Below are 72,089 nucleotides of genomic sequence, written 5' to 3'. Positions count from 1 at the left end.
ATCATATCTTGCTTTTTACATATTGGTTGATTATGGTCCCTATAGTATTATGGCGATGAGTAAATTGGATACAATTCCTCTCGAATTTGATTTTCCGTCTGAAATTATTTTACAATTTCATCTGAAACTATGAATAATGTATTGGAAACAGGTCCTAACTTATCTAATGGGCATGATTGTAACTATTCACGAGAGATGGTGATTGATTTGGAGGAGAGAAGGTTGTAACTTTATTACTTAGAACTTTCTCTAACTTTGAGTACCAAAGCATTGTCTAATCCTAGTAAATTTTAATAAAAATTATAAAACCAATGACTGTGAAAAAATTACTCTAAAACTTCCATAAATACCGAGGGGAACAATCTGTATGAGGGTACACGAATATTCATTGAACTTAAATAGTATGATTACTCTAGGAGAGAATCCTGTGGAGTATTTCATATTCCCAAGGTAGAAAGCAAGTTATCGAGGATAGAAAAAAATGTGTGGTACTGGATGCCTTCCATATCTTTTCAATTTTCCATGTCAGAGTCATATGCATTTTGAGAAGGGGGGTGGGGAATATTTTACCTAAATTATTTTTTCTGCTAAAACTGATTCATTTTAACATTTAATACCGTACTAAGATTAATTCACCGAAATATAGATCGAGCTATCGAGTTCATATATATTTCAGTCCTGGGAATGACTATAGTATTCCGAAGAAGGAAATCATCTAAGAGAGGTATGGTTGGGAAGTTTCATTCCTTCATTTCTGTCTAGTTTCTCCTTCTGAAATATCACAAAGATCTGGCGAATTATGCTAATTGCTTCCAAGTATCTCCCATACTTTATTCAGGGCAGGGGGGAACAGAAATCTTTACTGGATAGTTATGAACATACTGTATAAGGAAAACCGGGGGTCTTTCATGGTCAAATGGAGGGATTGTTGACATAATTATATTGTTAAAGGTTTGGATATCCATTTCAACAATCAAGCCATTTCAACAATGAAGAAAATTCTAAATAAAAAATCAGCACGGATTGTTGTCTTCGATGGGTTATGAAGTTTCTTCTCTAAAAATTTGAGATCTCTAGGTTGAAATTTGTAAGATAAATCGTTAATTTTCATAAAACGTAAAAAATACATAAGACAGATACGAAGACTGTAGTGACATCTATCGGCAGAACTTTTCCCTTGAAATCAACCTTAATGCCTAATGATATTGTAGAAAAGTGTTATTATTTATTTTGCATAAAGTTTGTTTCTGGAAGTTTAATAATATTGTTTCGCCTGTATGACATGTATTCTTAACTTCGGAACATTCATCACAAGTTTCCATCATGTCAACGATTTTATCTGACATTTACTTTTTCTTTCTAACTTGTATATTATTAATGTTTCAGTATGTGCAAATTCTCTTCTCTGGATGGTCTTAACAACTCACTGGCAAATAATTCACAATTACTTATTGTACTACCTATACTTTAATCATAATTCATGTATGTAGGAACATTTATTCTATTTCTTCTTGTAAACACATTTATGTCCATTCTTATTTTCTTGCCTTGAAACAGCCATGAAACACATGTCATTGCAGTGTTTTTAATAACGAACAAACAGAAAAGTTCATTAACAAAACACATATCTAAACCCATACTTGACATTCATTAATGACACTGTTGTTTTTCTATTATTGCTCACCATCGAAGTTCGATAATTGTGTCTAATAAAAGCTGTACCAAATTAATCGTGCAAAACTGACAAGTATCCATGGAAGGAAGCATTATAGTTCTTGTCAAGATATTTATATACTAAATATGGAAGATACTTCAGATTATTAAGATAATTAATATCCTGTATATACATTTGCGAATGTATTCTTTCGAGGAGTTATTACTAATAGAACGAAACTATTCAATCAAATACTAACGATACGTTAACTTAAATACACAAAGTTCTCTCCAAATTTAAAAACAAGCTATTATAACGGGTAAGATTGAATAAATATAAATACATTATAGTTATAAACAGTGCTTCTTCTTCTTTTTTGATAAAGTGTTGCCAGTACTCACCATGAATTTGTAACTGTAGCAATTTCAAATCGCTTCTTCCGTTTGCTATTAATAATTACAAAGCTACGAACTAGGAGCATCAGTTAATGTCTTAGGTTGATATGAATGAAGTATCCATTCCAAGTGTATCACTTTCTGAATCCAATAAACAAAGAGTACAGTATCAGAATAGTATCTATCCACAACCAGACACTTTTGACAATGATTAGACTCCATGACAAAAGATGTGTGAAGTCTATCATGCGAAAGGTTTTCAACCACACAATGCACCACTCGATTATCAGAGATGGTCTTCACTCCCAAGTGGAATAATACAGAGGTACTAAAGAGGTGGTAGTTAGTGGAAGAGATTTCTCTGGAATACATTTATTAAGAAAGCATTTGATACTGCACTTGTGGAGACCATGGTTAATTTTTGCCCGACCTATTGATGTGAATTGCAGCGCAATATTGACACTCTGCCTGTCGATTACTACAGGATTCTTGAGGACAAATTTGTGATACATTTCGTAGAGTCACATTCTGCATTTGTGCTTTCCCCTTGTCTGACAAAGGCATAATGGATTAGTCCTATCATAGACCACAATATCAGCAACAACAACGCAAACTTGGTTTGGAAGCCATCTTGAATTCTGTGAGGATCTAACCAATCTACTGACCATTTACGATTCTCACAGCAGATTCATTGTTGGGTGGTGAGAGCTTACATGACACACACGAATCCGACGTTTCCATTCTACCGATTGCGCAGAGACCCCAAACGACAGTAATGTGTGTGACTCGTCTGGAGTGGCACGAAACGGTCATTTTCATTGTGTTCTTTAGGAGTTTACACGAACATGACATTGGTCGGTGCCCACAGGGCTCATTTTGCAAAGAAGTCCACTAAATTAGATTAACAAACCAATGGAAAATGCGTTCACTCGCGATTCTTATTCCGAATGATCTGTTAATATTTTCTGCGACTTGCTATGCAGGATGTCCAACTATGAATTAATAAAAAAATCACTCGCAATTTTGTGTTCTCCATGGTACATTTTCATAGAACCTTGTTCAATAATACACAGTGTCCTGACTGTCTGGGTACCTTGGTCTATTTGCTGGACCTGTATAGAGCTTATAACGTTAGGTTCATAACTTTAGTCCATACATGATACATTTTCAAAGAACCCTGTTCAGCAATGCGCTGATTCCTGAGTGTTTGGGTATCCCAGTCGATTTGTTAAACGTGTACAGAGCTTACGATGTTAGATGCGTAACTTTAATATATCCATGATGCAATTTCATAGAACCGTGTTCAACAACGCGCTGCCTCCTGAGTGTTTGGGTGGCGCGGTCTGTTTGCTAGACGTGGCAGAGCTTATGACTTTACACGCGTAAGTTTAATACATCCATTGCACTTTCATAGAACCCTGTTCAACATTGCGCAGATACCTGAGTGTCTGGGTAGTCCGGTCCATTTGCTAGACGTGTACAGAGCTTAGTTATGGCATTTGACGAGGGGCCTTAGTCATCAGTGTGTTGTGTTGCTGAGGTAAAGTTTTCACCGAACTTCAAAATAGACATTTTATTCGTACCAACCTAATATATATTTACTAGAGTTAAACTCTATTCTGGCATCATTATGACTGGACGCTAACCATCTAATTACACCATCACTATTGTTTTCTCTGCTATCATTTACGGAGCTTCTATCATTAGGGTTCAAGTCATTGAGTAAAACTTAACTTAAAACTTTGGAGAGTTTTAAGGAGGCATGTGAATCCTGAAATAAAATGTAGCGTTCAGAGCACAAGAAAATCATATCCAATTACCAAAATTGTAAAAGTTTAAAATAAGGGAGAGACAGACAAACAGAGAGAGAGAAATAAAATTTGTACTCTCTGGTTAACACTTAAGCACACGCACTTCGGGGATTCCACGCATTTTAAGAAATAAGGTGATTACTTTATCGTAGCTTTATGGTCGTAGCTGAAGAGCCTCGTATCTTCCTAATTTGTTTCCTTCTACGTGTAAATGGCACGCTCAGTTTTCTGTGAACTTACTTTGTGGAAAGACAAAGTTTTGCGAGGAAAAGTCTTCACCGCGTGTGCATGCGTTTCTATTTTTCGATGATCATACTATACTCATGTTAATTACTTTTGTGAGTAGAATGGAGTATGAAGAAGAACAGGGACGCGTTTTAGAACTATTTAACTGAATAAGAGAAGACATAGCTGGACTACCATAAGCATTGTTTCCTATGTCAGATCGTGAAGGTGATGCAGATTCCGTGTGCAGTGATGTGGATGAACCTACAAATATGATAGATTTCCAAATGTGTTTACATCGAAATGTTTCATGTGTAAGTAAGATTTCTAAATGTGTTTACAGCGAAATGTTTCATGTGTAAGTAAGAATAAAGACAGATTTTGGAAAACAGTATTAGAGTATACGAAGAGAATAAATTTCTAAAGTGCGGGCAACCACCGTCACCGCGTGCAGTTACGTTTTAAAAAGTTTTTTTTTGTTGTTGCAATTTCTACATATTTGCAACAAAAAAGGTTGCGCTCGCACAAAACAATTACTAACCTTTCTTGGTGTTTTACATAGGCTATACTGTAGTAAAAATGTCAAAATAAAATACTTTTAAACTAGAAATCTATGGGCAGCTATTTTCAGAGTGAGAAGATCCCCGTACCGCGTGTGGTTACGGCAAAAAAATAGGTAGATGTCCTTGAGTGTTAAATACATTGAAAAGCGAGGAGTATTTTTTTAAGTATACGAATTATTTACAATATTTCGAAATGGACCTTTTAATAACTGAAAATCTGAATCTCTTATGCACTAACCGTCCCAATACATCTAGCAATACGACTTTAAATACTCGCCACTGGGTGTTCATATGAACATGGAATATATTAACTTTAAATGGAAAAATTTTCTCCTGAGATTTCATCAGACACATAGATCTATATTTATCTGAAACTGAATTATATAGTATATAATAATGATACTAAATTTATTGATTGATACTAAATGTCTTTAATCCTTTTCATATTACAGGTTAAGAAGTGCGCAAATATCATACCAATCGCTTCCAAATTCGCTACAACAAGCACTAACTGTCCATTACACATATAAGCATGAACTCCTTGTTGTTAGTATGTCTATTGAATTTATGGGCTGGAGAATGTAAATTCAATGAACTATTGAAACCACTGGATGTCCAAAATTATCATGTTGAGGATATTTGTAAAGTTATTACGGAACTTACAATCACAGAATCTTTTGATGTTCAACTTTTCAGTTTAATTCAAACACACAATTACGAGGGAAAAGTAACGTCAGCTCTTCAGCAAGAGTTAGGACACGGACATATACCTGTATTAAACATAAATATATCTAATTTAACACATACTAACAATTTGAAAAGTGTGACAAACCCGAAAGAAAATGATATAACAATAATATTTCAACCTAATACTTCTACACTGAGCACGTTAGTTGAACAAAATCAGAAGTTTTATTTCAACATCAGATCACGATTTCTTATAGTTTATGTTTCGAACATAGCTCGAGATATGAAAGCTTATCTTAATAAAATTTTCCCAGATAACTTACGAACTAAAATACTAAGGATAGCGATTTTATATATTATGAACAATACTGACTCTCATCGAACTAGATTATTCATAGTTTCGTGGAACCCGTTCCGACAGATATACTATCAAAAAACTCTAACAGTGAGTGAAATACATAGAGGGATAGAGGTTCTGCAACAAGCGTATTCTAAGAATAAATTGTCCAATCTTTACGGACACACATTACGAGTAAGCACATTGTATACTTCGTCACCACCTCTCTTCGAATTTGAGCAAATTAAAAATGGATATTTGTATCGAGGTTACTTAACCAAAATATATGAAACTTTAAGTGAAGTTATAAATTTTACCATCGACATTTACAGAGTGCATCAGTGGAAAAATTATGGACAGTTGCTATCAAATGGAAGCTGGACTGGTGTTATTGGTGATTTAGTGACAAAGAAAGTCGATTTGGCTTATTGTGCACTCATGGAAAATCACCAAAGAAGAAAATATATTGAATTCTCGTCATGGTTTGATATTCACCATTCATCTATTTTACTACCTAAAGCAAGACAAGTTCCTTCTTGGAAAACATTGTTAATTATTTATAATTGTAATGTATTACTCTCAATTTTAACTCTTTTTATAATTATGATTGCACTTACAAGAATATTGAATGTGGTAACATTAGCAGAAATCCACCTCGGCTTCTTGTGTTTGATAAAATTTGGAATTCTGTTGCAATCGTCTGTTATACAACCTAAATCGAATCCAATGCGAATCTTATTCTTTACTTGGATTTATTTCAGCCTTATTATAGCTTCTGTCTTCACAGGTGCTATCGTTAGTATGTTGACAGTACCTCATTATCTCTCAGACATTAAAAACTTACGTGAATTAGCAGGGACTGATATCGTTCTTGTTGGTATTCGGTCGTATATAAATCTTCTTAATGACAGCTCTAACCCTATATTGTGGAAATTATTTGAAAGGTCTATAATTAATGGACATTATGACAGACTCTTTCAAAGAATTAAAGAAGGAGAAACACTGGGAGTCATTTCAGCAGAACCAACCTTGAGATATTTTTTTGCACTGACGATGCAATCCTGTTCCTCGTGCGTAGAACATTTTCATATGATGGAAGAATCTTTAGGAGTAATTACTCGTAACATTGGCTTCCCCAAGGGATCACCATATATTTCTCCTTTTAATGTTGTAATTGGTAGAATACATGATTCTGGATTAGTTTCAAAGTGGTACGCTGATGAAGTAACAAACGAAAGCGTAAATAATTATTGTAATAAAGAATGTGATTTACACAAAGCCATCTCACTAGAGAGCCTACAGTCAATATTTTATGTTTGGGGCATAGGAAACATATTAGCATTTCATGTTTTCTTATTTGAATTGATTTATTATCGAAGAAATATATTTATTAACGATTTAAAACATGGAAATCTAAATTTAAAGAAGTAAGGAGAAACCCTAACAGATTTAGTACTGCTCACATCGTGATTGTGCTATTACGCATTGTTCATCGACCTAATTCCACGCAAGGTCGTAACTGAATGATTTAATTTGTTTTTATTAATTTATTAATTTTCTCTTTTTTTGATTTATTTGTTGTAAATCATATATTTTAAGGGAAAGAAAAAGATAATCTTTATTTTTAGTGTTATGTTTTCTTCCATGATATTTTGTGTCAATGAGTAGTTGCCGATACACATCGACAATAAGTTTGTTTCTAAGACGTTACATTTAATGTAAAATAAAGATTTCGTGGTTTTTACATCCTGTACATTTATTTGCAAAGTACCACAAACAATACTGGAATAGGTTCTAAGTAATTCACTGAACTTTTCACAACCTTTGTGACCAACTCAATAACAACTAGTATTAGGAGAAGTTTTCAAATTTGTTGGTTAGCACTTACAATATTTTTAAAAAATTAAATGAAATGAAATCTTTGACTTTTACGTCCCACGCTAATGCCGGTTATGCTAAAGGAAACGGTGATGATGAGTAATGAATGAAATGGTAGAATGAAGAAAGTGGGAGGAAACGGGAGAACACCGAGAAAACCCACGCACACGGTGTTTGTCCACCACAAAGTTCACTTGGTGGAGGCTGGAATCGAACCCAGGACCCCAAGCACCAGAGTACAATATTTTTAAGTAACATTTGTTTTTAATATTCTACATATGAGTATAATGCAGAAATGTACACGTATGCGATGCAGGCACGTAGCCAAGGGGTGGGTCCGGAGGGTCCGGAGGGTACGAACAACATTTTTCAGTGTTACTTCTAATTATTAAGTTATTGAACGAAGTGTCAGAAACAGCTTCGTTTCCATTTTACAGAGTGGCATCATCATCATCATCATAGGTATTCTGCCTTTATTGGCAGGTCATTTGCCGCAGCTGAGAAGCTTCCATGCTCCACGATCCTCCGCTAACCTTTTCGTCTTCGCGTATGATCTTTCTGTTTTAATATCATCCATTAATTGTAGTCTCCTTCGCCCCCTCCCTCTCTTTCCCGCCACCATACCCTCTAGGACGTCCCTCATGATACAATCTCTTCTTAGGCAATGTCCCAACCAGTTTCTCTTCCTCTTCCTAATAATATCTAAAAGTGTTCTTTTCTCACCCACCATTTCTAACACTCTCTTATTCGTTTTCCTAACAGAGTGGCATAGAACATAGGAAAGAAATCAAACGTCAATAAAACTAATCGTTTATTTTTAAGAAAGGAATGGAAATAAAAAAATGACAAATTACTTTTTGTATTCTACACTATATTCTATTACTTCGAAGCTTTGCTTCATACGTGTGTGGCAAAGTGTGTACTTCTCAAGTACCAGTACAAACTTAGTGGCAATTGAATACAAACTATACCACTTATACGGTATTTTCTTCGTTGTACCTACATGTGGGTTTTCCCTTCTTAAATCTGACGATTTAAATTATAGTAACAGATGTTCCTGTAACCAATTTCTTGTTCCAGGTCTCTGTTCGGGTGGACATTTATTTGTAACCAACTCGTGTTCGAGGTCTCTTTTATTTGTAACCACTCCGTATTCGGGTCGCTGTTCGTGGTTCGTGGTCCTACCAATAAGTATTCTCCTGAGGCCTGAACTTACCTGGATAGGACGATGAAGGACCTCTCCAAGAAGAGTTACAAATTGTTTCCAAATCGCTCGTCGGTCTCAATGATGAGATGAGCATTAGGCGCGAGAGGTTCGGGTGTCTCGTCTCGAAAACCTCACGGACGATCAGACGGTCATCCAGACCATAACGCACGCAAACATCACTCACACAAACAACGAAAACACACTGGATTGAATAACACTATACTTATTTATTAGAACATTATTATATAAAAAACTAAGGAAGAGAAATGAACACAACACTTAACACAAAATATGTGTAATAATTTTCATAACTGAAATCACACTTTGCCTTTTTAATGCAATGTAGCCCTTTATATATATATGAAATTATATCTGAAATTTCACTATGAATGCTTTTCCCACACCATTGACGCACTTGGGGGAAAAGTTGCCGGGATAATCCCACGTAGAAATTCACTTGCTGCGCCAAACAATCTTGAAGCGTAAAGATGAGTTTTCAGCAAATTAAAAAAAGAAAGTAGAATGCTGATGTTGGAAGGCGCGTGTATAACTTTTTAGCGCACAAGGTTTGAGAACCTGGGACTTTACTAGTTGGGGCTAGCCGTAAGAAAACGTCCTTCACCGGCTAATAGCTTATTCCCCTTAACACAAAATCATACTTGATTCCCGACGCAACGTGCATGGTGGCTGCACACAATACCGGAGTCAAACTTGTCGAGCTCAAAAGTTTAAGATGCAAACTGCAATGGTTGATTGAAGAGTGTTGGCAGTTCATTCTAAAAACCACTCAGTTAAATCACCTGCGTGTACATGCAAACAGAATACGGAAAAGCATTTATGATAATTTCAGTCCACTGGTCACAATGCACGAGACATTGTGATAACTCGGGCGTGAGAAAGTACAGATAAGAAACTGCAAAAGCAAGGTAACTGGCGTCACTTTGATCACTTGAACATCTGGTGAGCCAGTATTTCTCTAAACTACTGCAATATTTCCATAAGCGATTAAAGAAAGCACTTAATTCAGTTCCAAATAACTGCAGAATATATACTGTGCATAATAATAAGTCAGGGAGAAACACTGAAATGGTTCGTCACTAACTGAAATGTTCTCACCAAAAGCAATGTTTTAAATATATATATGAAAAAACAAACAATGAAAGACTTCTTTGTCCAGTTGTGTGGGAAAGAAGCAATTCCCACCAAAGAAAGAACTTATATGCGTCGCAGAATAAAGTACAAATCGAAAATAATACTCACTGTCTTTACGAAATATACAGAGCGTCCACAAAAATACTTCTATAACCTGGTAGCCGTTATATTCCAAAGACACGAAGTTATTACACATTAATGATATCAAGAGAAGATTAAGTAGTTTAACACTTTAAATGAGTACACAAAATTCCTTTCAAGATTATTGTCTAATTGTTCGTTTGTTTATTCATGTTAAGCGTCCCTCTTTAGCAACGATGCTATATGAGAACTTGAACCTCGAGTTCCAGACCATCTTGATGCGTTGAGATGTGCATATTTGGCAGCCGAGAATAGACTCCGGGATCAGGCGCGCTTAGAACGCGCGCACTAGTTAGTAGGCTAAAGGAGAGGCTCTGATTTTCGTCTAAATACTAAGCAACATGTGTTGGTAATAACTACATCTTCTATATTTTGATAAAAGTTATTCAGTTAGTTATTAAACGATGGGTCAGAAACAAATTAATTTCAATTTTTGCGCAGTAACAAAGGATAATAAAATAATTACACAAATAAAATAATATACGATCCATATATAAACATTTTAGCAAAGTAAAAAATAAAACAGCATAGCCACATTACTAATTTAAACAAATGTTGCTAGCATAATTCTCGGTATAGCAGATACAGATTGATATCTCTTGCTGAACTTGGTGGTCAAATATTGAATAACTTATGAAAGGAACCCTGTAAAACAATAAACTAATCTTGATATAACGTTATCAGGGAAGTACTCGCACAATTATTATTTCGTATACGAGAGTTAACACATTTGGTATACGACAACTTCTGTAAAACTAGCATTGAATTATGTATGAACATATTAGGTATTGTTATATCCATATTTTGGCGCGAATGTCCAACACAGTACATGTTTTCTTTACAGCAAAAGCATGGATACCTACTTACGCTGTTTCTTGCAACTTATTTTCGTGAATTGAAGTAGTACAACTTCAACTACAAAACAACTGAAACTCAATGTGAAACCAACAAACACAATATAGAAGCTTAGCTGCACATCATACAATGTTAAGACCTTATTGATAGGACAGTATTGAGAACAAGTGTTAGGTATATCCCTCATCTCATCCCCATACCACTTAGAAATCAATCCAGATTCCCTCATTCTTCGGATGACTACATTAAATTTCTTAACGTACATAGATCCCTTAGGAAACCCAATCGAGCGCATTAAAGTACTTAACGGCTCACGTATTACATGAAAATGTTCTCGACATGCTGGGCATGGCTGCATAATTTTAGTGTAATATTCCAGAATAGGTTTAGTAGAAATCACAGCGACATGTTTCCCTTCTTTAACCATGTTCACCATTTCCTCATAGTCACCATCGAGTTGGAATCTTTGGTATAAATTCCACAAAATACTATTTGAATCATCTTGCAGTAATGTTTCATAATATGAACTGCCTCTCGGGTGATATTGTGACTCTGCTAATGCCTTTAAGGAATTTATATCTGGATAATATATGGGAATTGTTAAAAGACTTACAGTAGATTCTTCATACACCGAAGCAAAGATGAAGCAAAAGTATACCCATGAGAAATATAAAATTCTTAGCGCATTGTTATTTGGCTTACTTACAGACACTTTACATAAAACAGAAAATAATCTGAAAGTTGATGAAGTAAAGTCGTGTTTATCATTGATAACTACTTTCATTAACTTATCTATGACGGTTACGACTAGAAATGTTATACCTATTAGTGTGAGCACATAGTTGTCGTAGGTATTCATCAAAGACCTCCAGGGAGGAATTCGCTGACTTTTGGGTACAAGAATTATACACGGTTGTATGTCAAAGTGCTCGGAAAATTCTATGACCTCCCATCTTTCGTGACTCACAAGTAAACTGGCGTAGGAAAGATCCACACGTTTTCTTTGTAAAGTTCCTATCACTCCGGACCAGCTACCATTTGGAGATCTTACACCAAAATCCTTCAAGTCGTGCACTTTTACGAATTTAGATGAGTAATTCATGTATTTACTTAATGCGCCAAATATCTTGAATGCATAACCTTTTGTCGAATATTTCTGTCCAGATTTCTTGAAATAGAAGACTGGTAAATTGAAAGCTTGAACCGTATTTATTCTAAGAGTCTTTCCATGAAGATTTGTAGATTTTGAGGATGAGTACATTTTTCTTAACAAGTGACTTGCTTCATTCAGAGTTTCCAAAGTTACATGTTTTACGTAATATTGAAGCAAGTTTGAATTATACGTCACAACAGAAATATTGTTTTTTCTATCGTTTGTGCTGGTAATTCTTGGACTTGGTTTAATATTTATCAGTGAGAAGCTAATGGCAGGTTTGTATCTCATTAAAAGTGAAATATCGTCTAGGGTATTAATGTCAGATTGAAATATCGGAGATGAATGAACTACAAGCAATCGAAACTTATCGTTCCTGTAAAATATATGATATTCCTCCATCAAGTCAAGTGTATGCCTTATGTCATCAGTAAGGAACAGTACATCATTTTCTCTTGAATTTTCTATGTTAATCGAGCTATGATTGTGTGTCAGAATAGTAGGATTAAAATTTAACACTGGAATGTTCTCTTGTACCAATGCTCGTTGAATTTGTAAAATACATGATGTATCATTCACTTGTGATAGCAGAGTAAGAAGATGTATTTCTGCAAATGCAGTAGTAATTAGTTTGAGAACATTGTTCATAATTTCTTTCATATTAACACAATGCAAGTGTTCTTCTTCTTTCATTTTAAGGGCGTTCGGCCAAATATTGACATGTGTTGAAAAAATAGCGAAAGTACAATAAAATCTTATGAGGAACATTGTACTTGATATTCCAAATTGTGTACAAATTAGACGTTACTCCCTGAATCAGAAAACTTTCTACCGCTATGGCGATGTCTGAAAATAAAAAGAAGCATTTTAATAGTAGTATATTTTTGTTCAGTTTATTATTTTATGTGGAATTACTTCTGTAATGTTTAAGACGTATTTTTTCGATAAAAATTATATTGCCAGAGAGAGAGAGAGAGAGAGACAGAATGAACTTAGATTGTTCAACCTCTGACATATAAACTATATATGCAAAACTCACTATACTATGTGTAAACATGCTACACCATTTCAGATGCTCATGTTGATGCGTTAAAAAGGAGTGCTTAACTAAAGTATTAATTAATTCGATAGATGTTAGTACGCTTTGACCTTTAATTAAACGAACATGTAATGTACCATTACAGTTGAAAGTAATGGCAATTTTTTTTTTACGCACCCTGTACCTAGTAATTTTTTTTTTTTATTCAATTTCGGTTTAGCTACACAATTTATTTACTCCCTTTACTTCGAATTAAATACAATGAATCGAAAGGTTTCATTAATAACCATATTCCCACTGTATAATATATTTATTTATATTTTGCTTAAGTGTAAATCCCATTTACGGATATATAACTTGAATAGTTACAAGTTTTACCATTCTGACGTCATACCGAAACATAGTTCCGTTATTGGATATAAATTTCCTTAATTTCAGACCAATGTAGATTTTGGCCAGGTACCTAATCTTTCCCTCACCCCCTCTCACTAGTCCATAGTCGCTTTCAGATCCGGTTATATCTGGATTTGCCAAATTTCTATTTGCTTTGTAATTTCCGCGGCTAAAGTTTTCTTTCTGATTGGAGGAATTCTCCTACCTCTGGCTTTTTCGGCGCAATATTATCAGAATAATTGAAGACACACTAGCCGGAGCAGCTTGTGATTTTTGTGCCACATATTTTTCGGGAAGGATTCGGATTTCCAAGGACAACTAAGGTAACAGATAATGTAATTCAATAGTTAAAGATTTACAACGGAATAGGAGCCCGAAAAATCCGCAAATTTTGGTAAAGAAGCTGCAATTCAGTGAAATAACGAATTCCAGTTCTGTTTACTAGGAAGCCATGTTTGCTGCCTATCGAGAATAGACAACAGTGAAAGAGTGACTTTACTTTTTTTTTATTTCAAACTCAAGTAGGGATTAGGGAAATTACGACCTGTTTGGTGCATGTTGTTCGTGTATTAAGTAAATGTGACTTTCTATTATTTATTCAGTAATCGCATGTACGTAGGTTTGATGGTTGTAAAGTGAATAATAATAATGGCAGCTTAAGTTAGCTTAAAAGGGCTCCTATCCCCTTTTCCAAATTGAACCAGTTCTAGCGGGGGAATGGGTTAGTTATTGTTCGTTTTAGGGCCTTTTCCCCTTTCAGGGGAAGGGTCCCTCCATAAACCTCGTTAAGGTGCCCCCAGGGCATCAATTTTTGGCAATCATTATGTAAACAATTGGTCAGGTCAATTAGACCTAGTGTTACCTTTCTCATTTTTGACCCCCTTTAAATTAAATAGAGCCGACTGTATATATCGATGAGGGAGTAATGTATTTTAAATTTAATGTGTTAGGTTATTTTCGTCAACATGCATGTAACTAAATGGTGCATGTTTAGTTTAGTTAGTTGTCTTTATGTATAGTACTAACAGTGGTGTATGTAGTTAGTAGTTTTGTGTGAGTGTGTGAATTTTCGATTTGGACAGTGTATAAATATATGTTAATTTAGTCCCATTTTTCTAACATAAATAAACCAGAGTAAATATTAAATTTCTGATTAATAAGTACAAGTATACATTTCAGTACACGGTAAATTATGCCTCCACTACAGCGCCACAGCGTCAGTTTTCGGTAGTCAATTGTTTGTTGACAGTACGACATCGCATAACTTAGTGATCTAGATTGTTTGATTTTGGACAGTTATTCTCAAATTACTTCCCGTGGACATGGTTTTCGGTTCGGATGAGTATACCTTCGTATAAAATAGCATGAGATCTTACTGTACTGAAAATTTCAGCTTGCTAGGTCCAGTAGTTAATGAATAATCCGTTGAAATAAAGAACACCTATTTTCTTAATAGAAGTAAAACCCATATGCTGTTACTGTTTGTTTAAAAATGTAATATTAAATTCTCTTTTCCCGTGGCTGTAGAAAATTCCATTGTTGCTTCAGTTTTATCAACAAATCAGAAATAGATTAATCGTTGACAATTTAACTTTCCGTAAATCCATGTATGATTTTTTTTTTTTAAAAAAAAACCTGCAAGGTAAATACAATTTGGGTGCTTCGAAATAAAGAGTACGTGGTTCGATGAATGTGATCGTGTGGTGGTTTGAGCGTGATAGATTGTGATAGTTATATATATATATTTATTACTGCGTAATGTAAATATGTGTATGGCCTGCGTGAAAATGTACGAAATAGGGTGTTGATAAAATATTATTTCGTGCGGAAATTAGTAGATAATGAATGAATGTAATGAAATGTTAATAATATGATATATAATATGAATAAGATGATGACCCCTATAGTTAAATGGATAGGCCTAGTAAATTTTATATAGTGAAAATAGGAATATGTTTACGAAGAAAAGAAAATATCTCTCGCTTTTGACTTCCACACCGGTGCATTCATCCAACCGAGTTTGCTACTTGAATGTAAATTATAGTTGGGAATTGTGTGTTACTTTGCATTTATGTACCTCATAATAACAGCCCCAGATCTTAAGCCTTTCAATAGATAGATTAGTATCATATGGGAATTACTTCTAAAGGTTGACAGAAATGATAATTAAGAAAACCAACTGCTATTTCCTGTGATCATCGAAAAGTACAGGTTTCGGTCAGTTATACCTTTAACATTCATTGCCTCTCCGAGATTTTTTTTTTTTGTTGCTTACCTTATTTATTTATGGTGCAGTGTTCATATAACTCAGTTCGGACTATCCAATTAAATTAACTGCTACTAAATTTAGCGTACCCGGATGTCGACCCCTAGTCCCTTTAAGTATTTTCATTTCTTTTCTTAGTTTAATTAGACGAGGGAAATTAACGACATCCCAGACGGTGGCATGTCTGCGCTGGGTAGCCATCGGTGAAATTTGGCAATAGAAGTCACCGATCCAAAATTCAGTTTATTTATTTATTTTTTTTTTATTTTTGGCGAATTACTAATTAGGGATACCTTAGCTATTACTCTAATTTCATCCCTATTCTGGAATCTTCTAGTTTCCAAGAGGTCGGATGATTTTTTTTTTCTTTTCTTGAAATTCTAAATTAGCGCCTTCTCTAACCTTCCGGACGATTTCCGGGAACCTGCTGGTTTGGGCCGGATACGGGGATCGGATTTCAATCTTACAACCAAATTCTTGTGGGATTGGGATCTGATGGACACAGAACTTGCATCCTTGGCAGCAGGGCGTTCCTTGAGTCTACGTATTTGAGTAGACCACCCTTTTGGCATGTTAAGAATATTTTGGCTATGGATTTTGTTGAGAGCGAAATTCGATTTCTGTCTTTGTAGCGTTAGTTATTTCCCACTTAAGTCTTTGGCGCCACTATTTCTTCGTCTTCCTTCTTCTCTATCTCTCTCTGTCTTCATTACTTCGAGATTTTTTTTTTTAAAATTTCAACCTCCCCCCCCCCCCCGGTTTCTGAAACTCATGAAAATGTACAATATTCCATATTACTTATTTCGATCGTATGTACTAACTGAGACATCGAGGGATGCAATTCGTGGAGGTATTGCAGCACAACTCAGGACCATTTTCGCGATATTCAATCCACCACTGGAGAAATTGACGGGAAGGTACACTATGCTTTCAGATTCCTAGAAACCTTCGTTATTCATTGATCATACAACTTATATCAATTGATTACTGATTTCTGGTTTTTATTTCTATTGATTGGTCATATAGTGTGTATGTATTAGTAGTCTGGGCCCACTAGTTTCCAATAACATTGATTTTTTTTATATACATCTATATATGTGCTTACATAGTTGTAAAAGTTACGTGCCTGCTCATTTTGTTGCATTTCCACCTCTTATGTCAACTATTTTTTGTATATCTACGCGGATCTTTAGTAAACTGAAAATGATTATTGATTATCGGGTTTATTCATATGAAATACAATGTTGCAACCTTATGAAGGAAAAAAGTGAATTTTGATAGTCAGGGTTTTTGTTTTGTCTTTGAGCCAAATAAATATAAATATTTATAAAATATCAATACTTGTCGAATATGAACGGTGATGTAGAATTTAAACGTCGATGAAATATTAAGATAGATATTAAAGTGAAATTTATTGTATTGATTAATATGAATACATATATATATATACGAGTATGTATGTAATGGGCTCGATATTTACCCTGGTCTTGTTAGGTTGCCATAGATTTTTGACACCCGACCTTTACCAACTATTTGTGACATATAGCGTTACCGCGTATATTGTAATAAATTACATTTTGTTGAGTGATTACTGATGTCTGTAACTATTAAAGTTGAATATAATGTTAAATACCGCATGTAAGTAAAACGAGTAGCAGGTCGTAAGATAAGTAAAATAACCCTAATCCTCATCCAAATTCATTCGCAAGATCAAAGTGAAATTAATAACCTACGAAACAGTGTGCCCCACCAACGAATCTTCTATCAGTAGACTCTGAAACAAATCCTTCCCCTACGATCGGAAACCAAACTATTCAATATTTAGAATCTTTTGACTATAAGATCTATATTAGGAAAAAAATTAGTGATCTTAAATTCAACGAACTGAAATCTGTTTAATAAGTTAATATGAATACCGGAATATGGAAATATGTTCCCAATATCTGTGACTGGATTTGATAATTTTTTCTCTAATATTAACAAACTTTGAAATTTTAGATCAAGTGTGTCGAGTGACAAAATGAAAAATATAAACATATATGTGATATGAAGCGACTATTTGTCTATAGCTAAAACAAAAACAATTAAACACTCTCATGGACACAAACCACAGTGCAAAAGAGAGTTGGGAAAAGGAGCTATTATCGATGTGAGAACAAAGACTCATAAAATCGTCGAAATGTCTCCTCTTGGGACAGAGACCTAATAAAATGCTATTAAAGTATTTTTTTTTTAAGAATGATTAACCAATTATATATATATATATATATATTTTTTTTTAATTTATTTTTTCTTTCGTTTTCCGCAATGATATATATATTCATTACAATGAATCCTAAATGTATTGATCTGTGAATCTCCTTATTTTTGTTTTTTTTTCATTTTTTTTTTTTGTCAAATTCTCTTTCATGTAATTCAACTTTTAATATATATATAGGAAGAGAAATGTGTTATTTGGTCTTGATAAAACTAGCGAATTTCTATGCATGTTAATGAAACATTCTTTCCATGTATTAAGTTTTTCCCTGTTATGTCCAACTAATTTTTCTTTTATTGAAATGTAATAAATGTATATAGTAATGTAGTTAGGTTAGTTTAATTTAACTAAATACAACCCGAAGTATACATTGTCCTGCATGAATGTGTGTGTGAGTGAAATGTAGGTTTAGTATTAAGTGCATCCATTATTTTGACATATATGTGTGATTTATTATAATTAATGGTAGTTATCAATTAAACTCATTGAATGTTAATACTAACTTAAGTTGGCTCTATGAAGGAAGTAAAAAGGACTGAAGTAGCCTAAACGAATGATCAGCATGGGAGAACTGTGAAAGTCAAAATCTTCTACGAATATGTAATACTCTGATTTTTTTTTTTTTTTTTTTCTTTGTGGTCGATTCTAACATGCCATCAACTTCGTCCTCTATTTTTCAAGTATTGGATATTAGTCTAGAACTTCTGGAAATATTGAATAAACTGTAAACTTAAACTTTCTCGTCTATCTCAGATCTAGATCGGGATAATTTGGTAGTTGGGGTTAAATGGATCTAGATCGGGGATGTATGGGTTAACATGTGTCTACCCTTAATCACCTGAATACCAAATATTAACCCAATAGCTATTGGAATTCGATAATTATTCACTTTCTTTACCATATTTTTCAAAATATGCAGTAACAGTTTTCCTTTTTATTACCTTCTTACTTTACATCTTTCCTCTTCTATCTTCTTTCTTTTCTTCATCTTCTTCTTCTATTTTTTAATAAAACTGGAAGGGGGGTCGTGACTGGGAATTCTATATGTAATAAACACGGTCATGTATTTATTTATTTTATTTTATTTGCTTCAGAAGTCCGATAAAACGTTTTCTCATTTCGATCGAACCTGGTATGTTCGAAGTTAAGAAATGGATAATTATATTCCAATATAATTAGACATAAGCTGATAGCTTCATGAATATCCCCACCAGGGGTGAAGGGTTCCCACTCACGACTTATTCCGTGCATCGCATTTGTTGCAGATTCTTTCTTCCCTCAATCAGTTTTAGATTGACGCGCAGCGACAGGATTCGTTGTTATGGCAACAGTGGTTTCTATGGCAACGGCCCCTCCCCCTTTTTTCAGTTTTAGAGTGGCGACACGTGACAAGATTGTTGCCATGGTAACCATGTTTACTGTGGTAACGGATCTGAAAATGTTTATTGAATAATACCAGTTATCATGCCAATCAGTTTGAATTGGTGAACCGCGACAAGAATGTTTGTCATGGCAACGTTTGTTTCCATGGCAACGGATCTCAGTTTAAATGGCGACCGATAGATTTGAAATTTTTTTTAAGAATGTCAAAGAGTGAGGTTGAAGGCATGTTGAATTGATTACAACATTGAAATTAATACGAGAAATTTTATAGTGAAACAAGTAGAGTCGTTGGCTACTTTGTCATTTTTGTTTCCTTTTCTAAGGGGGAAAAAGAGAAGGAGTGTCCAAATTTTTCTAAAATTAGAATTAAACGCTAGAAGGGTTTCAAGGAAGGAAAGAGAATGGGAGTCCTTTAAGTCATGAATAATACTTGTCTGGATAGCAAATAAGTATTTTATAGTATATGTGTATTTTTGCTATATATATCTTGTCTTTTGTAAAGTGTAAAGTGTCTCGAAACTATGGCAACAAAAAAGGTTGTTGTGTCACAGGACGAGTGTGATGTCACGTGCACTCAATGCACATTAAACGAAAAAGAGAAAAGATCTCGCGCCCCGCGGAGACTTATAAGATGTACCGGTTGTGGACTAAAATGGATCCACTTTGCTTGTTCCAATTTAGATGATACTGCGGAAAATGCAGAAAAGGTGCAAACCGGCGAAATAGAAAAATATTGTGAGAAGTGTGAAAAGGACCGAGGCCAAATATCTCCAGCGGAGATATCTGACCTCGATGATGAGGAAAAGAATGGAGATCACAATGATTCTCGTGATCAGACGGCAAACCCGAAGGAAGGAATGTCATCTGGAGGGTCTGACACGTCTGCATTAATTCGCCAAATGATGCAAATGATGAACAACAAATTTGATGAATTGAAACAGAACGGTGCAGACCTGAGGCGTGAGATAAATGAGAAGTTAGATCAGAATAGTGTAGATCTGAGGCGTGAGAATGCAGAAATGAGACGTGAAATAAATGAAAAGTTTGATACCTCGAAACGAGAGACCGACGCTCGATTCGAGGTATTAAACAATAAAATTGACCAGATCTGTTTAGACTTTGCTTCTTCGATGAGCAAATTGAAAGAGCAAACATCTACTGAACTGGAGCAGGTTAGATACCGGGCCCAACAGTCCACCGAGCAGCTCAGAGACGAAACAAATGAGAAATTCAACGAAATAGATATAAGGTTTGAGAGTACAAACAAAAGATTTGGTGACATCGAACAAAAAGTTGAACAGCAGCAGGCTGAAATAAGTAGATTGAATGTTGTAGTATCCGACCTATCAATAGAATCTAAACTAGAGTCGGTTGACCAAAGAATTAGTCGAATTCAAACCGAAGTAGACAGTATTAAGGGGAATATTACTAAATTGCAAATCGCCAAGTCTGATATCTCCTATCCTTTTCCTGATGGCGATTCTCCAGGGAAAATTTTCCCAGAAACAAGTAACGTCCTCCCGGGTAAGAGTCAAGTGTTGCCTGATGCACGGGACACAGCAATGTATTGCCCCCCGCATCAGCCAACCTCGAAATCATGGTTGAGTAATTTTGATGTACCGATGCAGTCGAGTGTTGTGACTACAACAGTCACTAGCGTAAATGCTCACTCTACCTTTGGAATGGTACAATCTTACAGCGTGCTGCTAGGAGGGGAAAGGAGATGTGCCGGACCGTCGGTTACTACCGTGGTGGGTCCTAAGTTTGAACCTTACATGGTCAATACTAATTATAAAACCTCTCTTGGTCATATGGGAGCGTTCAGTTCAGTGACCACTTCGTCGGTGGCAAATCCGGTGACAACCCCAACCGCTCAGGATAATGCGTTGATTCCACTAGATTCTTTTCCTGCCCCGTATAGTATGAGCTCTAAAGTTTCCCTCCGGGATATTGAACGTTTTCCCACTTTCGATGGGAACATTACTAACGGGTTACCTCGAGTTTTCCTGCGGAGACTGCAGCAATATTTAGACATGTATAAACTTAATGATGGGGAACGCCTACAGATAGTTGAAAAATGTTTGATCGCCGCTTCGGGCGCATGGTTTGCTTCGGTTAAATACCAAATCCGGACGTTCGGTGATTTTTTGATTCTTTTTAAAGAAGAATATTGTAATGAGCACATCGAACGGCTCCAAAAGAGAAACTTACAATCACTCCGGTATGATCGCTCCAAGTATGGATCCCTCTTGGACTATGCTTGGAAAATTATCGAACTATATTATCAGATAGCTGAACATCCCTCTCAGGCCGAACTGGTAGATATTATAGTTAACGCTCTTCCACCCGATGAGTCCCGGGCCATAGCGTCCCACTTGTGCCAAACGGTGCGAGAAGTCACCTCACGTTTAGCTGCCTTGTGCGGTAAGGAAGTTGGTGGTCCACCAAAACGATACTTCGCCCGACAGGCAAAGATTCTAAAACCGACGAAGACGAAGGTAACGGCAAGTTGCCAGACAGATTTCCTGAGTTATACCCAAGCTGGATCTCGTTATCCTAGTGGGTATGGCTCAGAAAACAACAATAATGGCCGGCGACTATTTAGGAATCGGCCCATGTTCAACAATCGCCGGAGTTATCGTCCCTATGACCGTACCAACATGGCATCGAACCCGGATAGGGGCGATAACACCAGGAGGAATTTTAACAGGACGTACGGAAGAAGGGAGAACGGTAATAGTCAGGGCAATAATAATAGCAATAATAGTAACAATAATGTAAATCGACCCCAGAATTCAATCCATTCGCAAGTGCGTGGCAACGGTGAGCCTAGAACAATATTAAATGGGAGTGATAGTCGCGAAACTGCATCCTAATGTCATCAGATATACTAGTCGACGGCTGAAGCCTTACGAGTTGTATCTGTCGATTTCTCAGTTAGAACTTCTGTCCGCTCTATTGCTATATGAACACTACTGAAAAAAAAAAAAAAAAAAAAAAAAAAAAAGAAAAGTATCGGAACTCACAATTTTCGAAATTTAAAGATTTTCAATTGTACAGAAGATAAACGTAATGAATTACTCGCGCAATACCCCAAGTAGATATAATATACTGTCCTAGTGTGACTGGTAATGTTTGAATGAGATGAATGAGTGTGTTAATTTAACAAGCATCAGTAGTTAGTATTCCCAATTAGCAAAATTTTGTTATTCTAACAAAATTTTGTTAATGGGCCGGGGAAAACTGTAATGTACCATTACAGTTGAAAGTAATGGCAATTTTTTTTTTACGCACCCTGTACCTAGTAATTTTTTTTTTTTATTCAATTTCGGTTTAGCTACACAATTTATTTACTCCCTTTACTTCGAATTAAATACAATGAATCGAAAGGTTTCATTAATAACCATATTCCCACTGTATAATATATTTATTTATATTTTGCTTAAGTGTAAATCCCATTTACGGATATATAACTTGAATAGTTACAAGTTTTACCATTCTGACGTCATACCGAAACATAGTTCCGTTATTGGATATAAATTTCCTTAATTTCAGACCAATGTAGATTTTGGCCAGGTACCTAATCTTTCCCTCACCCCCTCTCACTAGTCCATAGTCGCTTTCAGATCCGGTTATATCTGGATTTGCCAAATTTCTATTTGCTTTGTAATTTCCGCGGCTAAAGTTTTCTTTCTGATTGGAGGAATTCTCCTACCTCTGGCTTTTTCGGCGCAATATTATCAGAATAATTGAAGACACACTAGCCGGAGCAGCTTGTGATTTTTGTGCCACATATTTTTCGGGAAGGATTCGGATTTCCAAGGACAACTAAGGTAACAGATAATGTAATTCAATAGTTAAAGATTTACAACGGAATAGGAGCCCGAAAAATCCGCAAATTTTGGTAAAGAAGCTGCAATTCAGTGAAATAACGAATTCCAGTTCTGTTTACTAGGAAGCCATGTTTGCTGCCTATCGAGAATAGACAACAGTGAAAGAGTGACTTTACTTTTTTTTTATTTCAAACTCAAGTAGGGATTAGGGAAATTACGACCTGTTTGGTGCATGTTGTTCGTGTATTAAGTAAATGTGACTTTCTATTATTTATTCAGTAATCGCATGTACGTAGGTTTGATGGTTGTAAAGTGAATAATAATAATGGCAGCTTAAGTTAGCTTAAAAGGGCTCCTATCCCCTTTTCCAAATTGAACCAGTTCTAGCGGGGGAATGGGTTAGTTATTGTTCGTTTTAGGGCCTTTTCCCCTTTCAGGGGAAGGGTCCCTCCATAAACCTCGTTAAGGTGCCCCCAGGGCATCAATTTTTGGCAATCATTATGTAAACAATTGGTCAGGTCAATTAGACCTAGTGTTACCTTTCTCATTTTTGACCCCCTTTAAATTAAATAGAGCCGACTGTATATATCGACGAGGGAGTAATGTATTTTAAATTTAATGTGTTAGGTTATTTTCGTCAACATGCATGTAACTAAATGGTGCATGTTTAGTTTAGTTAGTTGTCTTTATGTATAGTACTAACAGTGGTGTATGTAGTTAGTAGTTTTGTGTGAGTGTGTGAATTTTCGATTTGGACAGTGTATAAATATATGTTAATTTAGTCCCATTTTTCTAACATAAATAAACCAGAGTAAATATTAAATTTCTGATTAATAAGTACAAGTATACATTTCAGTACACGGTAAATTATGCCTCCACTACAGCGCCACAGCGTCAGTTTTCGGTAGTCAATTGTTTGTTGACAGTACGACATCGCATAACTTAGTGATCTAGATTGTTTGATTTTGGACAGTTATTCTCAAATTACTTCCCGTGGACATGGTTTTCGGTTCGGATGAGTATACCTTCGTATAAAATAGCATGAGATCTTACTGTACTGAAAATTTCAGCTTGCTAGGTCCAGTAGTTAATGAATAATCCGTTGAAATAAAGAACACCTATTTTCTTAATAGAAGTAAAACCCATATGCTGTTACTGTTTGTTTAAAAATGTAATATTAAATTCTCTTTTCCCGTGGCTGTAGAAAATTCCATTGTTGCTTCAGTTTTATCAACAAATCAGAAATAGATTAATCGTTGACAATTTAACTTTCCGTAAATCCATGTATGATTTTTTTTTTTTAAAAAAAAACCTGCAAGGTAAATACAATTTGGGTGCTTCGAAATAAAGAGTACGTGGTTCGATGAATGTGATCGTGTGGTGGTTTGAGCGTGATAGATTGTGATAGTTATATATATATATTTATTACTGCGTAATGTAAATATGTGTATGGCCTGCGTGAAAATGTACGAAATAGGGTGTTGATAAAATATTATTTCGTGCGGAAATTAGTAGATAATGAATGAATGTAATGAAATGTTAATAATATGATATATAATATGAATAAGATGATGACCCCTATAGTTAAATGGATAGGCCTAGTAAATTTTATATAGTGAAAATAGGAATATGTTTACGAAGAAAAGAAAATATCTCTCGCGTTTTGACTTCCACACCGGTGCATTCATCCAACCGAGTTTGCTACTTGAATGTAAATTATAGTTGGGAATTGTGTGTTACTTTGCATTTATGTACCTCATAATAACAGCCCCAGATCTTAAGCCTTTCAATAGATAGATTAGTATCATATGGGAATTACTTCTAAAGGTTGACAGAAATGATAATTAAGAAAACCAACTGCTATTTCCTGTGATCATCGAAAAGTACAGGTTTCGGTCAGTTATACCTTTAACATTCATTGCCTCTCCGAGATTTTTTTTTTTTTTGTTGCTTACCTTATTTATTTATGGTGCAGTGTTCATATAACTCAGTTCGGACTATCCAATTAAATTAACTGCTACTAAATTTAGCGTACCCGGATGTCGACCCCTAGTCCCTTTAAGTATTTTCATTTCTTTTCTTAGTTTAATTAGACGAGGGAAATTAACGACATCCCAGACGGTGGCATGTCTGCGCTGGGTAGCCATCGGTGAAATTTGGCAATAGAAGTCACCGATCCAAAATTCAGTTTATTTATTTATTTTTTTTTTATTTTTGGCGAATTACTAATTAGGGATACCTTAGCTATTACTCTAATTTCATCCCTATTCTGGAATCTTCTAGTTTCCAAGAGGTCGGATGATTTTTTTTTCTTTTCTTGAAATTCTAAATTAGCGCCTTCTCTAACCTTCCGGACGATTTCCGGGAACCTGCTGGTTTGGGCCGGATACGGGGATCGGATTTCAATCTTACAACCAAATTCTTGTGGGATTGGGATCTGATGGACACAGAACTTGCATCCTTGGCAGCAGGGCGTTCCTTGAGTCTACGTATTTGAGTAGACCACCCTTTTGGCATGTTAAGAATATTTTGGCTATGGATTTTGTTGAGAGCGAAATTCGATTTCTGTCTTTGTAGCGTTAGTTATTTCCCACTTAAGTCTTTGGCGCCACTATTTCTTCGTCTTCCTTCTTCTCTATCTCTCTCTGTCTTCATTACTTCGAGATTTTTTTTTTTAAAATTTCAACCTCCCCCCCCCCCGGTTTCTGAAACTCATGAAAATGTACAATATTCCATATTACTTATTTCGATCGTATGTACTAACTGAGACATCGAGGGATGCAATTCGTGGAGGTATTGCAGCACAACTCAGGACCATTTTCGCGATATTCAATCCACCACTGGAGAAATTGACGGGAAGGTACACTATGCTTTCAGATTCCTAGAAACCTTCGTTATTCATTGATCATACAACTTATATCAATTGATTACTGATTTCTGGTTTTTATTTCTATTGATTGGTCATATAGTGTGTATGTATTAGTAGTCTGGGCCCACTAGTTTCCAATAACATTGATTTTTTTTATATACATCTATATATGTGCTTACATAGTTGTAAAAGTTACGTGCCTGCTCATTTTGTTGCATTTCCACCTCTTATGTCAACTATTTTTTGTATATCTACGCGGATCTTTAGTAAACTGAAAATGATTATTGATTATCGGGTTTATTCATATGAAATACAATGTTGCAACCTTATGAAGGAAAAAAGTGAATTTTGATAGTCAGGGTTTTTGTTTTGTCTTTGAGCCAAATAAATATAAATATTTATAAAATATCAATACTTGTCGAATATGAACGGTGATGTAGAATTTAAACGTCGATGAAATATTAAGATAGATATTAAAGTGAAATTTATTGTATTGATTAATATGAATACATATATATATATACGAGTATGTATGTAATGGGCTCGATATTTACCCTGGTCTTGTTAGGTTGCCATAGATTTTTGACACCCGACCTTTACCAACTATTTGTGACATATAGCGTTACCGCGTATATTGTAATAAATTACATTTTGTTGAGTGATTACTGATGTCTGTAACTATTAAAGTTGAATATAATGTTAAATACCGCATGTAAGTAAAACGAGTAGCAGGTCGTAAGATAAGTAAAATAACCCTAATCCTCATCCAAATTCATTCGCAAGATCAAAGTGAAATTAATAACCTACGAAACAGTGTGCCCCACCAACGAATCTTCTATCAGTAGACTCTGAAACAAATCCTTCCCCTACGATCGGAAACCAAACTATTCAATATTTAGAATCTTTTGACTATAAGATCTATATTAGGAAAAAAATTAGTGATCTTAAATTCAACGAACTGAAATCTGTTTAATAAGTTAATATGAATACCGGAATATGGAAATATGTTCCCAATATCTGTGACTGGATTTGATAATTTTTTCTCTAATATTAACAAACTTTGAAATTTTAGATCAAGTGTGTCGAGTGACAAAATGAAAAATATAAACATATATGTGATATGAAGCGACTATTTGTCTATAGCTAAAACAAAAACAATTAAACACTCTCATGGACACAAACCACAGTGCAAAAGAGAGTTGGGAAAAGGAGCTATTATCGATGTGAGAACAAAGACTCATAAAATCGTCGAAATGTCTCCTCTTGGGACAGAGACCTAATAAAATGCTATTAAAGTATTTTTTTTTTTAAGAATGATTAACCAATTATATATATATATATATATATTTTTTTTTAATTTATTTTTTCTTTCGTTTTCCGCAATGATATATATATTCATTACAATGAATCCTAAATGTATTGATCTGTGAATCTCCTTATTTTTGTTTTTTTTTCATTTTTTTTTTTTGTCAAATTCTCTTTCATGTAATTCAACTTTTAATATATATATAGGAAGAGAAATGTGTTATTTGGTCTTGATAAAACTAGCGAATTTCTATGCATGTTAATGAAACATTCTTTCCATGTATTAAGTTTTTCCCTGTTATGTCCAACTAATTTTTCTTTTATTGAAATGTAATAAATGTATATAGTAATGTAGTTAGGTTAGTTTAATTTAACTAAATACAACCCGAAGTATACATTGTCCTGCATGAATGTGTGTGTGAGTGAAATGTAGGTTTAGTATTAAGTGCATCCATTATTTTGACATATATGTGTGATTTATTATAATTAATGGTAGTTATCAATTAAACTCATTGAATGTTAATACTAACTTAAGTTGGCTCTATGAAGGAAGTAAAAAGGACTGAAGTAGCCTAAACGAATGATCAGCATGGGAGAACTGTGAAAGTCAAAATCTTCTACGAATATGTAATACTCTGATTTTTTTTTTTTTTTTCTTTGTGGTCGATTCTAACATGCCATCAACTTCGTCCTCTATTTTTCAAGTATTGGATATTAGTCTAGAACTTCTGGAAATATTGAATAAACTGTAAACTTAAACTTTCTCGTCTATCTCAGATCTAGATCGGGATAATTTGGTAGTTGGGGTTAAATGGATCTAGATCGGGGATGTATGGGTTAACATGTGTCTACCCTTAATCACCTGAATACCAAATATTAACCCAATAGCTATTGGAATTCGATAATTATTCACTTTCTTTACCATATTTTTCAAAATATGCAGTAACAGTTTTCCTTTTTATTACCTTCTTACTTTACATCTTTCCTCTTCTATCTTCTTTCTTTTCTTCATCTTCTTCTTCTATTTTTTAATAAAACTGGAAGGGGGGTCGTGACTGGGAATTCTATATGTAATAAACACGGTCATGTATTTATTTATTTTATTTTATTTGCTTCAGAAGTCCGATAAAACGTTTTCTCATTTCGATCGAACCTGGTATGTTCGAAGTTAAGAAATGGATAATTATATTCCAATATAATTAGACATAAGCTGATAGCTTCATGAATATCCCCACCAGGGGTGAAGGGTTCCCACTCACGACTTATTCCGTGCATCGCATTTGTTGCAGATTCTTTCTTCCCTCAATCAGTTTTAGATTGACGCGCAGCGACAGGATTCGTTGTTATGGCAACAGTGGTTTCTATGGCAACGGCCCCTCCCCCTTTTTCCAGTTTTAAACAAGTATGTATGTTTCGTCTAATGCATTAGCCTTTTATACTATACGATATTAATCATTCAACTTTCATACTAATACGTTGTATTACTCTAACAAAATAACTGACCATCACCACTATATACCTGTCATAACATATTCTTGACATATATTTAAACCACACACAGGTGATTAATGGTCTCTCCGTATAACATCGATATAACCAATTAATAATCCCATTTCTGTAATCTTTAAGTCATACATGTTAACAATATTTGTTTGCACATTAACACATTTGTTTCATTATTTTCTTTTCTTACTCTAAATCTGGCACCTATACGTTCCATTAATGTCTTAAATGTCAATCATTTACCTGCAAGCACTTCCTCATTATATGTACCATACTTATATATATGACAAACATAGGTTCATTCGTTTATTTCACGGTTCTGTATGGATTCCACTTGTTTCTGCTCCAGTTATCGTATGTGCTCCTTCCTAGGATGTTAAGTTCATTTCTTTCTAATTTAAATACATTCTGCAATAAAATGGGTCCCTCTTACTGAACTATTGAATCGCTAAATCAGTTTCAGTACCTACAAGCGCTATACAATAATATATATTGCTGACAAAATACCAATATTTAACAGGAAACTTATTATTTGTCCCCAAGTGATGTTTACGTTAGTTTGTAACCACAACAAGAAAAGTAAATGGAAGAAGCTATTCCAGATAATAATTCTTTCATGTACGCCTAATAGTTAGGTGACCAACATGACAGTACAATCATGGCATGCCATGATATTGGTCTACTTGGAGCAGAAAAGAATGAGAAGTTGAACATCACTTAGAGAATAACGAGATAGGCAGCAATTAAATTCACGTTAAGTTCTAAGAGATGAGGATTAATGTGAAGAAAAGGAAAATAATAATTTGAACATCATGGAGTAATCGTGATTATACATTGCAACTTAACTTGTCTTGTTGAAACATACACAGACAGACAGGCAGACAGATAGATATAGATAGATAGAAACAGAGACAGATAAAGCGTGGACGAAAACATGGAAAGAGCAAAAAGATGAAGAAGGAAAAGCCAAAGAAATATAGCGGAAGACATTCTAATACACTGGCCGTCATAAATTAAGCAACAAATGAATAGTCAGGTGTGTAAAGAAAATAAACGCATGCTGGTAAACAAACTGTTATTATAATAAAGGAGCACTTATTTTACACCATACAGCAAGGAAAACTGCGAAATGAATGTATGATCTGTCAGGAAAGTAAATGTACACCTATTTTTCGAGTCTGGCATTCCTGCGCTCCATCCGTGGAGAGTATGAGAATTAAATCAATCAAATGTTACTGAGGGGCAAAAAGAAAAGCTTAATCTGAATAAGACATTGCAGAGGGGCACAAGCTGTGAATACGAATAGTGCATTGCGTAAATAAAGGACGACACCGAAAGATAAAGCCAGAAACAGCTGTTAAACTTACAAAAAAAGAGTAAAAATTGTCGAAGTGGGAACATAAAACACAAATACAACAAATACGCCGACAACTAAACGATCACCATGCCATGTTCTTGGTGTAGTGGTTAAGATGCTGGCTTACAAATGCAAAGGACGCAAGTTCGAATCCTCGGCAAGAACATTTTAAAAAATTTTTGTTAATAATACATACAACTCATGAGAGATGGTAAAAGAGGTCGTATTTAGTTTTTCGTAGCAATTATTATTGGTAATGTTTAGTACTGATAACACTTTTTGTCTTTGCGTATTGGTTTTGTTCTTGTCTTCATTTCGAAAGAGAAGAATATCCGAACAAATGCCACCAAAATTCCTCATATTTTGAATGTAAACGCCATTTGCAATTAGTAAAGAATAAAAATTGAACGTTCCGATGTAGCTGCAAAAAGTAAAAGGAAAAACATGGAAGTCGACCATACTCATGGTTATTAAAAATACAATTTCTACATGCCTTACACCTCCCGACCACGTTTTTACGTTAGCAACTAAGAGGTTTGTGTTTAGCTTAGGTTGGTCAATACGTTTTGCAAAGGGGCCCGGTTTAGCTCTGACGCACCACAGGTGCGAGAAGGGAGAAAAACACTTTTTCTCTCTCCCTCTGTGTGTCTACTTATCTATCTATTTGTATATATATATAACGCTATTTGTGAATGCCATAACCACCCTAATTTTCAGCGGATTGAGACGAAACTTGGCACAAACATTAACTGTTGAAATATCTTGATGAGTTCGTTAACCAGAATAATCAGATGAAAATGTTCAAAATGGTGGCCCTTCAAACTCTTAAAAAGTTCCAAGGGAACCAAATTTCGCCCATAAATAGGTATTCAGAAAGTTTGAATAAATTTTCCTCTTTTACTGAAATATTTGTGTGCAGAAACTTATTGAAATATTGGACCCGATTAATAGCCCTAGCCTAAAGAAGGCTCACGCCCTTTCGCTACGGTCAGTTTTTTTTTTTTTTTTTGCAGGAGGGGGTTGTCTTCCTATTGGAACAAGATGATTGTTACTGATGATATGAAATTACACATTGAAAGTGAAGTAACTTGTGTAACGTGTTATTTGAAAGAATAATATAATAAATGTGCATTCCTCTAACACAGAGAACTCATGTATTTCGAGTTCGGGAGCCTGAATGGCGAGGAGTGTTATTTGATTTGCTTTTTAGTAACACATTGCATTGCAAATAAAGGTAGGCACCATTAGTGGTAAATAATAATAATAATAATAATAATAATAATAATAATAATAATAATAATAATAATAATAATAATAATAATAGGTGTTGTTTGTGGCAAGGTAATATCTTAATCAATTCTTCTTCAAACGTAATGATTGTAACGCCATATCTCATTACAAACAAAATATTAGCAATTTATATCGAGAGAACGAGAAACTGTAGAGCGATGGGAGCAACGTTGGACAGTATGCACTCATAGTACTCAGAAAAGTAAGCGATTTCAATGCAAAAGGAACGAAGAGTCATTGTCATGGTTAGTCATGGGGCCACGGCAGAGCCCTCTTTAGGCAAAGTGTCAATAACTTATATCGAGAGGTGATACTGGGATGGGACCAACTTTGGACACCGTGGACCCATAAAGCGCATCGAAAAAAATAGGGGGGGGGGCGCCAGCCAGCCTTACTTATTTCCACATAATAATATAAAATTATGTTGTCGAAATACACACACGAGTTAGCTACTAATATTTCATATTATTATTATTATTATTATTATTATTATTATTATTATTATTATTATTATTATTATTATTATTATTATTATTATCGACAGCGTCTTTTCATTACGTGTGCGTGTTTGACATGAAGCCAAAGAGAAGATCCATCATTCGTAGAAAGAATAGTCAGTTACTTTAACTGTGAACGACAGCAAAAAATACGAAAAGAGTGGACTACCTGTAGCGAAAACAAGCAATACTTTCTCTCAAATGGATAAAAAATCAAGCCGAGATTTATTCGAACTCGCATGGACGGCGCGAAAAGCCAGTGCTTTGTCCACTTTTTTTTTTTTAACTGACTCACTGAACGTGTTTCAGTAACTTACTTATTGCTAATTTTACTTGCTTGACTCGTTTAACTTGCTTTTTCTAATAACTTATAACGACAGAGACACGAACACAGAAACATCGAGAACAGTTAAAAATCATAGATGCTCTCCCGCCGAGAATCGAACCCGGAACTCCATACACCAAAGGCGCACGTGCTAGCGACTAGACCAGCGGGAAGGGCACCACTCTCTCCCTGTGTCGTTAGGGATTACGACCACTGTCTTGCCAGCTATCACTTCTGTGGGTTGTATACTATGATCACATGTTTCTTCTTTAGTGGAAGAGTAAAACCTACATTATATGTAATACATGAGGTATTTAGACCTACATGCTCTTCATATAATGTAATAAAAGGGTCATGCTGGGAATAAGAAAAAGAACATTCCTTGGACAAAACGGAAACTATTGGCATCAGAAATATTTATCTACGAGGCATGCGCAGTAGTATATTTCAGAATAATTACTGTTTTGTTCAGTAAACGAAGAAAGGGGTATAAAAAAGCAAATGTGTCGCGTCAACGAGATCGGCCAGATTTGACAGGGGCGGAAGCAGATGTATAGTAATACAACAACTTCGCTCGCTTCAACGAGCCGAGCCGGTTGATATCACTACCCGAGTTGGTCTTCTGCTTGAGCTCAAGAGTTCGACCGTGCAGGTCTCAGCCTTAATTTTAAGAACTACAGTATAATTTTAAGTACTACAAGAAAAATACCTTTGACTCGACTCGGATTGAACTCGAGTCGAGTCGAATTTTGGCTCGACTCCTGCCCATCCCTATTCGTATTTGTATGTTGTTTCCACTTCAACAATTTCTACTTTTTTTTTTCGTTTACCTATTGTTTCTGGATTTCTCTGTCGGTGTCGTCCTTTATTAACACCATGCACTATTCTTATTCCCAGCTTGTGACGCGCTTCAATGTCTTATTCAGTTTAGGCTTTTCTCCTTACATTAACTTGACATGTGATTGATTTAATTCTCACTTTCCGCGCACGACCGATGAAAATGTTTTATTATTATTATTATTATTATTATTATTATTATTATTATTATTATTATTATTATTATTATTATTATTATTATTATTATTATTATTATTATTATTATACTATTGAACTTGCACGGCGAAATTACTGTATAATACGATATCATTTCAGTAATTTTATTCCATTGTGTGTTATTTAATTTATTAATGGGCACTAAATTGTCTCCAGATCAACGAATAAATTAACTACGGCATGCACTTTGGTGGAAATATCATTACATGAACATGTTTGGAACGAACCAATAATCTTATTGCAATGATATTTCCACCAAAGTGCATGCCGTAGTTAATTTATTCGTTGATCTGGAGACAATTTAGTGCCCATTAATAAACTAAATAGCATACAATGGAGTAAAATTACAGAAATGATATCGTATTATACAGTAATTTCGCCGTGCAAGTTCAATAGTATAATAATAATAATAATAATAATAATAATAATAATAATAATAATAATAATAATAATAATAATAATAATAATAATAATAATAAAACATTTTCATCGGTCGTGCGCGGAAAGTGCGAATTAAATCAATCACATGTCAAGTCAATGTAAGAAGAAAAGCCTAAACTGAATAAGACATTGAAGCGGGTCACAAGCTGGGAATAAGAATAGTGCACGGTGTAAATAAAGGACAACACCGAAAGAGAAATCCAGAAACAGCAGGTAAAAGGAGAAAAAAGAGTAGACATTGTTGAAGTGGAAACATAAAATACAAACACGAATAGGGATGAGCACAAGTCGAGCCAAAATTCAATTCAACTCGAGTACAATTTGAGTCGAGTCAAAGGTAATTTTCTTGAATTGAGTTCCGAGCCAAGTCGCTGTTTTCGAGGTCTAGTTTCGAGTTGAGTTGAGTTTGATAATGGCTCTCTCACTCGTTCAGCTCGTTTTAACTCGTTTTGAAATATTGGCCTGATCAGACTGGAAAGCAAAAGCCATGAGAAATGTAAGCAGTAATGTGGAATACTTTTAGTGTTGCTCAGACAGAGGTGCGTCTCATCTCGTAATTTTAGTGCATCTCGTGGGGCAATTTTAGTGTATCTCGTCTCGTCTAGATAACGAGAAGACAAGAGTTTATTATTATTATTATTATTATTACGAGACAGCCTCAAATGTCGTAATCACCAATATAATTATATACTGTAGTTCTTAAAATCAAGGCTGAGATCTGTACGGTCGAATTCTTGAGCCCAAGCAGAAGACCAACTCGGGTAGTGATATCAACCGGCTCGGCTCGTATCAACTGAGCGAACAGCTCGAGTCGGCTCGGTTGGGATGAGCCGATGACCCGAGCCGGCTTAGTTGGAACAAGCCATCGACTCAGCTCAATTGAGCCGATGGCTCGAGCTTTCTCGGTTGGGATGGGTCACCTACTCTTCTCATGTGAACCGGTTTGAGCCAGCTAAGTTGAAACTAGTTCATCAGCACGTTTCGACTCAGCTCAACTAAGCCGATGGCTCAAATCGGCTCGGTGTGGTGAGCTGTTGGCTCGGCTCACTTCTCGATTCGGTTCGATATTGAATGAGCTGTAAGCCGAGCCGCTCGAGCCGTTGAGGAGCCCAAACCCGGTCCCAGCTGTTTTGAATATGTTTGGATGAAGCCTATAACTTTTAACAATTTTTTGCTCGAGCCCGAATACTTGCCCCTTCGGAACTCAAACCCAGAACGTGACCGATGTCCTTGCCTCCTTAAGACTTCCAGACGACCGAGATCGACAGTCAATTAGCTTTTACTATTCAGATACAAACCGTATATCTTTTAAAGATTATACATGGAGTTGATATAATAATAATAATAATAATAATAATAATAATAATAATAATAATAATAATAATAATAATAATAATAATAATAATAATAATAATAATAATAATAGTAATAGTAGTAGTAGTAGTAGTTGTTGTTGTTGTTGTTGTTGTTTTAAACTTGCCCTGAAATTTGGCAAAACTTACTTAAAATTAGAGATTTCGGGGAAAGGATTCCGTACCTTCAAGACACACCTCTGCAACTACCAACATTTTAAACTAGAACCTTTTATTGAAGTTGCATGTAGAAAGCATGTTTTGAGGAAAATAACTGTAATAAATATAACTGAATATCACGCGACAGTAAGGCATATAATAAACTAATTTTTAGAATATGCAGAGGTAAATATAAAAGCTTTGCTACAAAAATACCTACTCAGAGCATAATTCAATGAGCTCTGAAATACAATGTAACGAAATAGCCTATGAGATTCAGTCTACAGAGCAATTGTTACTTAAAGAATGGACATACACTATTTCGAGAATCGAGACAAGACGGGAAATGTTTACGATACTTTTCGTCTCGTCTCGATTCTCATCTCCAAAGAGAGACGAAAATTTTGATTTAGCCCTGACCCGTCTCGAATGTAAAATGTTAATTCTCATGTTATTTTATTTGTTTTAGAAACGAGATGACAAACTCCTCTTCTCGTGAGCAACATTAAACCAAACCGAAATATTCTTTCCAAATGTCACGTTTCTCCTTGTAACGGTATGACCTGAGCGATAATTTAGCTTCTAGATTTTAATCTTCTACGAGATAATAATAATAATTATTATTACTATTATTATTCCTGAAGATTTGATAGTTCAAGTATTGAAACATCCGAGTATTCAAATATCTGAATATAATAAAACGTATGTTGTCGCTGATCAATCGCCATCAAAAATTCTAAAGTAAGAAAAAAAATTGTAACGTGCATTCGCAGAAGCACCTTGACCACTGAACCGCGATCGCTACGCGGTAAACGATCCGTCTTTAGTCTGGTTACGTTAGGTTTCTTTGTCTCCGCTTGCAAACTTGTATGTTATATTTTTCGATTCAAAATGTCTTTTGTATTTCTTTTATGAAGTCGGCAAAGTTTATATTAATAACTTGAGTTTTTCTTAAACCACTGGTTCACAAGTTCGTTCTTTCTCCACACGAAACTACAAATATGACAGATTGAATTCTCATACTCCCCATTTCTTTCAAAGCATTACCTGGTCAAAGACTTATTTCCGCCACGATTCATATTAACCAAAATAAATTCATTTTTCGGAAGCGGAACTTTCACTTTCCGGATTTCGCAAAATTATGGAATTCAGTTATACTCCGGAATTCAGAAGAATTTCGGAACTCGGAAAGAATCCGGAATTTAGAAAATTCCGGAATTGTGAAAAACTCCGACTTTCCGAAAAAATCCGGATTTTCCGAATTCCGGAATGTTAACGAAATCAGAAATTTCTAAATTCCGGATTTTTCCGAATTCCGAAATTATTACAAAATTGGAATTTTCCGAATGCCGGAATTTGTCCGGCTTTAATTTCGGGAGTCCGAAAACTAATAATTCCGGAACGGGCTATCCCTAGTTTATACACAACCTTTCAGAACACTAAGCTAGTAGCTGTCTACAAACAAACAAGTAATGCAAAGCATGTTGTATACTGCAATACGTCATGTATTAAAATCCGACACCATGACCCTTTTATTACATTATATGAAGAGCATGTAGGTCTAAATACCTCATGTATTACATATAATGTAGGTTTTACTCTTCCACCAAAGAAGAAACATGTGATCATAGTATACAACCCACAGAAGTGATAGCTGGCAATACAGTGGTCGTAATCCCTAACGACACAGGAAGTGAGCGTTACCATCGCCGCTGGTCTAGAGGCTAGCACGTGAGCCTTCGGTGTATGGAGTCTCGGGTTCGATTCTCGGCGGGAGAGCATCTATCATTTTTAACTGTTCTCGATGTTTCAGTGTTCGTGTCCCTGTCGTTATAAGTTATTAGAAAAAGCAAGTTAAACGAGTGAAGCAAGTAAAATTAGCAATAAGTAAGTTACTGAAACGCGTTCGGTGAGTCAGTTAAAAAATAGTGGACAAAGCACTGGCTTTTCGCGCCGTTCATGCGAGTTCGAATCAATCTCGGCTTGATATTTTATCCATTTGAGAGAAAGTATTGTTTCTTTTCGCTACAGGATGGATTTTCTCTTTGGTTTCATGTCAAACATGCTCACGTAATGAAAAGACGCTGTAGATAATAATAATAATAATAATAATAATAATAATAATAATAATAATAATAATAATAATAATATGAAATATTAGTAGCTAACTCGTGTGTGTATTTCGACAATATAATTTTATATTATTATGTGGAAATAAGTAAGGCTGGCTGGCGCCCGCCTCCCTAATTTTTTCGATGCGCCTTATGGGTCCACGGTGTCCAACGTTGGTCCCATCCCAGTATCACCTCCTGTTTTCTCGATATAAGCTATCGACATTTTGCCTAAAGAGGGCTCTGCCGTGGCCCCATGAGTACCCATGACAATGACTCTTCGTTCATTTTGCATTGAAATCGCTTATTTTTCTGAGTACTATGGGTGCATACTGTCCAACGTTGGTCCCATCGCTCTACAGTTTCCCGTTCTCTCGATATAAATTGCTAATATTTTGTTTGTAAGGGAGATATGGCGTTACAATCATTACGTTTGAAGAAGAACTGAGGAAGATATTGCCTTGCCACAAACAACACCTATTATTATTATTATTATTATTATTATTATTATTATTATTATTATTATTATTATTATTATTATTATTATTATTATTATTATTGTTGTTGTTTTACTTACCACTAATGTTGCCTACCTTTATTTGCAATGCAATGTATTATAAAAAGCAAATCAAATAACACTCCTCGCCATTCAGGCTCCCGAACTCGAAATACATGAGTTCTCTGTGTTAGAGGAATGCACATTTATTATATTATTCTTTCAAATAACACGTTACACAAGTTACTTCACTTTCAATGTGTAATTTCATATCATCAGTAACAATCATCTTGTTCCAATAGGAAGATAACCCCCTCCTGCAAAAAAAAAAAAAAAAAAACTGACCGTAGCGAAAGGGCGTGAACCTTCTTTAGGCTAGGGCTATTAATCGGGTCCAATATTTCAATAAGTTTCTGCACACAAATATTTCAGTAAAAGAGGAAAATTTATTCAAACTTTCTGAATACCTATTTATGGGCGAAATTTGGTTCCCTTGGAACTTTTTAAGAGTTTGAAGGGCCACCATTTTGAACATTTTCATCTGATTATTCTGGTTAACGAACTCATCAAGATATTTCAACAATTAATGTTGTGCCAAGTTTCGTCTCAATCCGCTGAAAATTAGGGTGGTTATGGCATTCACAAATAGCGTTATATATATACACAAATAGATAGATAAGTAGACACACAGAGGGAGAGAGAAAAAGTGTTTTTCTCCCTTCTCGTACCTGTGGTGCGTCAGAGCTAAACCGGGCCCCTTTGCAAAACGTATTGACGAGCCTAACCTAAACACAGGCCTCTTACTTGCTAACGTAGAAACGTGGTCGGGAGGTGTAAGGCATGTAGAAATTGTATTTTTAATAACCATGAGTATGGTCGACTTCCATGTTTTTCCTTTTACTTTTTGCAGCTACATCGGAACGTTCAATTTTTATTCTTTACTAATTGCAAATGGCGTTTACATTCAAAATATGAGGAATTTTGGTGGCATTTGTTCGGATATTCTTCTCTTTCGAAATGAAGACAAGAACAAAACCAATACGCAAAGACAAAAAGTGTTATCAGTACTAAACATTACCAATAATAATTGCTACGAAAAACTAAATACGACCTCTTTTACCATCTCTCATGAGTTGTATGTATTATTAACAAAAATTTTTTAAAATGTTCTTGCCGAGGATTCGAACTTGCGTCCTTTGCATTTGTAAGCCAGCATCTTAACCACTACACCAAGAACATGGCATGATGATCGTTTAGTTATCGGCGTATTTGTTGTATTTGTGTTTTATGTTCCCACTTCGACAATTTTTACTCTTTTTTTTGTAAGTTTAACAGCTGTTTCTGGCTTTCTCTTTCGGTGTCGTGCTTTATTTACACAATGCACTATTCGTATTCACAGCTTGTGCCCCTCTGCAATGTCTTATTCAGATTAAGCTTTTCTTTTTGCCCCTCAGTAAACATTTGATTGATTTAATTCTCATACTCTCCACGGATGGAGCGCAGGAATGCCAGACTCGAAAAATAGGTGTACATTTACTTTCCTGACAGATCATACACTTATGGGGAAAAATGATGCTGGACGTAGGTGATACTGAAACTGGGAAACACTGAAGCCGCAAAAGGGTAATTTGCTGACACTAATAAGGGATAATACCATCGCACATAATACTACAGGATTCAGAACGTTGTGCCATGCTGGTAATAAGTGTTTGTACCAGCTCTTTGTAGAGACCTGCACGAGCCGGACTCTGTTATTTCTTAGGGCCGGGCCGGGCTTTGGCGGGCCGACACAGATTTCTCTTCAGGTGTGGGCGAGCTGGGGCCGATTAATTACAATTATTTAATAATTATTGACTTTCGTTAAACGATAATTAGAATAAAGGCAAACGTTAAAGAAGTGTGCCCGTGAAAAATGTTACAAAATGAAACTTTTAAAATTTATCGGGTCCGGGTTGGCTTGGCCAAGAATTTTTTTTTTAAAAAAAACTTATCAGGCCTGGCCAGGCTCGGACCGAAAATCTCCAAAACTTTCCGGACCCGGGCTGGGCCGGGCCTAGGTACATTCGGGCTGGATTGGGCTAGGGCCCGTGCAGGTCTCTAGCTCTTTCGTATCTGGATCCATTGGTGACCAAGAGCCCGTTGAAGAACTTAGAATATTTATAGAGGGGGTAGAAAGCTTGCAATGCGTCGCCCTAGAGCATCCACATGTGTTCGATCGCCTTAAGGTCCTGGGACTTGAATGGCCACTACACTCGTTGAATATGGTGTTGCTCCAAGTACTGATCGACCAATTGTGCCCTGTGGGGACGAACATTACCGTCCTGTATAATGAATCCCTGACCTCTAGCACGAGCGAAGGGTACAACGTGAAGATTCAAAACACCATCCGCATAGCGCTGAGCTGTCATTGAAGCGGGGGAACATACAGATCAGTACGTCCTCCAAGTGAGATGCCACGTCACACAAGCACACCTGCACAAACATATCTATCCCTTTCAAGAATATTAGATGAATGGTGATAGGATCCTGTTTCTTGCCAGACCAATCTGCGTGGAGAGCCACTGTTGAGAGAAAATCTAGACTCATCAGTAAAGAGAAATGATTGCCATGGTTCCTGTGTCCAATTCACATGCGCTCTTGCCCAACTTAATCGCTCCTTCTTGAAGTCGCTTGCGTACTGTACTCGTTGATAGAGGACGTCCAGTGGCAGCAACAGCCTCCACACGCACTTGAGTTGCTATTGCAGACCTGTTTCTTCGACTTGCCAAAGGGATATATAGATCATCCCTGGCTTATGTCTCACGCAATCGAACGCCACTGTTACTTCTCGAAGCATTCTGCTTTCTCTGGAACTTGCTTCATAACCTGCTGACCACTGCTCGATCGACATTGAGCCACCGGGTCACGTTGGCCTGACGCAGTCCTGCTTCCAATCTACCGATGGCACGCCCGCTTAATTAACCCAGCAAATGATGCCACGTTGCTATATTTTTCTGTTTCATTCCACTAGACCTGCCTCTACACTCTACACACACTATCAGAATACAATCCTGTGAGCTCATATAGTCCTCGCCGGTACCTAGAAGTCGTGTGGGGGCAGTATAATCGCGAGTTCTTCCGCGCAATCTTTCTCTGATCATTCGTCAATCCTCGTTGCATTATGACATTCATTTACTCTGTATTTCAGAACCCTCCGCTCTCTGATTTCTTTTTTATTGTACATTTTGACTTTGTTGCTTAATTTATGACGGCCAGTTTGAATAAAATTATTACACTTAAGGACACACAGTCTGCGTCATTTTCCAATTCCTCTCTCTGTGTTCTGTTTCTCTTTCTTTATGGGAAAATCTCTTTCAGTACAAACCGCGAAATTCAGAAAGGGAATCGAACCAAGAATATTGAGAGTCTCCAACACTCTCCACTTAGCTACACAGACCATAAGAAATATATTGGTAAGTCAGCTATTAACCTCGCTACTTTTACCCCTGGTTCCATTCAACGTTTGAATTTTATTTACGGCCTTGAAACGTCTATGATTAGGCCCTACTGGTTCCATAAAAAAGCATTTGATCTGTAGATTAAGATCAAGAATGGATTAATCCGTCTAACCTAACTTAACCTAACCTAGTGGGGGCGCGGTGGCTCAGTGGTAGAGCGTTCACCTCTGGTGCTTGGGGTCACGGGTTCGATCCCAGCCCCCGCCAAGTGAACTTTGTGGTGGACAAACACCGTGCTCGTGGGTTTTCTCGGGGTTCTCCCGTTTCCTCCCACTTTCTTCATTCCACCATTTCACTCATCTCTCATAATCACCGTCTCCTTTAGCCTAACCGGCATAACCGTGGGACGTAAAACTTAAATATTTCATTTCATTTAACCTAACCTAATGCAGAACTTACAGCTTACACTGTTGCATTAATATATATCTATATGTATATCTATATCTCTATATCAATCTATCTATATATGTATATACATGATTTCGATGGTTGCACTGAAAGTTTCTGGGAACTGATAGAACGCAAGAGCATCAAAGTGCAGTAATTTTTTGTTGCTTTTCAAAGTACTCCCCCTGTGCAGCAGTACATTGTTTCATGCGATAGAACCATATCTTGAAACAGCTGTGCCACTCCAAATTTGGTACCTGTGAAACATGCAGTTTTATGTCTCGATAGCATCTTCTCGAGTGCAAAAGAGTTTTCCACGCAACATATTTTTGATTGTTGGGATCACTGGAGGCTAAATCAGGGGAATAAATTAAAAGACAAATTCTGACCAAAGCATATATTAAATAATAAATAGTAGTGTTACAGTTTCGGCAAATTAACTTTGCTTTCATCAGACACATTATGAAATACAATTTCTAAGATTACAGATTATATTATATATTTGTCCATATTCTTTGGAGACACTGCATGCATGAGGAAAAGGAAGGTAACAGATTCAAATAAGTGATGAAGGGGTTGTATATAGAATTAAATGCAAAGAATGTGATATGAGTTATATAGGGGAAACAGGAAAGAGGTTACAAGAAAGGATTAAACAACACAGGGAGGACGTTAGATTGAAGAGAAATAGTAACGCTATATATAAACATGTAAGGGAGACAGGACATGAAATAGACTGGGAAGGCGTAGAGGGGCTGAAAAAGGAGAAAAGAAGCATTATAAGAAAATGAAAAGAGGCAGAATGGATGAGGAAGGAAGCGAGAAACTTATGAATTGGAATAGCGGACTAAATATACATGATGCATGGAGAGAGATATTGGACAAAATAGAGAAGAAAGAAGAGGTAAAAACAGGTGTATTGAACAGCGGATAGACAATTAAAAGTTTATGTTTTTCAAAAAGTGAAAGTTATTCCTACACAGGTGTGCCAATTTTAAGTTTAGCTCTTAAGTGAAAGTTGATCATTAAAAGTTGCATATGTATTAATTAAAAATTGTTAAAGGAAATTACGAATATGATTGGTTCATGGAATGACCTCCTCTCATTTTAAGAAGTATATAAGCTGTAATCTTAGAAATTGTATTTCATAATGTGTCGGATGAAGGCAAACTTAATTTGCCGAAACGGTAACGCTATTATTTATTAGTTAATATATGCTTTGGTCAGAATTTGTCTTTTAATTTATACAAGAAGTTCCAAAGCTAGAATGAGTGGTATTCAGGGGAATAAGCTTGATGTATAATGACGGAAACGGTTTCCTGGTTCAGAAAACCACTTGCGCCAGCTGCTGTGTGTGAGCTGGCATTGTCGTGACGCAGAATGATTCAAGGAATGGGTCTGCTCACAAGTTCTGGTAGATATATGATTGTGTACCATTCTGCACTGACTATCTTTGATTCTCCAGTGGAACAGTTGTTATATTACCTGATTTACCAAAATTCATGCAACCATTTCTTTGGAGACACTGCGTTCATGAACAACTTTCGTTGGTTTAGGTTCATCGCGGAAACCCACAACAGCAGATTGTCTCTTTGTTTCTGTTTCGGATAAATGAATCTACGTTTCATCACCCGTTATGATGTTAAAGATCAAACTAAATGATCCAGACTTGAACCGTTTCGTCATAGCTTTGCACCACTTCACAAGGGCATCTTTTTGTGCTTGAGTTATATTGTATGGGATTCAACGAGCACAAAGTCTTTTCACACCTAAATGATCATGTAATATTTTTGTATTTGGCTCATGTCAATACCTGAGGTCTTCTGAATTTCGCTATAAGTCACATGTCGATCAGTGTTAATTAATTCACGAACAGCTTTAATGCTTTTGGACAAAATGGCTGTCGATGGATGACCTGCACGATCCTCATCATTCAGGCTGACCCGGTGACATCTGAATTACTGGAACCATCTGTAAATTGTTTTCTATGATGAGGCTTTATCAGGAAAAGTAGCATCCATCTGACAAACACACTCTTGCCGTGGTAGCCCTTGGCGAAAGTAATAAACCATGACACGGAAGTTGTCTCTCGTTAGGTCCATTTTTGATCACGACCACTTTACTTAAAGCTGGCGCCCTGAAACGACAAAGATTCCGCTTTACCTACGGTTTTGCATTTAGAGTGAACAGAGATAACAGTTCATAACTACAACAAAATCCAACAGATTACGTTGTACCCAGTACGTCATTTCAGAAACTTTCAATGGAATCTTCATATTCGTAAATGAACGAAACTATTTCTAATAGTTAAAGAAGCCGCTCTAACCAGCAATCCACATGCGAATAACATCTACTAGCATTGTTACTTAACACAGTGCAGTATAAGTAAAACTTCGAAATCCTCGTTTGGAAGCTACCGCCATGTGTAAGTGATTAAGGCTTTTGTTGAGTAAACAACCCGTGTTCAAATCCAGTCGGGTGGACTTTTTTTTTAAATTTCAAAATACATTTCCATACGTTCATATTCTTTCCTAATGTAATGTCCATTCTTAGAGAAGATATTTCTAATATAGAATCAAAATCAAACAGTCTCTTAAAATAACAGTGGAAATTATTTCGTAAAGTTGCGGGACGGAGATTCACCCTTCATCATTGGGATATTTTAATACCATTCTTAGGATCGCAGGAAACCTCTTTAAAAAACTACAGTACGCTTTATCCAAATCGAATATTTTTTTTTCGTTCTGTAAAATTATTATGAATGTAAATAAGCAAACTTACATCATAGTGAAGATTTTGCCTTCTTATTCTTTACGGATAGCAATCCAAAACAATAAGTTTATTTCTACATGTTATAGCAAACTACATAAAAAAATCAGTTAAAACCAACTAAGTTTTACGAGAGTTATCGTGAAACAGACGGTTGGAGAAGTAGACATTCATACAAATGCAAATTGTGTCGACACAGGCTAACTATCACTTCAATTACAATGATGTAGAAACGAAATAAAAATGAAATGGATATCAAATTGTTAGGGTTTAGTGAGTATGCATGGAACATTCTTTAAAGTTATCGGGCAAGGTGTTAATTATGTACAATCGGAGAAGGTATTGGAAAATCGCAAGAACAAAAGAAAGGCGTTACTATGTAATATAAATAATGTGTAATTGATGTTGTAGGAATAGGGCCATAAGTGGCTGAAATTATTTGTATGTGGAACAAGTGGCTGTAGTTATTTATATTGTAGTCATAAGCGGCTGAAGATAGTGATATTTATTTAGATGAGCAAAGAATGGCAATTGATATATTAGGTCTAATGTAATGCCAAACGTGGCTTACGTTATTGGAATATTTTGTATATTACAAGAAGATAGCTGTATAACTATAATGGCTTGTGGTTGTGGTATACGCTAAATAAAGGTTGACTGTGGAAAGATACTTGTATCGACAATCATTTGTTAACTCTCGTTGATTGTAGAGTTAGCTGAAGTAATACTTTGCTTCTTTCAGATACAAAAAGTAATCTTCACTACCTCTAACAGAAATGTTTATTCGTTTAGCTTCTTCTCAGCACCAAGGCTATTTGTGAGGTGAACCTACAATCGGAACAATTGTAATGCGTTGAAATTTTTCATGACTCTTACACCAGGAATCGAATCCAAAACCCTGTGCAGCGAAACCCTTTTATATCTTGTGTTTTCGTAACTCATTTTGTTACAATAGTATCTATAGAGACTACTCATGGCCAGGGCCGAAGTTAGCGAGTTAACTTAGACCTGCTCCCAAATTTTCCTCTTACTCACAATGCTATACCCCGTTCCTTTAATTTACATTAGAGGCAGTTATGGTTCTGTTCTGAAATGTAGCATCGCAGCGATCACTGTGCTCCAGATCGGAAGCTTTTTACCTTATCTCACTTTTTAAATAGTCATACATTCTATAGACAATTCTTAAGATTCTTGTGTAACATTTTAGGCTTACAACTGTTGTCCTCCATTATGGAAAAAAAGGAATCCTAATATTCCATATCTAGTTGAAGGAATAAATTAAAATAATAACTAATAACTGCTGTAGTATGACTGTGTTCGGTTCCGATGACAAACGAGAGGACGAGGCTTGCTATTGTCCATTCAAATTTCTCACGTCAATCCAGCTGCACCGCAGTCGGTTGAGTTCGAAGTTTGGTTGAGGAGAGAATTAGCTGGGTTGAACGCAAAATAAATGTAAAAGTGACATAAATAATGGGGAGAAAAAAAAAGATTTCAGATGTAGTTAAAACTTCGAAGAGGAACTGGCTGGAACATTGGGTGTAAAGGAGCTACATTACGAGAGACATGTTAGTGGGTATAGTGGAAGGAAACAGATGAAGTAAGGCAAGGAAGCTACAGTTGATGGACTATATTCAATAGAAAAATCATACAGAAGGCAGAAAAGTTAGTTGAAGACAGCACTTTGTGATGTATTTGCAAACTTTTCAATTGTGGCAAGTGACGTGCCAAAAACGGCAGAATAGGTATGATGATATATAATTTTGCTCAGTTAAGTAAATCTATTGATTGATATGTTCTTCATCTTATGACATATGTTTCGTTCTTAGGAAAGGAACCCTAGCAGGACCAAACTAGCTCCAAAGTGCACACTTTTGACATTTAGGATTGTAATTTTGAATATGTCTGATCCTGAAATCTGTATTTTTATTTTATGTTAACACATTTCTACAATATTTCTTTCAAACGAGAACATCTTTCTCCTCCACTTTCTTGTGCGAAATACAAAAGTTCAAAAGTGGAATATAAGAATGCGCTAAGGTTTGATTCTGCGAAGGACTTTTTTGTATAAAATGTCGCTATATTTTATTATTATCTATCTGTATTTTCTAAATTGATGGTTTTATGTTTTCAGTTGAAATATTCTTGATAGGAAGACTTACCACGGACTTTCCCAAAAGTATATCTGTTAATACTCTGCCTTTGCCTCAATGAACTTTTCTACGAAACCACAAACCAAAACCAAAATTGTCTTTCTTGTTGAACTAGTAGTACCGCGTGTGCATGAGACCCTTGACTTGGTACCGGGTAGGATTGAATTCTCACAGGTTGTTCAGATCCACTTTTAAGTGAGGATCTCGTCTATGTGATCTTTTGCTGGCAACGGATGTAATTCCAAAACAAATTAAAATGCACATATAAAGTTCCACTGCATTCAGAGGAGCACGACGCTGTGATAATACTTTTTCAAAATATGTTATCTGACACCACGAATTTCTTCTACTCATGAAACAGTTGCAAGGTAATACAACAAGGTAAAACAACAACAACAAATGTATTTCAAAATTTCGCTTCCATGTAGAGATAGAAAATCTGGGCCTCAACCTCCAAATTAGTTTCCAATACGAGTATTGTTACCTTTAGATTAGGTTGACAAAATACCTTATATCTGAGCTATTCCGGAAGATATATACATATGCTGGTAGCTCGTCGCATTTCTTGCAAGGGGATATTGTACAAGTATTTTGGAATATTTTCCCCTATATGAACCGGGGGTCACAAATCAATAGTTTCTACATGTGTGATTTCTTTGAAATTGCCGGCTACGAGACGTGCGCGAGAAAGTTTTTCTTGACCCACTTCAGCATACCTTAGATGGCTGAAATTTTGCGTGTTTAATCCTACATACCTATGTAGGTCATGTGATGAAGTACAGCAAGTAACTCTGTATCATTGCTTTGTTATAGGTCCGAAAGTGAAGTAAGGTGTAGTGGTCCAAAATCTTTTACTGCACCTCAGAAAACAACATGGCAACATCGCAGAAATGACAGCACGAAGAGGTGGAACGAAGGACGAAGAAGAAACTCGAACTATGACGGATTTCATACTCAGAATCGTGCATTTGTCTGGCTAGCATTCGAGCAGTGAATGGATGCATTGTTTTTCAGAAGGCGAACACCTTTTGTCAGCATGTCACACTCTGGGATTTCACAAAATCCCGCAACGCACACAGCTGTGAGGCATAGTATATCCTGGTAATTGGAGTACCCTTTGCTTGGAAAACAAATAATAATACCTCATGCTGATCCCAAATAAGCGTGATCATCACTTCGATTGCTCAGAGTTGAACATGAATTTCCTTTGGTAGCGGTATGTCGGTGTAATCATTTGCTAATTCTTTCTTTCTTTATGTGTTTATGAAAGAGAATGACTCAAGCAAGTGCTTGGATCTCCAACTTCGGTATGATATCAGTCTTTTACGTGGGTCTAGGATTTGGGAAGGAATGGCCGTGGCCTTCTAGAAGGTACCATCCCGTCTTTGTATGGTGGGAGTGAAGAAAACAAGGGGAAACCTAGTCACACCCATGACAGCGTTCCGCGCACTACCATCAAAGGAAGCCAGTGTTCAACACTGAGCCACCAAAGTGTTTATCACGTTCATTTAGTATCAGCATATGGTATTAATAATTGCTTACCAGACAAAGAATACCGTAATTACGAGGATATACTATGCCTCACTGTTGCATGCGTTGCGGGATTCTGTAAAATCCCAGAGCGTGGAATGCTGACAAAAGGAGTCCACCTCCTGGAAAACAACTCACCCGTTTACTGGCCGAAAATGTTGGCCAGACAGATGCATGATCCTGGGTATGAAATCCGTCATAGTTCGAGTTTTTTTTTCTTTACCGCACACCATCTTTGTTTCATCTCTTCCCAACCATTCAGTAATTTCCTAGGGGCAAGTACTTGTGCGATGTTTCCACGTTGCTTTCTGAGGTGCAGTAATATATTTTGAACCACTACACCTTACTTCACTTTCGGACGTACAACGCAGCAACAGTGCAGAGTTAGGAGCCGTACAATACTACTTGGCCTACATGGGTACGTAGTATTAAACATTCAAAATATCAGCCCTCTACGATAAGTAAAAGTGGGTCAGGGTAAAACTTTTTTGAGCAAACGTTGTTAGCCGGCAAATTTCAAAGAAATCACACATGTACAAATTAGTTAGAAACTATTGACTTGCGACCCCAGGTTCATTGGAAATTGTGATTGGAGTTCTGGTAGAAATTAGAATAAGAATTTCCACTGAACCAGCAATGGTTTCTGCACAGCAACTCTTCATCAGAGTGCTACTACTCTCAAACGTCGATTCACAGTAATAACTGAAATATTTGTATGGTGACTATGATTAAATTCTGATTGGAGTTCCGGTGCAGTAAGTTTCAGATTTCTTTTGCTAAACACTACAATTATATGATCTTTCGTAGGTGAAGTAATATGAGGTCTTCCAGTTCAATTTTTGTCCATGTTCTATTGTCTTCGCTGAAAACACTTGATGGAATCACCAAGAATAGATTAAGTCTATTTCAGTTTGAAAGCAATTTGACGAATAGGAAAGCCCACATTATGATGTGCAATCACTCTAACGCGTGCCTCTTCACTTGAGATTTTACCTCTCCCCATAGTTTCTAACAATAACTTCAACAAACATTCAGAAGAGGCAAAAAGATCCACACAACACAGTTCCAAATGTCACTATACTGTCTGTTATAATATTGTTCACTAACAATGTAAACTTCTGACATTATTTATGTCTGATAAGGCCTGTATACTATGGAATTATATTCCATAGTATACAGGCCTTATCAGACATAAATATGGACATAAATAATTTTATTTCAGGGACAACTATAAAAAGGAATTAATTGCTAACTTTTAACCGTACCTTTATCACGGAGACTTGTTCCATGACCTTGAGCACGTTACTTTAAATTAAGATAATCGCCAACTTGACAATTAGATCTATAATCTTTCATTTTTACTATGTGTAAACAATTTACGAAAAGGGAAAGACGTGTGTCATGCTCATAAGGCATTATAGAGACTTATACAAACAAAATATTTCGAATTGGTAGTTTTCCCTATCAAATATATATTGATTAGTTCATTAAAATATGTGTTGAACCACCTGTCCGGAAACTTTTGACCGGCAGTATATATATATATTAGAATAGCACAATATTCCAAATGATCTACGATAGGCTATTAGAATGAAACTTCATTCATTTACCTCTCATGCGCACAATGTTACTATTTTGTTCTTATATATGCTACATATTTCACCAAATTTTATGCGAAATGCTTCTTCACCGTTCGTAAAATAATACAGTATTTGCGTTGATTTTAAATTCCATGAAGCCAAATTAATGATACCTTAATGATTAGGAACAAGAATAATGCTGTTCGTTTGTTTCAGATTTTACGTGTAGCACATTTCTTTTCAGACCGTTATAGAGCATGTGTGTGGACCTAACCTAAGAACTTACTAATTTTAATGCTTACTAGTAAAAAAAAGAGCAGTGTTAAGGAATTAGTACTTGATAGTATTTCCACTGACTAAAAAGCAATGCGACACTAGTTTGAGGATTTTGTTGTTACCGTTTTGATCGTTATCTGTATATATGTGTGCAAGATTCTAAAAAGTACATTATGCTTACTTCATACAGCATAACAATCCATTAGGCATTTTCTACAAACTTTGTTCAATACCTTTTAGTTACATTGTGCTATAATTCAATTATATTCAAACGTCTTATCATTTATTTTATGTGTTTGCATTAAGTTCCATTAAATATGGTGAAATTTACTTTATACGTCGAAACCTTAATGGGTCTAAATGGATTCTTAATGGAGTCTGTATTTGATTAATATCATTCGATACGATCGTACAAAGACAGAATTCTAACTTGTTTGTAAAGCAGAGCACTCTATTTTATTGATAATGCAATATATTTCCTACATCATTATAAACGTACTAGGCTAAAATGGTTGTATCAATGACGTGTTGTATGGTATTTCAGATTTTCCACAGAGCTATAAGACATGCTGTTATACAGCGTTGGGCAAAATCAATTGAAATCAATTGCAATTGATAAATCAATTAAAAGTAATTGCTCTGATAATTAACTGCAATTGATTACAATTTGTCCTTGCAATTAATTTCAATTGTCTTAAATTCAATCATAAAATTTGCAATTAAAGTTTCGTGGATTGTTAATTTTTAATTGGTCACCAGGCAATTGAAACTTGTAATTTTAATTGTCAATCGCAAAGAGTGCAATTGGAACATTTAATTGTTAATTGCAATTGACAGTTGAATTTTGTAATTGTTAATTGCAATTGAAATCAGCAATTAAAAGTGAAGATAAGATGTGTGTATATTGTGTTGTCTACTTGTTACTGTTTTACTTATTTCAAATAAGGCACTTATATGAAATACTGGAACACTACCATCCTTCACGCCCCTGGGAAGAAAGCAGTGAAACTCAGTATTTAAAAAAAATATATTGGACCTTATGCAGAGTCGTCATGACGCGTGATTAGTACCGTAGTAGAGAGTTCGACTAACATATGTTTCCTGCAGTAGTGAGAGCTTTAGTATGACGCTAATCATATGTCAAAATGACTCTGCATAAGGGGGATTATGTTTAGGTTCTATCCCCCTCGAAAGAACTCTATATGCCCGTCATGGATAAAATTTACGGACACAAATTGACTGCTACAACAACGACCAAGAAAAACACGACTGCCGCCTTAACCAAGCCAGCTAAAGCTGTTCGCTTAGTTGAACCGAACCGAGCCAATTGACATCAGTATTTTGGTTGGGCTTCTGCTTTGGCTAAAAAATTAGACCGTCAGTTCTCAGCCTTTATAGCAAGAACTCCAGTATATAATTTTATTTTTGTATACAACATTTGAGGCTGTCTCGTTATAAAAATCTATCGTCGGCTCGTTATCGAGACGAGACGAGACGCACTAAAAGTTCCCTTCGAGATGCACTAAAAGTACAAGATTCACCCCTGTCGTGAGCAACACTAGAAGTATTCCCCATTGCTACTTACATTTCTCATGGCTTTCGTTTTCCAGTATAATCAGGCCATGATTTGAAAACAAGTTAAAACGAACTGAAGGAGGGAGCTATTTATCAAAGTCTGCTCGACTCGAAACTCGACTTCAATTTGGAGAGTTAAAACTAAATAGAACGTGTCCTAGATTTTTTAAAAATGTTTTATGGGGGGTACTTTCTACATATGGGAAATTGGTAGTGGGTTGATTTGTAAAACTAGTCGTAAATGATTGTTATTAGTTGAGAAACAAAAAATACAGTGCTTCATATTATATATCCACTGCATTTTTCTATAATATTAATTGCTGAAGCTTGTGATTAGTATTCAGAGGACAGGGAAATCAAACCCTAAAGTTGTGAGGAAAATAGACAAATAGTACTGTAAGCTTAATTACATAGATATTATAAGTTTGTGTGGTGCGCTTAATTATATGGAAAATTTTATACTTCTCTTTACGTTGGTCTATTTTACCTTGATTTGAGATTTTCAAATTTTACACTTTTTCCACTAGAAGGTATCTATAATTGAACAAGGAAATCATTATCTATGATAATTTAATTGAATTCATCGTAATTTGGCCCATGATAAACACTTTACCATTCTATTTCGTAAAGGTGACATCCACCATTATTGTAATAGAGCAGTGCTTGAGCGATTGATCGTAGAAATTGAAACTCCGATGAGCGATAATTTCATTGCCTTGTTTTATTACAAATGTAAACTCTTTAATCAGTAGAGTAGAGGGCGTGAATCATGGATCAGAGTTGATGACGATGGATTTTCGTGGGTCCGTAGGTCACAGTGGGTGAGAACGGTTCATGGTGGATGGCGGGTTGGAGTGGGTCATGATGGATGGTGTGTCAAAGTTGTTCACGGTGAGTCGTGGATCAAACTGGGTCACGGTGGATTGTCGGTCAGGGGGTCGTGGGTCACGATGGGTGGTTGTTCAGTTGGTTGTTGGTAAAGTTTTCATTGACCCACACCATCTCTGAACTACAGTGTTGAAAATTAATCAGTGAAAATCAATCAATTGAATCAAGCAAGTGATCAATCAATTGAATGTAATTGCTGTGAAAATCAATTGCAATTGAATTAATTGTCAATTAATTTCAATTAATTTGAATGACTGAATTCAATTGCAATTACTTTCCAGTGCAATCACTTTCAAACGATTGATTAATTGCAATTGACTATCATTTATTAATGGCGAACTGCAATTAACAATTGACCATTACTTACTTCAATTGTTAATTGCAATTAACAATTAAATTTACTGATTAATTGTTAATTCTTAATTCAATTGAATTTTGATCAACACTACTGTTATACCCAGCATATTGAACAGGATCATCAAAATTTCTGACGAATTTACATTGATTGAATAAAAATAATAAAGTAGCTAAGTACGTTATATATCAAACAAGAGAGGAATTATGTTTATTCTATTCAAGTGGTTTCCAACTTGGAGTTCGCGTCAGAACGTTCAGATATACTCATAGTATAACGGAAATTATCCTTTTCTGTTTTGTTATAATGACTTTCGGTGAATGAAACAATGAAAGACTTTCGGTGTTGATTGTCAGATATCTGTTCTCTTACCATTTTTTATGTGACTCCTGACGATCAAGGTTCAATCACCGCAATTCTTTGGTAGAAAATGGAACACTTGCCCTTAATTACGGTAGTCCCACACATTTTAACATTCCGGTATTCATCCAAGCATTGATCTCTCTCTGTATCGCGTTTCCCTTGCGACTTCCTCCTGATAGAGAGAGAGAGGTTTAAGATCTCTGTAGCAATGGTCATTTTCCTAGGTGAATATGGAGGTGACTCTCTGTATCGGTAAGTTCCATGGTGGTTTCTGGAAATCCATTAGGTTATTCTATGTTGTCGGTATCCTCTTGAAATGTTTAATCAGCACTCAACTTCTGAAAACTTTCAACAATTTTGCGTTTCTGGGCGCGTGATAAATACTTCATTGTATCTTCAATTTCTGAATGTTGTAAAGATTACGTAATGCCTATCAGTAGTTAAACCGTTCTGTCAATTGTTGGTGTCGAGTTCGCTTCATAAGTGTCCACTATTCTACTACCAAGCTGCATTGCCCAGGGTTGACGTAATGCCGAATATTTCTTGGGCGTGAGAAGATATTGCTGATGGATTACAAACGCAATGACATACACATGGTACAGGAATGATCGTTGTTACACGGGAAGCCCTACGGGCACATGGATAATTCATACCCTTATTTCCCATCTGTAGGGATCCCTGTTGCACGGCCACAGTAGTCTTCCTCCTTTACGTCATTGAATTTGTCTGGTTGCTATTTTCTGCGTAATCTTTTGACTCGAGAACTTTATCTTTCGGTGTCATGAATATCTGCCATAATATCAGCTCCTTCACTAATTTTTCAACTCCTCTTACTTGAAAATGGCGCCTTTTTCGACTCATCTTCATTAGGTTTATTTGCACAATTTTATGTATACGTATTATCACCTTCTTCAGTTTTTCGGTGTATTTTCTACAACTCTGAATAAGTGGATCATTTATCATGTGTTTTTGCAACTTTAAAAATGAGTGAGCATTGTCTTATACACTCTGCAATGCAACCAAATAAACAGTGTTGCAGAAACAATATAAGGTTATATTTTTTCAAGCGACACTACGTTATGTTACTACATTTGTAAATTTTGAATGTAAATCGAAGACTTAAAGTACCACACTTTTAATGTTGTGGTGCAAGACAAGGATGCTACAGTATCATAAATATCGAGAAGCAATCAAATTTTGAAGGGTTCTCTAGCAGTAGTGATACAAGTAACACGGTCTTGGTAATGCATAGCAAACTACTTAGGTTAGTCGACCATATGACGTATTTCGAGAAATGGAAAGAAAATTACGAGGAATTGAAAATTAGACTTTTTTAGAAAAACTTTACTACGAAAAAGTGTTTAAATAACTGGCAAATTCAATTCCGTGGGTACTTTCCAATAGACGTAAAGTTTACAGCGCTATTTAGACTAATTTGATATCTCGAACCCTTCGGTAGATCTAAAAAAAAACGGTTAAATATTATATATTAATTAAAATGGCGCATTATCGAGCAGATTTTAAAATTATTTTTGGTTTACTTTGCTTCACATTAGTACAATAACCCTTATTGATAGATGTAATTACAGGAAGTACCTGGAATTATGATTTTAAGCAATGTTGCAAACCTCATCATTATTTACTATATGCAGAACGCTTTGAGATATCAATGAATCTAAAGGGTGTTAACATCTATAGATTAAAAAAACATTATTATAATCTATAGATAAGTTGAAAACCATTATTATAATCTATAGATTGCTTGAAAGCCATTATTGTAATTTATAGATTGGTTGAAAAGCATTATTATAATCAATAGATTGGCTGTAAGCCATTATTATAATCTATAGATTAATAAATACCATTATTATGATCTATAGATAAGTTGAAAACCATTATTATAATCTATAGATTGCTTGAAAGCCATTATTATAATCGATAGATTGGTTGAAAATCACTGTTATAATCTATAGATTGGTTTAAAGCCATTACTATAATCGATAGATTGGTTGAAAACCATTACTATAATCAATAGATTGGTTGGAAGCCATTATTATAATCTATAGATTGGTTGAAAATCATTATTATGATCTATAGATTGGTTGAAAGCCATCCATGCAATTGGATTACTTCTACTCTAAGTAGTTTTATAGATAAATAAATTTAAAAATGTCAAATTTTCAAATCTTTGTATTTTTGTTCCTATTCATTCGAATTTCGTGATACAATGACCAAAATTTTAGACGTTGAGTTGATTTTTAGTTTAGCGTCCCTTTCAGCAGAGCTATATGAGACCTGGACCTACTGATTAACGTGGAATCCGAACCACATGAGCTCCCGGCGGGAATCGAACCCGGGTCTCGCACGCCAAAGGCGCGTACGCTAACCGCTTAGCCACGAAAGAGCTGAGAATTTTAGACGCTAAAATACTTTCGTGATGCAAAAGTAATGAAGTTAGCAAGCATGTGTGATGTGTCGAACTAGTGTAGCCAACTTGCAAAATGGACCAGTGATGACTAGAAATGTGCAATATGGTTGAATGAGTTATAGTAGCTCTATTTCCAACAACAGGCCATGTTTATATATGACAATGTCCAATGAAGAGTACACCCAGAGTGTCTCCGCCCAATTGAAAAAAATGTCCACAGATCTGTGATGTTGTGGGCAACAATATGGTTTACAATGGGTGCACATGCTAATGCTTACTGGTCGTGCCACTGCTCATGATTATGTTGGAGCTTTAGAGAAGTATGAGCATCCTATGTTCCACAAGTTATTTTCGAGCAATGGTGTTACTTTCGAAGACGATAATAGTTCACTCAAACAATTGAAGTTGTCATGACGTAATTTCTGGAATATCAAGATGAAGTTAAACATCTTTCTGGTCATCCCAATCCCCAAATCTTAACATAATTGGATATTTGTGGTCCGTTTTTGGGACACTGATCTAACCTATATCCTCTCTCATGGATCTGAGTGATGCATCACATGCGGAATGTTGTAATACTTTACTTACTACCTTTCACAACATCTCAGGTTCTATTGCACGTGTCATCAGAACTCATCTGAAGACGGCCATATTAATGTTGTAGTTTTCTCTTTTCGGAAGTATATTCTTGAAATTGATAAGGATCTGCGTATATAACTAAACTCATGGCTCAACAACCCTCAGAGAGCGACAGCCTAGCAGCCAGCTTTTGGTATTCATTGTTTTAGAGTGATATGTGGCGAGCACATCTGTTCTTCTCGGTGTTAACAGAGTAATCTTGTTTCCTAGACTGAATATACAATTTGTGGGCCAATTATCTTTTATTGTAATTGTAACCTTTAAGTTACTAGAGAAAATTAGATGAAATTTTTATCATAAATATATCAACAGAGGAACATGGACATAATAACCAGTGCCACTAGATTAACAAGGTTGATATCCAACATAAAGTATTTTGTAAATGGCGCTAAGTCAGCTGGTTGCATATTCCAAATTTAAATGTTAAAAGAAAACTTACAAATAGCACACTTACTATTCAACGTTACAACCTAAGACCGTTACAATATTACAAACGTCCGTAAACAAACAAAGTTTGGAGGTCTTTATAATAGTATAATAATGCAAGTGAGATGGATGTGCCAATGCATATCGTTCGCTATTATGACCACGATATGATGCATTACTCACTAGTAGTAACAAAGCTACAAGACATTAAAAATATACTTTCTACGAAGGCTTTTATTTCGGAGAAAGTACTGAGATAAGTATCACATCTAATAATGGAGACGTTTACAATAAACGTAAAACTTATAATGCCGTTTACAATAATTTAATATCTCAACCTACTGGTAAAGTTTACATCATTGCTTAAAATTACGTAATTTTCAGATGCGATTTTCTGTGTAATCCTTTGATTTGTCAGCAATATCTTCCCACGCTCATTAAATACTAAGCATTATGTCAGTCGTTGTATTTTGAACGTCTTTCACCTGAAAATCGTGCCGTTTTCACAGATATGTTCATTATGCAGTTTTTTGGATTAATTGCATGTCTACACCAATCTCCTTCAGTTTGTCAGCCTGTTACCATAATGCATTAGAAAACATATTGACACAATATTCCTTGCCGATACATTTTTATTTATTGCCAGTGTATAAAATGTGCTTTATAAATACAATAAAAACAGATTGCCTTTTCAAATCAAAGGCGTTATCAATTTGGTATTATTTATCCTATAATCATTAATATGATCATTGGTCGTACCTTAGGCTGCTATTAAAAATGCTTCACTAAATGTCAATCGTAAATGTTACTGCTTCTCCAAGAACATCAGAGTCGCTATTCCAACTATTTTAATATCGAATATTAGAGTAAAGTTTAAGTGCAACATGTGTAACCATCAGGTTTAAGTACCCATCCATTAATTACCCGGAATTCTAAACTCTTATCACATTAGCCATATAGAGCAATCTCTGGAGCTATCTTAGATGAGTCATTTAAGTCGGATTTGAATTCTAGTGTAGACATAGAACATTATGTTATTTCAAATTGCTACTGCCGAAATTAACAGTTGTCCTAGCGGTACAGATACGAAAACCATTAAGCTATGCCAAATAATAGGCTGAATCAGATATAGAATAGAAGTGTTGGCTCCATATAATGCCTGTCTATGTGGAATTAGTCACCAGTACCATACTGGACCATGCAGCTTAGCTATAGAATTGTGGACACTTATGAAGCGAACTCAACACGAAAAAATAGTCAGAAGAGTGAGGCTGCTGATGGGCATTACGTAATCTTCCCAATATTCAGAATTCGAAGATACAATTACGTGTTTAACATGGACACAGAGAATGCAAAGTTATTGAAAGTTTCCAGTAGTTGAGTGCTAATTGAACGTCGCAAGAGCATACCGACAACGCAGGATAACTTATTGGATTTCCAGAGACCACCATGGAACTCACTAGCGTGGTGCGCCCCCTCCTTATTTACTTGAGGAAAATGATCCCTGCTACAAAGGCCTTAAACCACTCTCTATCTGAAGAAAGTCGCAATTGAAACAGCACAAAGAGAGATCAATACATGTATAGATACCGGAATCTTAAAATATGCAGGATTACCGTAATTAAGGGCAAGCTTTCCACTTTATCAAGGAATTGTGGTACCTAAGGGTTTGATTGTTAGTAGTCTCATAGCTAATGGCATAAATTCAGATCTGTGATAATCAACACCGGAAGTCGTTCATTGTTTGTATTGATATCAAATTAGAAAAGAGTATTTTCCGTCATACAACGATTATATCCTTGAACGGGCCGACGAGAAACCCTAGTAGACAACCACTTGATTAGCGTAAACACAAATCTTTTTTCTTCGATATACAATGTTCTACTTCGCTAAATTAATTTTATTTAATCAATGTAAACTAAGCAAAAATCGTTCATGATGGTCCTCTTCAATATACAAAGTATAACAGCATATCTCATAGATCTATGGAAAATCAGGATACAGAAAATATATTATTAGATCAATAGAATATAGTGCTCTGTTTTCTAAAAAGATAGAACTCTGTCTTTGTAGGGTCATATCGACTGATAGTAATCAACTGAATAGTCCATTAAGAATTCATTTAGATCCATTAATGTTTTCATGCATGCCAAACAAATTATTTCGCCGTACTATATTTAATGGAACTTAATAAAGATACATAAAATAAAGATAAAAACGTTTGTAAAACAATTTGAATAGAAAATTGGACAAGGTATGCAAAGACTGCTTAATGGATTGTTATCCTGTAATAAGAAAGCACAATGCACTTTGTAGCATTTAGTACATTAGTGAAACATTAATAAGTATCTCGACTGATCCAATTTATAATACCATATACCCGCTAATTCGGAATTGAAATAACATCTCAATTTTTTTGAAAAAAAATCTCCTAGGTAATCAACCAGAACTTCATCAAAAAATTTTTTAAAAATATTGACTTGGTTTATTCGAAGCGTCACTTTTCGGTATCGCAATTACTATATGGCTTGAGAAAAATAATTTAAAAAAAACAAAAAGTAATCGCGAGTGACTCTGAACCAGTCAAAATTTACAGCAGCAGCGTACCTGAAAACCTCCCAAAAATAAAAAAAAGTGAAAGGCAAATAGTTAATATTATAGCACACCACTCTCTCTCGTTCATACAATAAAAAAAACTGGTTGGTGAATGCAAGAACATAGGAATTAAACAGATAAATTAATTTTTAGGGACAGTTTTAATTAGCATCAAAAAATTTTCAGATTTGAGTTACAATATACAATTAAATATATACAAACAATAACAACAGCTAGCAATTACTGTTCTTTCAACGATCTATACTATCAGGAGTGGAATTCACTGTATTTAAATCAATTTAATTTGGACTATAAAACCAAACAATCAATGACCAATAGCGAATTATAAGCTTAAGCTGCGAACACCCTTTCTTCATTACAAATTTATTAACTCTAAATGTAATCGATGTGGAGATTTTTGGCTCAAAAAATTCAGTGTATACTTTAAGATTTTTTAATGTGTGCATTCAACACCCAGTGACTATTTCTACTGTTTCTAAGTAATAGGAAAATTAAATTAAGTACTTACCACTTCACATTTGGAAAATTAGAAATTGAAAGGAAATAATTTTTTACCTCCAATCATCTGCTGGGTCCACAGTCTAAGACCTCTTTCTTCTACTTTAGTGCAACACGATTTAGCAATATATTTAATTATTTCAGTGCTTATTAATTTTAAACGCCATGTATAATCTTATTGCCTTAATTTTTCAGTTAAATAATTTCCTTTAATGTCTAAATTTAACGTAATTTCTGCCTCAAGTCGATCAAACTGGTACTGTAATTTATTTCCCTACTCCTCTTAAAACTCCCTATGTAGTCTCGTTAAATTTATTCAATTAGAATTTACCGTTTATTAAATTAGTTTTGACCTTTTTAACCACTACTTCTAGCGAAAACTACCTAATTCAATTTACACCCACTAACGTGTTTAGGCACTCTTCTACGTACTAGCACTACCATTCCACTACGTAGTTCAATTCCATTTAAAAAAAACTTAGAAGTAAGAAGAAAGTCATTTAGAGATTACTTAATCTTTACAAGCTCACTTTTTTTTAAAAAATTTACTTTTTACCTCACTTTTTAATCTCACTTTTAGAATTTAATCTCACTTTTAATTGTTAAGTTTGTTAATTTCTAGCAACAAGACGGTATAAGAGGAATCCTAACTCAACTTCGATTAAATTGAGACAGCCTACATAGCCTAACAATTTTGCCTATCAAACTGTAGAAAACTGACGTTAAGTTACTTCTTCATACATTTTTTTAAAAGAAAAAACACTCCACAATCACTACATTAATTCACGGTATTTTATATTTTAGATTTTTGCACTGACAAGAAAAGAGAAAATGTAATACGGATTTCCCGACTTTAACCAAACTGCTGCATGTACGTAATCTTCCACTAGTTTCCCGTATCGCCTTCAAACCAAGTGACGAGGCATAGCTAGCACGAGGCAACCGAAGCCACAAAAGGGGGCGTGTCACTCACTATCTCGTCTTCCCGTGCTACGTCATTTAAACACACAGCTAACGAAAAGAAAAGGTGTTTCGCTTACAACTTCAAGGTTTTACAGAAATAAGAGCGAAAGAAAGAAAAACAAAACGAATTCCTTCATACATATTACAATCTTTTTTTTAAAAAAAATACTTTAATCAATTTCTTTCTCTGCTCTATTTAAACAGTAAATTTACTTCACAACAACAGAATTTAATATATATATATATATATATATATATATATATATATATATATATATATATATATATATATATATATCATAAAAATAATGTAGTGTATTGGAAATCGCTACAAACACCACTGCCCCGAAAAATATAAAAAATACTACACGGAATTTTTATATTTCAAATTTGCATACTGGAACAATTGAAAAGTCTTTCATTAGTTAGAAACTTTTCTTAAATTCATTATTTAACATTTTATATGAATTGTCTTTTCGGCCGTTGAGTCTTTCTCGAGAAACATTTCACAATTATGTAACAAACCATTTAATATTATTCCACTTTAAGATCTTCAGAATTTGTACTATTCTTCGTTCATCCTCCATGGATATGAATCAATGCCAAGCAAAGTAACATGTCTGAAATTTGGAATTTTATAGGTAGAAGTCAATATCTGGACAGGATTTCTAATCTTCATAGCATAAGTAGAAAAACAGCTGTTTACATCAATTTTAGTACATCAACAGATTTTCCTATAATTATACAAAAACAGAATTTATAATACAAATAATTATAAACAATTAATGATTAGCAGCAATGAAAATGATTTATGAAAGATAAGATGAATATGGATATGAATGAATTGAAAACATTTAACATTTTTAATTTAATTCTACCAACTAATTCTAATCTAATATCTAACCTAACAATCTAACTTAATCTAACTTAATCTTAATCTCAATTCTATAGTTATCACTAATTACGTGGATGTTGTTTTGAAGATTGAACTGCAATGCGTAAAATATTGAATCAGTATTTCAGGCTTAACATAGAGTTCAATTTCTACGTGGAAAGAATTTCTTAACATCGGTAACATGACTACGTTTAACCTTTGATGGATCGCTTACATCTTCTAACAACAAAGAATTCGGAGTCAGAGACTTGACTATTTTGAACGGACCTACCCACTGGTACATTAACGTTTTGGTAACTTTATCTTTCAATGAAGCCTTCTCATGATTTTTCACTAACACAAGGTTCCCAACGTCCAAATTTACTTCTCTTTTAGTTTGTTCAAACAATTTCCTCCTTTTCTCCCAGCTTTTTACCATATTTTCCAAGGCATTTTTCCACACGTCCTCGGAAGTTTCTCCACAAATGTCAATCTTCATTACTTTCCATTTAATTTCCAAGGGACTATTAACAATTCTTCCCAAAAATAATTCTGAAGGTACTGCACGCATACCTTCATGTTCATACATATTAAGGTTAAATTGAAGATCTCGTATTACACCACTCCACTGGTTTTGCCATTCAGCAAAATACGATTTCATGGAGAATTTTAGCGTTTTGATGTAACGTTCCGCCACATTCGCCTCCTGGTGGTAAGGGCTAAGTTTAATGTGACAAATTCCCAAACTATACAAATATTTTTGAAAGTACTCGGACGTAAAAACGGATGCATTATCCCTTGACAGGGATTCAATGAATCCATAACGTGTGAATAAATCATAATTTATCACTAATTATCTTAGATGACAATTTTCTCAGCCTTTCCAGCATACAAAACCTACTACAATTGTCGATCACTATTAACAAATAAGAAAATCCATTGGAGGCCGGAAGAGGTCCTAAACAGTCCACCATCCAGTTCGAATTAATCCTAGTAACGACAGTTGAAGCAAGACGACCCATTTTCTTGGAATTCGATGATTTGGATTTCAGGCACTCTGGACAAGATTTCACGTACTCCTTGACATAATCTACTATCCCAGTCCATGTAAATCGTTTCATAATCTTCTGTACAGTCTTGTGTATTCCAGAATGCCCTCCTGTGAGGTACTAAAGATGATAGTACTCCACTAGGTTCCTTTGAAGTTCCTTTGGAACAATGATCTTCCACTCATTCTTTTTGGCTTTAGTTTTCTTCAACAAGAACCCACTCCTAATTTGCATATCTGCAATATTCTCACCTCCTTCGATCCTATTAATGTAGTTGCTTAGCTCTGGGTCCTTACGCTGCAACTCAGTCAAAGGTTCACTCAAGAATGGTAGTTTCCAAAGGTTAACTAGAACGAAACCTGTCCTCTCGGATTTTTCTTCAAGTTTTGGTTCAACTTCAAAATTGAAACTATCATATTGTCTGGACAGAAAGTCAGCAACCTTATTTTCGTTTGTTTTTAGATGGTGGATCTTAAAAGAAAATTGAGACAACTGTTCTATTAAAGACCCATGTTTTAACAACCTTTTGGAGTTATTGATTATCCAACTCAAGGCTTTATTGTCTGTATAAAGGTCAAAATCTTTAAACAGATAATGTTTAAATCGTATAATAGTTTTTACTAAGCTTAAAAACTCAAGCTCATATATAGAACGATATCTATCGGCTTCACTTAGTCTCTTAGAAAAAAATCCAACTGGACGAAGTTCATTGCTATCATCTCTTTGAGAAATTACCCCTCATAATCCTCGACTTGAGGCATCAACATTGATCACCAACCGTTTATTAAGGTCTGGAACCTTTAAAACTAACTCTTCTGCAAAAAGTCTTTTAATTTCCTCGAAGGCAAACTGCTGGGCTTCACCCCACACAAACTTCTTTTTAGTTGACCTCAATTCTAAAATAGGAGCAGCTACTTCCTGAAACCCAGGAACGAAACGAGAGTAGAAAGTTAAAATTCTACAAAAACGCTGAACTCCTCTACGAGTCTTCGGTACTGGTAAATTTAGAATGGCTTCAATCCTTTTGGGATCCATAATAATGTTCTCACCATCTACAATAAATCCAAGATATTTAATTCTTTTTCGAAAAAAGAAGGATTTCTCTGGCGAGAGCGTGAGACCATTTTCCCTAAGGCGATCAAGCACCAAAGTTATCTCCAAGGACATCCTTCATACAACGAGCCAGAATACTTGACCCAAGCTTTATACCTGCAGGCAATTTCTTATATTGGTAAGTTCCAATGGGTGTGACGATAGTAGTCAAGTCCCTGCTCTGTTTTTCAACCTCAATTTGGAAATAAGCTTTCCGTAAATCACAGATTGGCATATAAGAACATCCCGCGAGGTTTCCCAAGCATTCTTCCATGTTCGGAGTGGGATACACATAGTCAGATAACATACTGTTAAGTTTAACGTAATTGGCAACTAATCTGTGCGAACCATCACGATTCCTAACCAAGAAACACAGCTATCAAAATTAGAATTATCTACTTCCTCTAAAACATCTTGAGCAACAAGTTTCTTTATTACATTTTCAAATATCTGTCGCTTTTCCCGGGGAATTGGAAAAGGCTTATCCTTAAAGTAACCAGATTCTCGAAGATAAAGCTTACACTGAAAATTTTTATAACAGACCACTCTCTCAGTCAGGACATCCGGGTAGGAACGCTTTAACGATTGAACAAATTCCAAAATATCCGAATCAGTCCAAAATTCACATTCGTCCATTGAAGTTTTAACATCACTGGATTCAACCAGATTCGACCTTTCGTTTTTGTCCCTCGGCAATTCTTCAGTGTGCTCTTCAATTACAACGTCACTGGAACTACTCATTCCTAACTGCCTTTTAAGTTCCGCAAAACGATGAGAAAACTCTTCTAAAGACACAGACCACTGGCCTTCACTCCCATTAACTGGATCTATAGGGTCGACACCCTTATTTCCTTGATTTACAGAGCTCTCCGTCATCCAACAAGCGTCTCGATAAGTCTCATGTAATCTAGCTGTCCCACGTGACGTCACATTCTCAAACGCTGAAGCAGAGTCCAATTCACACTGAACAGAAACATCTACCTTCTCCGTACATCAATGTGAAATCCAGTTCTTATTTTCAGTTAGGTAAATACACACAGGTTTCCTGTCAGCACGATCTGGTTTCTCTCCCGGTAAGTCTTTTTCTCTTCGATTAGTTTTCTCTCCTAGTATATGCTGCCTATCATTTTCAAAAAAGTCAGTCAAAGATGACATTTTACGTAATATTAGATATCTATTACTGTCTCTAAAACAAATTCTATTCCTAGACACATCAAGGATAGCCCTCGTTTATTTTAAAAAAGGCGTTCCCAAAATAACATCACACGGAATCTCAGCAATTTTGAAGAGGCTTATGTCGAATCGCAGTACAACAAAATTTACTTCCACAGTCACCATGCGAGGTTCAGTTCTACTAGAACACATCATGGAGTTAATCGCAATTGAGTCTGTTTTCCTACAACTATATTTAGATTCATCCAACAATGAAACTAAACGAGAACTAATAAGATTAATAGTGCTTCCACAATCTATACAACACGGTACAGCAACTCCTGCTATTGTTGCTAGGACAAAGGTAGCCGAACTGTCGTCCATACTTGCCGGAACCTCTAGTTTCTTATCAGTCATAGGTTTATTCAGTGTTAAACACCTTCCGTTTCCTCCCGAATTGCCATGAGTGAGAGAAGTAGAGTTTCCTTTATTATTAAATCTCCCATCGTTCGACGAAAATTTCTAATTTTTTCCAGAAAAGGTAGAAGTTACAATTTGTTTCGGATTAAAATGTTTATTATCATTTGATTTACCATAATTAACTTTTTGCTTACCAAGTTGTACATCTTTCAATTTCCCACAAATTTCTTCAACACGCGAAGTTTCAGTAGAATTGTCTGAAAGTCTGCCTTTTTAAAGTAATGAACCCATATAATTATAATCTCCCTTAGTAACAAGGCAAGACCTAACATTTTTCCCTTTAAACGAATTTAAGTTTTCTTACTCTCTTTTAGAATGCTTATATCTATCGAAGTTTTCTACCATACCCTTCATGCTGAACATTTTCTGGTATTTGATAAGAAAAACACTGAAACCTATATTCTGGGTTCATGCCATGCAATAACAGATTTACAACATCCTTTTCACTGTCACTAAACCCAAGAACTTTCGCTGAGTTGTAAACAGAATCAATATATTCAATTACATTCTCCGTCTGTTTCATATGACGAAATACTCTGGTAGCAATAAGGTGATCACGCACTGTCATCGATATGAATCTACCCCTAATCGTTTGCCTAAGATCTTTATTATGTGCTAATCCATCCATAATTTCAGCATATAACATTCCCGAAGTCTTGACCGACACTGAGTATAACAACATTCGCAGGGGATATTTGTAATTCACAACTAAATCATTCAATATTACCATCATGTCAAAAACCCTATAACTATCAGTTCCATCAGTTGGTTGTACCTTACTAAGTTTTGAATCAACAATAGAACTTATTTTCCCAAAGACATATTTATTAATCAAAGGATGTAGTGAATTTTCCACAGCAAGGTTGCGTAGAAGTTATGTTTTTACCCTCTCCGGCATTAAATAGCTGATCACTGAATTTTTTAGATTCTGGGATAGTTTCACTCTGAATATTCGATAAATCCTCACATTTACTTTCCTTTTTTATTCTTTCATTTATGGAACTTGTTCGCCCAACTTTCCTAACAGTATTTTCCGATTCCATGTTACGACTCAATCTTTTATCCAACCCATAATATAGATGACTAGGAACTCCCTTAACTTCAGTTTCTAAGTCCGAAATTCCCTTGTGGAAACCATACATTTCTGAGAAATTTGGCTGAGAGGTTAATCTAGGATTTACATATTTAACCGAATCGCAAAAATCATTGATAGTTCCCTGAAATATTTTGATTCAACTTGACGATCATTATTACTATCAGAATTCGAGTCCCTTTCTTCTTTTTCACTCAAAAAATGTGATCTCAACTCATCACTGCGTAAATGAGGAGACTGTGTCTCCAAACTACTAAGCAACAAATTATCAAACTGTACAAAGTCTGTAGAAAAACGCGCTTGATCCCTATTTTCAACTATATCATTAGAATTATGCTGAACCACTTCAACATTCCTCCCTCCAGGACTACGTTCACCACTAAGAAATTGTATTTCAGAAAACGGGTACAATTCTAAACTCAAATAATTTGTTTCGCCAGAGTGGTCGGAAAATGCCATCTCTAATATTTTCACAATTTTAAAAAAATCAAACAAATACCACAGATAGTGAAATTAAGAATTATTTCTACTACTACCAATACTAATATTTCCAATACTATCAAGCTACCCAACTTTCATTCACTCACACAATCTCACAAAAATATTCACCAAATACGATAAATATATCATACAAATCAAGTCGTAACAAAATTGGGTTTTATTTTCTTTATTGGATTACAATTTTTTTGTAGCCCTAGCTCTTTTTCACACACAAAAATATAACGATGCAGAAGGTAACAAGACAGTCCCTCAAAGAAGAGTCATACTGCATTGTTTTGGTACGTTATTGGTAAGATCATCAATCACTAATTTCTGAAAGCTGTTTTTTTACATATGTCCTTTCAAATTAGCATGTTCTTGAGCTCGGTCGACACACGCACACTCTAAGGAATATGTTCCCAACCGGTATGCCGCGGCACACTGGTGTGCCGCGAGGAAATCGAAATAAAATTATTAATCCATGGCAATCAAATTGCAAAAGATAGGGGAAAATGTATATTTGTATTTCACATTACTATGAACCTCTACTATGAATCTGCAATTTTTATTTTCATACTCGGTTACTTTTCTGTACCTTTTTAATGTTGAAAAAGATATTTGTTAACATTGTTATGACCATTATTGCTTCTTTATTGTTCCAGACTGTTTTGTAATATCATTCAATCTTTTCGACAAAGCAAACATACATACAAATTACCTACATTTGTGTTTTAAAAGTAAAATATATTTGTTTGTTCGTTTGTTATTTAGTGATCTTCCTTGTTAGTGAAAGGTTGGATATAGTTTTCGAAAAATAACGCATATTTTTAAAAACCTAAGTCCAATGTCTCATTGCAATTGTTTTCTATTTTTAAATTAGAACGAAAAATAAGCATAATAATTTACCGAAAACCAGTGATCTAGCTTTCTTCTCTGTGAGGAGATCAGTAAGCACAGAAAAAAATTACCACGGTATTTTATATTTACTACTACTACTAATAATAATAATATCTACATGAGTGTGCCGCGAGAATTCAAGTTACACCTGTAGTGTGCCGCAAGTTGAAAAAGGTTGGGAAACGCTGCTCTTATGATCTGAAAAAGGATTTTAAAATCTGAAACAAACAACTAACATTACTGCAGTTCCTGATCATTAAGGTATCATTAATTTAGCATAATGGTATCTAACACTTAACGTAAATACTGTGTTACTTAATCAACGGTGAAACATATTGCATAAATTTTGCTGAAACATGTAGGAAATCTAGGAACAGAAAAGTAAATGAAAGAAGTTTTATTCTAATACTTTAGAGTCATTGAGAATATCGTGCAATTTTATCGACTTCTTTCAACCGGAATAGCTAAGATACAAGGTATTTTTCCATCTAATTTGAAGATATGAACACCTCCACGGAAACTAACTGAGAGGTTGAGGATAGATTAATCTATCTTAACGTGCAAGTGATATAGTGATATATTGCTTTACATCTCTTTTAAGATATTTATTAATTGAAGAAGTTCGTGGTGTCAGGTAACATATTTTGAGAACATATATATATGAAGCGTCGTGTTTCACTAAATGCATTAGAACTTTAGATGTGGGTTTCAATTTCTTTTGCATTTACATACTTTTCATGAAGAGGTTACATAAATGGGACACACAATTAAAGATTAATCTGAAGTACCTTTGTGCGTTTGATGCTTTTCAACCCGGAATGAAATCAAGGGGCTCATGCAGTAAGGAGAGCCTAATGTGGCTAAAATGATATCGTGCGCTCATTTTGAAAATAAAATAATTAAAACCCACTTCATCTCAAGTGCTTTGTTGAAGTATGTATTTCAAATGGTTCACCTTTTCCCCCAGATGATGGTTCACCCACAATTTCGAAGTCATTTTTATATACTGAGGCAAAAATAGAAGTTGCTTCCTATTCTCGTTGAAAGCGAAATTTCCAGAAATGGTGTGGTGTATACTTATTTGTTTTGATAAGGAGTTTATGTACGAAGTTTCATATTTGTGATATTGCTCTACGGGATTTCGAGATATGGACATCCTATTATAGCAGCTGCAACCCTACCCATTTTCCTCCTACCTTTATTCTGCCTAAGGGGAATTCAAAAAATATAGAAACACGTCTTTAGTTGTTTAAATAAAAAAACCTAATTATCAAATTTCATGTATAACGCTTAAAGGAATGCGGTATATGGTTATGCTGTAATATCAATTGTAAACCTACCAAGTCAATCTCTCACTCAGGATTTCTTTTTTATATAGAAATTGCCTCTAATATTTAATACATCAGGCTCACTTATTTTCCTTTTTTTATAAAGAATTCTTTATATTAATAATGTGTAGTCATGTTTAATATTTAGTGTGTTTCAAATTATTACAAATATTTAATTCGACTGAGTTTTCACAAGAAAATTCTATCCGAAGGTGTATATTTAAAAAGAGACACTTCGTGCACTGGAACATTATTTGCTTAAGGACCTCCCCTCATATGAAAGACGTAATTGCAACTAAATTTATCTTCGCTATAGAGAAAGTTTTGCCACCTTTTCCGTCAAGAAGTGTGCCTTGAAGAAACATTGCGTTCGACCGTACATTTATTATTTAGTTAACTTGGGATAAACTCTAGACTCCCAGTGTTAGTTCACTATTATATTGCTGATTTGTATTCGTGTTATTCTTCAGCAACGAGCTTATATAGTACTAGACTTTGAAATGTGAACCTCTGTAATCTATTCCATGACCTACATCGGAAATCGAACTCTGGAGTATTCAACAAAACATCTTGCTGTAGCTACAAGACTTTTTATTGTTATGTAAGTACAGTGTCTTCTTTTATATTATGGGTGTGTTTTGGTAACCAACCGAGGGATACGATCAATATTTCCATACATACACACCTAAAAGCCAAGTAGTGTTTATCTTTTCCTTAGTTGCATGTTTCGTGGGTAAGGTCGATACAATCTATCTCTTTTAACACAAGTTGCGATAACATTTTATTTATGTGGCTACAGTGAGTTTCTGTAATGACTTGCCTCCAAACAATAATTAAGTCAGTTGTGAGAAGACTAGTCCCCAAACTATGAAAACACATTTAATGAAACAATTTAGTAGTTTCTGTCTGTTTGCGAAAGATGATTGGTTATGTAAAGATATATTTTGTCTACCCCGTACTCGTGTCTGTCATTGAGACAAAAGAATCCCAAGAACTTTGTGATGAATCATCATAAATTTTTATCAGGTTGTGCAGGATCAAACGTTAGGAACACAGGTCGTTGATCGAAGTGATCAACCTACCAGAATTGGTAAAAATCAACCTTTACGGTTTCTAACGTTGATCACTATAGATCCAAGACAGTAAATTGACAAGGCGTTTTGAGAATAGATTAAAAGGGAAAAGGGTAGAAACCTTTCAGAAATTCTTCAAATACAAATAATAATAATAATAATAATAATAATAATAATAATAATAATAATAATAATAATAATAATAATAATAATAATAATAATAATAATAATTACCAACGAAGAATAATATGGTAAGTAAATGAAAGAGGAAGTCTTTTTTTGGTAACGTTTTCACAACATAGGAATAACACATTTACCAGCTTACACAAACTGTGAAATTATATGCAGAATTTACGAGTGACCTAATCCTCAGTCTGCTAGTATGTTGGTTTCGTAACCAACAACACGTGCATCTTTTAATAAATGCAGCTTGTGTTTCCACTTCAGAATGCGGTGGAGACGGCTTACTTCCGCTAGCCATGATGGTCTAAGGACATCCATAAAGCTATCGTAGCTCTAATAGAAGTCTAACATTCCATTCATGGCTCTCACATTCGACTTTGCCTTACGTGAACCACTTTATACTGCACCAGGGAGTTACTGTCTTGTATATCGTCCGAAATGTATCTCGCGATAAATAGCTAATGTTATTAGAAATTTCAATCTTATCTTAACATAGGTGCATCTCATCACGATGGCATAACAATTCAGTATTTTCAAGCTTAAATCTGCAAACTATCACGTGCTACACACTCATTGATCGACAGGGCTGCGTCTGTAAACTCTTTGAGAGCATAATGAACAATACTTGTGCTGTATTTGGGGTCAAACTCTCTTGTGAGTAAATTTTAGCGTGGCTATTGCTTATTCCGATCCACTACTAACAATGTTCCTAAACTCGAAAGCCAGATTGCAAAGGCTTTTTTCCGTTATCGGTATATTGTTGCTACATTTTTCAATTTTCGAAAAGCTTATGACACAACTGGCCGCAAGGTAATTTCAAAACAATTGCAAGACCACATGGCTTAATACTTTCCTTGACAAACGTTATTTAAAGGTTGCACGTGGGTTCTGGTCTCTCGGAGCGATTTCGTAAGAAAATGGTATATCGCTAGACAATGTTCTTGGTATCGCATTATTTCCTGTATCCGTGCATAAAGTTATACTTTAGATCCAGACTCTTCTATCTAGTCTGTTTTGTTTTGGTGATCTTGGGACATTCCATGAAGAGTGGTCAAAATAATGGAATATTATAAAGTATTAGAAAACAGTTGCTTGTGTTCCCATTATAGTGTCATTATACAACATACTCGCTATTGTGAAGAACACTATAATTAAGTAGGTGCTGTTTTACTGTGCTTTGTCTGCAATGAGAAAGAGATTGGGCCCCAAAATTTTCAAATATAAGAATTGTTATTTCTTCTGAAGAAAGTAAAGGGAACTTGATGAGAAATTATAAAGTGAATTAAGCAGCATACAGACTATAATAACAGAAATGAAGGAAGATAATTTATATAACTAGGAGCTTGATAAACGGATTCTTTCAAACAACATATGCTAGTTGACAAAATTGATAGCATAGAATGGGTAGAAATTAAAGATTTAGATTTGTGTTCTATAAAATAAGTTTAGAAATGATGA

This window comes from Thermobia domestica, chromosome 1 (genome assembly GCF_964235325.1).
Source record: "Thermobia domestica chromosome 1, izTheDome1.hap1.1, whole genome shotgun sequence".
Lineage (NCBI taxonomy): Eukaryota > Metazoa > Arthropoda > Insecta > Zygentoma > Lepismatidae > Thermobia > Thermobia domestica.
The sequence above is the reverse complement of the archived record's forward strand: the minus strand, read 5'-3'. Positions refer to the sequence as shown.